The 68164-nt window shown below is 52.6% G+C and overlaps 4 protein-coding genes across 13 annotated transcripts; 2 read left to right on the top strand and 2 right to left on the bottom strand.

Moving 5' to 3' along the window:
* The first annotated feature begins 1910 nt into the window (after positions 1 to 1910).
* Positions 1911 to 12417, top strand: LOC134420290 (acetyl-coenzyme A synthetase 2-like, mitochondrial). The gene is made up of 14 exons (XM_063160315.1): positions 1911 to 2223; positions 3597 to 3693; positions 4833 to 5032; positions 5505 to 5680; positions 6290 to 6442; positions 8484 to 8631; positions 8943 to 9080; positions 9229 to 9321; positions 9718 to 9830; positions 10325 to 10451; positions 11118 to 11245; positions 11486 to 11549; positions 11897 to 12021; positions 12110 to 12417. The coding sequence occupies exons 1-14, from the start codon at positions 1911 to 1913 to the stop codon at positions 12284 to 12286; spliced, it is 2052 nt and encodes a 683-aa protein (XP_063016385.1). The 3' UTR covers positions 12287 to 12417.
* A 316-nt stretch (positions 12418 to 12733) lies between these two features.
* On the bottom strand, positions 12734 to 28191 carry ABCD4 (ATP binding cassette subfamily D member 4). 9 transcript variants are annotated; one of them, XM_063160307.1, is made up of 19 exons: positions 28141 to 28191; positions 27786 to 27910; positions 27542 to 27669; positions 27207 to 27346; positions 23949 to 24065; positions 23533 to 23658; positions 22799 to 22849; positions 20119 to 20213; positions 19069 to 19190; positions 18130 to 18221; positions 17857 to 17946; positions 17382 to 17590; positions 16996 to 17087; positions 16775 to 16811; positions 15647 to 15696; positions 15314 to 15366; positions 14884 to 14960; positions 13613 to 13728; positions 12734 to 13458 (listed from the first exon to the last, which is right to left on the bottom strand). In XM_063160307.1, the coding sequence occupies exons 1-19, from the start codon at positions 28155 to 28157 to the stop codon at positions 13363 to 13365; spliced, it is 1833 nt and encodes a 610-aa protein (XP_063016377.1). In that variant the 5' UTR covers positions 28158 to 28191; the 3' UTR covers positions 12734 to 13362. The 9 variants fall into 9 exon arrangements, 7 of the variants coding, with proteins under 7 accessions (XP_063016377.1, XP_063016378.1, XP_063016380.1 ...); XM_063160308.1 differs by having other exon boundaries at positions 17382 to 17587; XR_010028301.1 differs by having other exon boundaries at positions 13425 to 13458; positions 13613 to 13778.
* Positions 28192 to 39629: 11438 nt separating this feature from the next.
* Positions 39630 to 42564, top strand: VRTN (vertebrae development associated). Its single transcript, XM_063159385.1, has one exon. It carries the CDS (start codon positions 39630 to 39632, stop codon positions 41655 to 41657), a length of 2028 nt encoding a protein of 675 aa, XP_063015455.1. The 3' UTR covers positions 41658 to 42564.
* Positions 42565 to 50453: 7889 nt separating this feature from the next.
* On the bottom strand, positions 50454 to 67713 carry SYNDIG1L (synapse differentiation inducing 1 like). Of its 2 annotated transcripts, none has more exons than XM_063160304.1 (4): positions 67621 to 67713; positions 54976 to 55429; positions 53620 to 53757; positions 50454 to 52171 (listed from the first exon to the last, which is right to left on the bottom strand). In XM_063160304.1, the coding sequence occupies exons 2-4, from the start codon at positions 55402 to 55404 to the stop codon at positions 52013 to 52015; spliced, it is 726 nt and encodes a 241-aa protein (XP_063016374.1). In that variant the 5' UTR covers positions 55405 to 55429; positions 67621 to 67713; the 3' UTR covers positions 50454 to 52012. The 2 variants fall into 2 exon arrangements, with proteins under 2 accessions (XP_063016374.1, XP_063016376.1); XM_063160306.1 differs by having other exon boundaries at positions 54976 to 55512; positions 67621 to 67698.
* Positions 67714 to 68164: the final 451 nt, after the last annotated feature.

Genomic DNA, 68164 nt, shown 5'->3' with positions numbered 1-68164 from the left:
AACTGTGGGGTCACTCCCAGCGCTGGTCCTGGTCTCATGGTTGCACCCAGCCTTGGGACGGTCCCCAGCGGCACAGCCTGGCGAAGCCCCTGGCAAAAAAGGACCAACAGGCTCTGCCGGAAAGAGGCCCCAGCTGCCTCACTCGCACAGGGCCCGGCGGGCTTCCCGGGAAGGGGCCAGCGCCACAGCAGTGCCCGGCGTTGCCCAGCCTAGCCCAGCCAGGCAACTGCTCCAATGGCGAAAGCCAAGAGAGCTTCGCGCGGCCGGGGTTCGTTCGTTTTTAAACTCGCTTTTCCGCAGAGGTGTGTGCGACTCTTCTTGAGTGGCTTATCCAGGTGTCAGTCTTCACAACCAGCCAGCTGATTGGCTCTGCCGGCCCCACAGGGACCCGCCTCAGCGGCCGCTGGGCTCCTCCCCAACACAGGAACAGGCCTGTGTTAGGGCAGGACCCAGGTAAGGCCCCGCCTGCCCGGCTGAGAGAATCTGGGAACGCTCTGCTGCGAACACCTAGTGGCTTCCAGGGACAGGGAGAATGCTGAGGTGCATAGGAAATAAGAGACTTGTGGAACAATGAGGCTGCTTGGCCTGATTTTGTGGAGAGGCTGTAGGCCCAAAGTCTGTGATTCCCCAGGGGACAGGGCCCTTGTAAGTCCCACCAAGCTTGGGGTGTCTTTGGTCTGGGATGAGTGCACCTGATGGGAAGTGGTGCCTGTCTCCCACACTGGTGTCCAAGCCTGTCCACCAGACATACCAGCTCCATAGATTGTGAGTGGTGTTGCACTTTGAAGAGCAAAGAGGAGATCTCCTAACCCTGTCATCTCTGCTGTTGATGTGCATGGCTGAGAACAACCCTACTTGCAGGGAGAGCCTTTCTCTGCTCTTCTCTTGTGCCCCCTAGGAAGAGAAGGGAATTTGGTCAATGACATTAAGGAATCCTGCAAATTCTACCTTAAAAAACCTATCTATATAGGGCTTGAAGGAAAGGAAGGTAGGGAAAAAAAACCCTCTTTGGAGGCAGGGAGGCAGCTGAGCTCTGCTGTGGTGGGAGGTCAGCATGAGGAGATGGGCTACAATGCTTCATGTCAAACCACCCCCAGCTGCTCCACCATGGCCTCATTGAATGCTCCCAGCCCAGCTGGTGGGTGGTACAGCCAGTCTGTAGTGGCTGGGAGGAGGCAGAGAACCCAGCCCAACCTGCCAGAGGGACAGTTCTGACAGCCACCCAGCAAGGTGGGTGGGATGGGATGCAATATTCCTCTCCTGCAGCTGACAGCTAGGTGAGAAATACCTTCCCTGGCCCACCACAGCCTAGTGCTGTGCCAGAAATGGGCATTAATTCTGGCCATCACTCATGACTACCATGGGGGTGGCCCTAAGATTTACAGGGATGTGCCCCAAGGTGCCTTTGTGGCTAGCAGAGGATGGGGGGATGCAGAGGCAAGGGAGAGGATGGTGATGAATAGATGGAGGTGAGGGAGGCAAGTGGGGATGAAACAGATGGCTCTGGGGATGCAATGCAGCCCCAGGAGAGAAGGAGCAGGCTCTTGGAGTCTGGCCCAGGCACCTTGACCCCTGAGGAGAGCCCAGGCATACGTTTAACTTGGCTCCTGTTCAAGAACTGCTGTCAGGACTCAGATTAGCATGAAGGTTATTTTCAGTCAAATATTTCTACAGTCTCCCCTTCCTTACAGTGATTGAATTTCTTTTTTCCCATAGTGCTGTGGAAGAGAGGAGGAGAGGAACAAGGCAGGGCAGAAGGGGTGCCCGGGCTCCCTGTGTGAGAGAGCTGCTTTGTGTCCAGTCAGGACCACCTTGCACAGAGGCCTGAGCCTTGCCTGGGCCAGGTGTGCCGAGCAGCTGTGAGGGCTGCAGGTATCCATCTCCTCAGAGAGAGGCAGATACCTGCAGTGATGGCCAGGCTGCTGGCCAGGACCTGCTGCTTCAAAGCTCTTTCTCAGGCTCCCAGATGCCCTTCTGGGCTGGTGGCTGCCAGACCCAGGAGCCACGGGCCTCTCACTGCCTACATGCCTGAAGCTGTTGCCTTCCCCAGACCCAAGGACCACCAGGATTTGTACAAGCTGTCAGTGGAGCAGAGTGACATCTTCTGGGGAACACTAGGAAGGAGCCGGCTCACCTGGATCACCCCCTTCCACTCTGTCCAGGACTGTGACTTGTGCCAGGGCAGAGTATCCTGGTTCCTGGGGGGGCAGCTGAATGTGTCAGGTAAGGAAGGAGATGGACAAGGGATCATACCAAGTGCTTGCAGGTGCTTCCATGTGTGTGACTTCAGCCCTGGGAATGTATCAGCAGAACACAGAGTTAAAGGTCTGGAGAGAGGGGGATCCCCAAAAGCTCCAGTTGTCCTGCAGTGGCTGTAGTGTAAGTGTGGCTAACCCTAAGGAAGCAGCTGGGTTTCACTGGAGAGGTCACAGCTGGATTGGTGTGTGCTGGGAGCTGGGTTGCTCTCCCTTGGATCCCACTGCAGCACAGTAGCTCTGTCCTGCAGGACCATAGGCACTAAGCCTGAAACCCTGTGCATTCAGCAGGCAGGGTTGCTCTAGGTCATTCCTGCTCAGAAGAGGCAAGATGTATCTGTGGAAGGCAAAATACAGGAGAAATGAGCCATACTGTCACCACTGTAGTGGGAGCCTTTTCTGTGCACTGGGGCTATTGGCTTAGGGTGTCTGTCAGAATAAGACACAGAGTGGTGACACTGTGTCCTGCTCACAGTGCTGTTGGTCCCTGTCTTCAAAATACAAGACAGACCTCTGAGAAAATCAGATCTTATGTAATCTATTTGGGAACAAGAGCAGGAGTTATTTGCCTTTGGGATTTGACATCTTACTTTTTCTCCTTTTATATGCATTTCTTTCTCTCCTGGAAAACTACAAATGGTCAGGAGAAAAAAGTTGGTATGCAAACTGGGGCTGCTGCATCATCCCATGGCTTTAGGAAAAAGGTTTAAGGAAAACAGAGAGTGGAACAAGGCTTCTAAGGAAACTGCAGCTGCCAGCAATGTGGGAAACTACATGGAAGATCTGCAGCCAAAGCCTCAGCTTACAATGTCCCTGGAAAGCCAGGAGCTGTGCACTCTGTATTTACCCTGGCTCTTTTCCATCTTGGATGAATGCACTCTGCAGCCTTCCAGTGCAGAGCTTCCCTTTGTCATACATTTGTTATTTAGGAGCACCACCACCACTAAAAACTGCCCTGGTTCACCCCGGAGGCAGCTGCAAGGCAGTGCTGGATGGAGTGGAAGCTTGGTTAATGTTTGTCAGCACTCTGAGGGCACTGGGATGTGACCCCCAAAGGGACTTCTTCAGGTGTTTTCTGCTCTGGACTGCATGAGGTCACAGGTAAGGAGGAAGCTGACAGTGGGAATTGGCAGGTATTGGACTGCTGAGGAACATAACAGGCTTGGGATGGTGCTTGTTATCTCCTGGCTGCTATCCACAAAGGTTGCCCAAGGCTAATGCTGAGAAGACTCACACACAGCCCTGACTTTGACCTGAAAATGGGACAGGCAGTGCTGGCTTTATGAGAGGTAAGAGGCACTGAGTGTTGCCCTGTCAATGATACTGGTTTTTCCTTTCCAGTGAATTGTCTGGACCGTCACGTCCATGTAGCCCCAGACAAAGTGGCTTTAATCTGGGAGAAGGATGAACCTGGAGAGGAGGTACGGGTGACATACAGGTCAGTAATCACCTCTCAACATATCAGAGGCATGTGGTAGCATGCATGAACACTGCACAGGGCTGATCTGCTGATGTCTGTCATGTGAGGGAATGCAGTGTCCCTTCACACAGATTCAGAGTATGGCAGCTGTTGGCTTGCTTTTGCTGGTCTGAAACTTCAGGCCTGATGAAATCTCCTGGGCCCTGAGGAGTCCCTGCCCAGCTGGGGAGGCAGATATAAGCCCCTTGGGGCAGCCCTGCAATGCTTGTAGGTAAGACACACAGGAAAGTCACATGTGTGCCTTCTCACCGAGGTTCCTGTTATCTAAACTTCTCGGTCAGTGGTCTGCAAGGAAGGCAAATTCACAGCTGCAAGAGCATTGAGAAATCCCACACTCATCCTCATGTCAGCAGTGCTGCTGCATTTGGCTCTCTGGGGTGGCTGCCTGTCCAGCCCTGCTAGGTTGGTCTGGGGCCTCCCACCTTCCAGCTTAAATTGCCTGCTCTCTGGGTCACTGCCACAGAATTCACTTAAATCCCTCTGCACACCAAACAAGTCCCTCTGTCTTCTCTGACTTCAGGCCTCACACGACAAATATGGCCAGTGACTCCTGCCAATCCCTATGCATGGAGAGCCCTTCCATAAAATGACTCACTGACAGCCAAGCTGTGATTTCTGGGAGTGATGCTTCTTGAGAGAGGCATCTTTCTGCTCACTGCTTTCCTACAGCTGCTGTTCTTGCTTGACCTCAGCTTTAGTTAAGCATGGGACCCTGTTTTGGGGAAAGATATCTAACTTCTCACATGTAACCTCCAGATGTGCAGGGTAGTGTCACACTGGTTGTGCAGGTTGGTAAGAAATGTGGAGGCTGTCATTGAGAAAGTCAGCTGAGGTGTTGTGGGTTTGCTGAGCCAGACAAATTGCCAGTGGCTGTTGTTGTACAGAAATCATTCTAATTTATGTCTTTTCCATAAATAGCAGTCTGTGTTAGACACTCTCTTCTTTCCTTCCCACTGATTTTTACAGCTCTCCCATGGTCTTCCAGAGTGAGGAGGGTTAGGGTATGTAGGGATATAAGCTGTGTCCTTATGACTCTTTATGCATGCAGGTAAGATCTGCAGGAAAGCCTCTAACAGTGCCATTGCTTCTTTGGGCAGGGAGCTGCTGGAGCTGACGTGCCGCCTGGGAAATACCCTGAAACGGCAAGGGGTGAAGCAGGGTGACAGGGTGACAATCTACATGCCCCCGTGCCCACTGGCAGTGGCCAGCATGCTGGCTTGTGCCCGCATCGGGGCCGTGCACGCTGTGGTGTTTGCTGGCTTCAGTGCAGAGTCCCTGGCTGACAGGATCAGGGATGGTAAGAGGCAATGGGTAACAGTGACATGTTTCCCGTGGGGGACAGTGCTGAGCTTGTTGGTTCAGCTGCTCATGGGGCTCAGGGTTGTGGGGATGGCAAAGGTTTTCTGAGTGAGACTCCCTGGGCTCTCTGAGAGTGTCCTGACATAATGTATAGTCAAGGAGCAGGTACTAGCAGCCCAATAAATGGCATGAGCTCACTAAATACATCCCAGCCCATGGGGTGAACAGGTTTTCTCTTTCATGCATGGGACTCAAGGACTGGGATACAATGTCTCCTGTAAGGAGATGCAACACAGGCAGAAATGAATGGAAAACCAAGATGCAAAGCTGCTGTATTTGTTAAGTGAAGACATGAGTAAGTACTAAGGCTGGGATACAGAGAGAGAGGTGAAAGGTCATGGCAGAGCCAAACTGCTCTGTGACTGGTGAGAGGGGCAGGGTTGCTTATGTGGCTCTTCTGTCTTCTGCAGCCCAGTCAGAGACAGTGATTACAGTGAACCAGGGGCTAAGAGGTGGCAAGATTATTGAGCTGAAGAAGACAGTGGACCAGGCTGTGAAGCAGTGCACTGGAGTGAAACGGGTTCTGGTTTCCATGAGGACCACCAGCAAGGTTCCCATGACAGCTCTAGATGTGCCCCTGGAGGAGGTGAGAGGCTGCCCAGCCATTTTGCCACTTCTCCTGGGCAAAGTGCTTGCTCTGGGTGCAGGGACACTGGGTGGAGAGGATCTCACCTGGCCATGGAAGTTTTGCTGGCATTAACAGAATTTGGGGACATTGTCCCATAGCAGCAGTGGCAGTCAGAGCTGCACACAAGTTCAGGACAGTCCCAGTAACCATTAGAATGGCCACTGGTGTGTCTTCCCACACTACCAGCCCTGTATGCCAGGGGCAGGCAGTGCAAGCCAGAGCACATAGGAGGGTGGACAGGGGCCTAGAAACACATGAGACATGGGCTGCTACTTTGTGAATCCAGCTTTGGACTGCTACTACACTGTCACACAGGGGTCTGCTGGCTGACCTGGCATGTGCCAATTATCCATAGCACACAGGGTGGCTAGGCTGCCAGCACGGAGCACAACTTCTGAACAGGTGAGCCCCTGCCATCCATTTCTTCTGAAAGATGTTTGTAGGGAGCAGGGTGCTCTCTACAAGCGCTCAGAGGGGAGGGAGACTTGGGAGAAAGGTGCACAAGCAGGTGTGGGGATGACACAAGGCTGTGAGACCCTGAGAGAACTGTTGTGCTCTTTCCTGCAGGAGATGATGAAGGAGGATGCATACTGTGAGCCTGCTGTCATGGACAGCGAAGACATGTTGTTTCTTCTCTACACATCAGGCAGCACTGGCAAACCCAAGGGCTTGGTTCACTCCCAGGCTGGTTACTTGCTGTTTGCTGCTCTCACACACAAGGTAATGGATCCCAGCCACAAAGTGCTCATAAGCCAGCAGTTCATAGGTAGTGCAGGGAAGACACATGCTCCTTGTTGCTCATTACAAGCTTTATCCAGTGCAAAGCCTCTGGGACGCCTTCCAAGCCCCAGCAGACCACATCTGGCTATAGGTAGTGCTCCATAGCAGGGTCTCCCAAATACATACTGAGCTCTGAGCTACCTTCTTGGCTTTCTTCTTTCATTGTCCTACACTAAACAGAGCTATTGGACAGGATACTCAGCCTTGCAAGAATGATTTTGTATTACTGAGTTAGGAGGAAAAAGCCAATTGGTTCCTAGAAACTGTGGCTTTTCCTAAGTGTAACCACCCCAGCTCAGGTGGGAGAGCAAAGGCAGTGCTTCTGGGAGGAGACCATGTGCAATACCTGTAAAAGCTGGTGAGTGCCTTCATGACAAAGGGTCTGTATCTGAAGAGTGTGGGTCATCTTCGGGAAGAGGAAAACCTTTAACCACAACAAATGCCCAAAACAAACTTAGAACTGGATAAAAGGGCACTGAGCCCAGCACAGAGATGCCTTTGGCTGTAGGAACGGTTGGAAGGAGCATTCCTGTGACATAATATGAGGTTCCATGTAAGAGGGAGCTCTTACCTGAACAGCCCCTTAGCTTTGGATCTGGCTCTTCCTGAGTGTGACTGCAGTTCCAGTAGTGCCTCAGAGCACACACCCTGGGACAAAGCAAGCTCAGGACTGGCTGTTCTTCTCTGTTAGCCATGAGTGCTGAAGGCCATACCTCCTGGGGGTGTGCAGAGGCGTGGGAGCCCTTGGCTTTCCTGTGAACTAAGCTGTGCCCAGTGTGATGGGTGACCCTCTCAAGACCCTCAGAGGTTTGCAGGAGCCAAGGCTGTCATTTCAGAATGGCAGTGCAGCGTGTGGCCATGTTAGCTCCCAGGAGCACTGAAAACCTGGACACAGGGCTGGCACACTCAGATCCCTCAGCTGGATGGGGCAGACTGCTGCTACCATAACTCACTGCTCCACTAAAAAGAGACAGAAGAACTAAGAGAAGCTTCCATCATGGCACTTCTGACCACTTGAAGCCCCAGAGTCCCCAGATGAAAGTCAGCAGGGAGCTGCAGGAAGAAAAGAGTGGGGTCTGAAACCACAGAAATCAGAGGAGACAGCAAGGAGTGATAGGCTAGTGGGAGAGTAGCCCCTAGGAAGCTTTCCAGGCACTGAGTAAATCAAGAGTGCTTTAAGAAGCTGGTTGTGTTGCTGCCAATGTGACAGCACTCAGCTCTGCCCTGCACAGCGTAGTCATCATTCCTTCATGTTCCAGCCTTGCAGCCAAGGGTCTCTTGAGGAATAAATGGGGCAGTGGGAAGAAGAGCTTGTTTTGCTTTCTGCCTTCAGGCACAGCCCTGCACTCACCCAGCTGAGATGGAGAGATTCCAGCTCTTGTGGGCAGGCTGGGGTTGCTCTGGGCCAAGGCATCACATGGTCCCTCTGCTTGCTGCCTCACTGCTCCTGTGCTGGGCTCCTTGCTGAGCTCAGGGGGTTTGGAGTGTTTACTGTCCATCTGGAGTCCAGCAGTGCCTACAGGAGGCTCATGGAGTCCTCTATCACTTTGCCTTTGCCTACGACTCCTCTCCTTCCACATGGTCACATAAGTACAGATGTATTTTTCTTACCCAGAAGGTTCTGGGTATTACAGGATACTTGGATCAGCCTTGTCTAGATACCAGAAAAAGGAAAGAAAAGCTGTATCTCTTACCATTGGAAAAGAGAAAATTTGTATGTGGGGTTTTTTAAGTGTCTGTTTCCTGCATCTTCACAGTTTTGGTTTTTATTTAACTTCAATTTTGTTTACCTAATTTTATTTTTTCTGACCTTTTTTTTAAAGAAACTCTTTGCAGGAAGAAGGTGTCCCTGCAGGGGTGGTAGGAAGACAGAAGAACACAGTAATTTTAGGGCTGACAGAGAGTACACTGCTCCCTGTTGTGCCCCCTGCAGGAATGCAGGCCCAGGTGAAACCCTCACTGCCTCTCTTTTCTTGCTCAGTACGTGTTCGACTACCAGGACAGGGACATCTTTGGCTGTGTGGCAGACATTGGCTGGATCACGGGACACACCTATGTGGTCTACGGCCCCCTCTGCAATGGTGGTACCACTGTCCTTTTTGAGAGCACTCCTGTCTACCCTAACCCTGGTGAGTGAGCTGACTCAGGGGAGCTGCAAGGGGAAGTCGTTTCCTCTGCTTAGGAAGCCACTGCTGCTTCTCCAGGGGTGGAGCTGTTAATCCCTCTCCTTCCCTGCAGAAGGAACGGTAGCAGAGCTAGGTGATGTAAAGAAAAAGGGGCTGCTGCTCCTGAACTGCTTCCATCCTTCCCACCATACAATTAACTTGGCTGGGGGTCCTGGTGCTGCTGGAGAGCCTTTGCTCTCGCCTCTTCTCTCTCTACCTTGGTGTTGGGCTGGGAGGACCTGTGTGGATGCTTAGTGGCCCTGTTTCTGTTCCAGGCCGCTACTGGGAAACAGTGGAGAGGTTAAGAATTAACCAGTTCTATGGGGCACCCACGGCCATCCGCCTGCTCCTGAGGTACGGCAATGAATGGGTGAAGAAGTACGACCGCTCTTCTCTCAAAATGCTTGGCTCAGGTAAGTGCAGCAAAGTGGGCTGGGGCAGCAAATCCCTGGACATCACATTGTGCCTCTTCACACAAATGCCAAGAGTAGCAGCACATGAGACCCCAGAGTCAGGAGACTGCACTATTTCTGCTCTGCCCCATTGTTTTTCCCCTTGCAGTGGGGGAACCCATCAACAAGGAGGCGTGGGAATGGTACTTCCGTGTGGTCGGCGAGACACGATGCCCAGTAGTTGACACTTGGTGGCAAACTGGTGAGATGCATTGATTCCTTGTTCCAGCTTCTGCTCTCCCAGGCTTTGGGAGTGCCCTGCTGCTTTTCTGGCCAAGTGATAGTGGTTGTTGCTGACAGTCTTGTATGAGCAAGGCTGTGAGGGCCCTTGAGCACCCAAACATACAAGAGGAAAATGGCCTTTAAAGCTAACCTAGATAAACATGGGGATTTGAGGGTACCTCTCAACAGATCCCTGCTGAACTAAATGAGCATAATCATGCTTCTGCAAAGTTCCTTCCCCAGCTCTCTGGCAAAGCCAGCCCCAGCCTGTGCAGTATGTAGTAAGTGACAGGACAAATGCTGTTGGCCAAGCAGTGCTACTTGGCATTCATCTTATCCCTGACTTTGATGAGCCTTACAGTTTCTTTTCTTTCAGAAACAGGAGGCATCTGTATCTCACCCCGTCCTTCTAATCCTGGAGCTGAAATCCTTCCAGGAATGGCTATGAGACCCTTTTTTGGGATCAGCCCCTCCCTCTTGGATGACAAGGTATGTTTATAACCTGCAGTCCAGCTGCTGGCTCAGCCCCCTTTCCCCCAGGTGCTTGCTGTGTGTACTTGCCAATGGGAGTGGAAATCTGTAAGCATCTCTTTCCTGCTCATCTCTGCTAGACAGCAACCATCCTTACTGGAAAGGGACAAACAGGGAAGCTGTTCTTCCAGCTAGTGCAGAAGTTGAGTTGTTGTCCAGTTTGCACTGTCCTGACCAGAGAGGCTGTGTTTGGGGTCCCTGGCACATCTTTCCAGGAAGGATAGGGCTTGGCAGGGACAGCCAGTCTCCCTGGAGAGGCCTTGCATCCCACCATGGGAGGCATTTTGTTGCAGGCATATGCTGGGAGAGACTAAGCCTGTCCTGTTGAAGTGAGGCACACAGGACCCTCCTCACTGCCCTCCCTGATTTCCATCACAGCATTGTTAAACAGGCAGTACCTAAACATCCCAAGTATCTTCAGCCATGGTTACTAAAAGGTAACTATTTCACAGGGAAATGTCCTTCTGGAAAATGATGTCTCAGGAGCTCTTTGCATCTCACAAGCCTGGCCTGGTATGGCACGAACCATTTACAATGACCACAAGAGATTTCTGAAAACTTACCTGACTTCTTATCCAGGTAAGGAAAACATGTAGCAAGACACTTGCACACGTTTGGTTGGGTATGGTTGGGTCCACTTGCTGGCTTTCTGTATGGGGCAGGATTCAGGAGAGCTGGTATTGCTCCTTTGTTCTTCCAGAGACCCTCTACAGTCCTGGGGCCTTTCATCTCCCTAGGTCTGATATCACAGCACTGCCCCTCACCAACCTTCCCAATTGGATCACACACTGTTTTAAGGCAGTGGATTTGTCCTTCTGCCTCCAGTCCCCTTGAGCACAGACCCCTTGCTGCATCTCTTGCAAACCCTGTCAGTCTCTGTGACTCACCCAGAGCACTGAGCAAGCCCAAAAGTGTGTGTCTGTCTTGATGTAATGTGAAGAGAATCAGCAAGACCACAGGCACCTGCACTGGAGCAAAGTGCCCCAGCACACGGTGATGAGACAGGCACAGCATTAGCCAGTACACTGCAGAATGAGGGCAGGAGCCTGATGATAGAGCAGGACCAACACAGGCAGAAGACTAAGGAAGGTGGGCACATTTATCCTGAGCAGCTGAGGAAGAAGCAGAGTACATGGGCCCTGAAGCCAACAGAGAGGAGGAAGGGAAATACAGCTGAGTATAGCTGCTGAGCAGCTCACATGCTCCTTCCAACAAGTGACTATGGCATGGTTCTGGCTACTGCAGGATTTTTCTTCACTGGGGATGGTGTGTATTGTACCAGTGAGGGCTACTACCAGCTAACAGGACGGCTGGATGACATCATTAGCATCAGTGGACACCGGCTGGGCACTGCAGAGGTGGAGAATATTGTGGTAAGAGATATGGGTGGGACGTAAAGCCATCCAAACTAAAGCAGTCAGGGACAGGAGGAAAAGATCAGTGCTTGCAGACCTACTGAGGCAGGAAGGAAAAAGGGCAGAGGCCGTCTGAGGTCCTTCCTTATTCCCCTACATTATTGTGGGCTGCAGCAGCCAAGTCAGGTCAGGACAGCTCCAGGAGGCAGCCAGCCTGCCAAAAGCACTGAGTCAAAGCCCTGCCCTGTTCTCTTCCAGAATCACCATGTGGCAGTGGCAGAGTCTGCTGTCATTGGCTATCCACATGAGATCAAGGGAGAAGGTAAGATGCTTTATTTCCTGCCCCAAAACATCTCCTGGGGCTATGGCACTGCAGTGGGAAGTGGGACCGGTAGCAGTGCTGTGTCCACACCATACAGCATGTTAGTGGGGATCTCAGCACATCCATCACAACCTGCACCTGCTCACCAACCAGCTAGGCTTGGCCTCAGGTGGCAGCAGCATAGGGTGGCAGCAGCAGTGCTTCTGTGTGGCCAAAAGCACGTGGTTTTGGCTACAGAGTGTCCCCTGAGGCTACCAGCAGAGAGGGGCTCTCCTGGCACTAGGTCCAGGCAGGTCTCAGGGGCATGGTATGCAGCGTGCTCAGTGACCTGGTGGTCCTCCTGCCAGGAGCCTATGTGTTTGTTGTGCTGAAGGAGAAGGCCGGTGACTACACACAGGAGAATCTTGCTGCTGAGCTGCAGGAGCTCATCTCGAAGAAGATTGCTAAGTATGCAGCTCCAGATTATGTTCAGGTAACACAAGCAAACTGGTCTAACACCCACACTGGCAGATTGGCTGAACCCTTTCTCTCTGCCTTGACTCTGCTCCTCCCCGTCACAGGTCACACACCGGCTGCCCAAGACACGCTCAGGGAAGATTATGCGTCGGGTGCTACGGAAAATTGTGGAGGACAAGGCCAGTGAGCTTGGGGACCTAACCACCCTGGATGACCATGAGGCTGTGCAGCAGATCATAGAGGGACACAAGCACCTTGTGGAACAGCAGAAGGGCCACTAGCTTGGCTCTGCCAGCAGCCACCTCCTCCTCCTTCACTGTAAAACCAGGGAAACATCCAGAAAAGCCACTAAGCAAGTGGTGGCCAGTAAGTTCTCAGATCACACCTGCATTCCAGTCTTGAACTGACCTCTCCACAACACAAGAGACCCTCAAAACCTGTCTCTATACACCCATGTAGACAAAGGAGAGAACATGCCTCATCATAGGCAAAGAGTAAGGGGAGATAAGCTGTTTCATTCCATGAAAGCAGAGGGCAGAAAGCCCTCCTTGAGGTTCCTTGTGCCTTGCAGTAGTGCAGAGGTAGCAGCATGCAGGATGTTCCAGCCCTGGATAGGGATACTACTCCTACCTCTGCTTTGCTCTTTTTTGAAATAGTCTTGTCCAGGACCACTGCCAATATACAAGCATTTCCTCTAAAGCAAACCCCAGAAAGAAAACATGCAACAGTCCAGTTAACAAATATTGATTCTTCTCCATAAAAAGTTTGAAAACAGGCCCCAGATTTTAATACAAAAATGTTCCTTTCACCTGTAGTGTGTGTTACAAAGAAAGCAGAGACATGCCCTGTGGTAGCATTCTCATGCCCTTGTCTCCTGCTGGCAAACACAATTCTTGACAGAGCCACAAGGTACATAAATCTGTTCTGCAGAGCTGTGTATCCAAGACAGAGCTCCTCACAAGGCACACAGAGCAGAAAAGGAGGTTGCATTCTAACCTCACACCAATGTATTCCAGACAAAGTGGAGGTTTCTCTGGCTGTTGTTTCTACAAGACCCATGAGGCAGCATCTTCTCTCAGGGCAGCCTAGGAGCTCAGCTCCTTTCTCTTGTGAGTGCCAGGGAGGCAGAAGGAGGTTGGGAGAAGGGTGGCATGGTTGTGTCTACTCTTGGCAGAACTCCACACCATGAGTTCAGACATACTCTGGAGTTCAGACATACTCTGTGTCCATCAGCAAAATCCAGGAACTGGTCTTACACTGTTTGACACAGCTGCTGGCTTGGCAGCTCCATGTCTGCTACTGAGAGCTCTTCCACACATGTGCAGGTTCTGTGGCTGGCCAGACAAGGGCAAGTTCTTCAGTATCCTTCCTCAGAGGGGAGACGCTTCAATTTCTCACATCGAGTGAGCTCCCATCTTCCCTCCCCATGAAGTTTCAAAATCCAGCTGTGGAACTGCAATTCAACAGCGCATTGAGGGATGTCTCTACAAGGGCACGGTCCACCCCCAGTGAGGTCCTCCAGCCTTAGTCACTCCCCTCTGCTTGCCAGAGACCCTCTCTACCTCAGCACCACGAGGGAGGCATGCAGCACTGCCTCCCTGTCTCACCTTTTCCAGGCTGGGTCTGTGTCCCACACTGATCAGTGTCATGCCCAGCTGAAGGCACATACGGTACAGTTCATGCTCCACCTCTTCTGTCAAGGCGCTGGTGGCTTCATCTAACACTGAAAGAAAAGCCATGAGCCCCACAAATCCTCTCCCAACCAGACATCTCCTGTAGGCAAGAACAGCAACACCCAAAAACATTTCACATATTAGCTGGAGCTCACCAAGAGCATCTGCAGAAGGCAAGTGAGGAGAAACCTAAGACTCTGGTATTCTTCTGACACAGCTGGTGTCAGGCAACTAGGAAAGCTGTCTTTCCCCTCAAGTACTTGAATCCATCCAAACCACACCGTTCACCTCATTCCTCTCCCTCAACAGCTGCCCACCACTGCCTCATCCCCATCATGGCAAAAGCCAAGACATGAGCTTCTCCAGGCAGCCCACGTGCCGGAGTGCCAGGCTGAACAGCAGTCAGTGTACTCTTCCAGCACAGACCCTACATGGAGCAGGTAGGATGGCCTGTGGCACCTTCCTGACTATTAAGGGTAAATACTACAGACCTGGAGCAAATAAATTCAAATCATCTCTGCAGCTTTTAGTTTGCCATCCACAGGTTCCTTCTGCCCAGACATCACTTAGCTGTGTCACGGGCTTCAGGGGAAAGAGAGGTACTTACACATAGCTACCTGCTACTGAAACTGGCTCTGTTCACCCACATCCAACCTGGCCCTCATGGCAAGTCCTCCACAGGCTCAAGCCCCCAGCAGAGCCTAAGGAACTGGCCCCATTAGCTAATCACAGATGCTTCTGTGGTCTCTCAGGACTGTTTGTCCCACTGCTCCTTGTCTTCTTTTGCCACATCAAGGCTAAATTTTCCATATTGCTCCACAACTGTACAGATGCTAGAGAGCTTCAGATATGACAGCTGCTGCCACACTCCCCAACACACGCCCTTCTTTCACAGCAACTGGTGAGCAGGCTGACAGAGTTCTTCTTCTGGTGCCATTGGACATGGACCATGAACATTAATCACCAGTTCCCCAAGAAGAAAATGTCTTATGTACAGCCTCTTGATTTACCACCATCTGCACAAATAATGAAACATTTTCACATTTCAAAAATGAATCCTCTGTGTGCTATGCTGCTAAAATAACAGCCAAGACAAAACATGTTCCTAAAACAAAAGGGATTTCATGAGCTGTCTCTGTACCAGCTTCTCTATACACCAAAGGCCTTGTGTTTTTTTCTCCCCTCTTTTGTAGTCACTCACTCACCTGCATATTTTGGCTGGAGGTAGAAGAGCCGTGCAAATGAGAGCCTCTGCATCTCCCCTGGGGACAGGATGTCATACCTGCAGCACAGTCGAGATTCAACACCTTCCTCAAGAAACAGAGCTTGTTTGCTGAAAATCTTAAGGCTTCTGATATTGGACACCAGCAAACAACTGTCCCTGTGTGTCCCTTGTGCCCTCCTACATACTGGGACTGGCTCTGCACCCCTGTAAACGGTCAACTGCCTGCAGAACACCACAGCAGGTGATTGTTGGCACAGATGCTTGGGCCATGAAGGCTTTGCTCATGTATAGTGTCCACATCTCACAGAACACAGATAGACACAGATAAATCCAACAGCAATGTGCATCTGCTTAGAAGTGTTCCCCACTCAGAAATCACCCAAATGCACACAGACAGTGGGCTCCCTTACCAGTTCCAGTCCACCTGTTCATCCAGTCCTCCAGCCCTTGCCAGCAAATCAGTCTACAGAGAGCACAGCAGACTTGTGAACACAGTCCCCAACCCTGCAAGCCTATGGCCCTGAGCATAACCACCCGCTTTTTGCCAGTCTCACTTTCCCAAGCTGAGCTGAAGTTATACCATATTTCTCCTCCTCTTTCTGTCCCATAGACAATTGTGTCCCAGGCACAATGTCCCCACATAAGTTTAGCACACAATCATGCTGTGCTGCCATAAGAAATCATCCCTTCTTCCCTCGCTGGTGGCACCAGGAAAGAAGGCAGCAGTGCTATCAGTGACTCACCAGCCCAGCCAGCTCCAGGAATCGCACAATCCTCTCATCATCTGCAGACCCTAGGGAGAAAGCCATGCAGCATAAGGAGAGGCAGTGTGTGCTGGGGCCACTGCTGAATGAAGGAGTTGGTGAGGCAGGAGGGAAGAACTGGAATATCTCCTGAGGCTCAATGTGGTTGACCTGACCACTTAGTTATAGCAGATCCTGAGCTTTGGCAGAGATAGCCCCAAAGACTGACCTTCCTTGAAAGTGTTAACTGTGCCTGTGAGTAGCATACCAGGAAGTAGTTGGGCTCCACAGATACACCTGAGATTTGCCTCAGTTCATGGCCACAGCCAGAACACAAGGATCTAGGCTTCAACTGCCAAGGCCCTGCCCAGTCACTCTCTCAGAGCTGAGACTGCACACTACAAGCAGTGGAGTCATGGGAACAGGGCTCAGGTAAGAGCCAGCAAAAGGACCTTATGTGGAAGAGAAATACCTCAGGGTGAGTCAGCTGTGGAGCAGAACATACACTTGAGCTGGTACAGTTAGCATCTATGGAAGTTGAGAGGAAGGGCTGTGCATCTGCCATGGACCTCTCTGAAGCTGCTGGAGAGCCACAGCAGTAGCTGAGGGCTGTAGTTACTCTCAGCAAGATTGTGACTCCCAAGCTACAGCAGACCACGTGTGGTCTGGCTTCAGAAAAGGGTAGGGAAGGGAAAGGATCCATATATTCTGACCACAACAATGTGCAAAGCCATGGGACATCATTTTGAAAAAGTGGAAAAGATGGAGGTGGATGGAAAATAAGATTAAGGCAAATACGGCTTGCTGAAAGTCAGACTGTACCAAACAAATCAGATGTATCCCAACAGCAAAATTTATCATGTCTAGCACAGCAGGAAGAGCATGGCCAACTTGTCCTCATTATACTAAGACAGCAAGTTCTTATCCAGTGAGTATGCTGTCTCACAAAATGAGGGGGACACAGAATTGACCTTAACACACACTAATCATCTAGGGAACACCAGAGCATCAGAAGCAAAATGGATGAATGTTCCTGATGGGTTACAGCAGGGAAGAAGCTGCACTGGGTACAGGACAGTGAGGCACTACCACAGCATTGGTTAATTGCTCTAATGGATTTTCACAAACCTGAAAGTGGATAGATCTCCTTCAGGGGATAGATCACCTGTTTAACAGAGCAAAAGAAACCATGTCAGAGGGAGCTGGACACTGATGCAGTAACATCAGAGATGCAGTAACATGAACTGAGGCACAAGGGAAGGAGCACCCACAGGTATCCTCCCTCTTGCAGGGTTTGCAGGGCATGACCACAGCTGGGAGGCCAGAGCAAAGACAGACCCTGGGCTCACCTGCTCACGCAGGCTTCCATCAGTGAAGAAGGGCCTCTGTGGTAGGAACACCACTCCTCGGGGGCCAAAGCAGGTCAGCATCCTGATGCTCCCTGCACAGAGACACTCATTATATCTGCAGTATCAGGCAGGAACTTCCCACTGCCCCCTGTAGTCCTGTCCCATAAAGTAGTCAACTAGACCCCACAAAAGTGTGTTTGCAACACAGAGCAAAGCAATGAGAGCCAGAGAGTGTGACAAGAGATGGGTGGCTCAAAACAGTGTATCAGTGACACATTCACCATCACATGGTGGCACTGGCCTCACAAACTGCCACACTGCCACCTTGCAAACTCAGGGTAGCCTTGGTTGAGAAGAAGGCGGCCGAGGCAAGTAGCAGTCCTCACCCCGTGTGCTCTCCCAGAGCCCTCCGAGGACCCTCAGGAGAGAGGTCTTCCCTGTACCAGTGTTTCCCACAATCATCACACTTTGTCCTTGTGAGATCCTGAGGCTCAAGTCCTTGATGAGCGGCTTGCCAGAGGATGGTACTGAGAGTGTCACTCGCTCCAGAAGGAAAGCTGTGTCCCTTGGCACTGGGTCCTCCCCAGAATGGCTGCTGGGCCACCACCAAGACAAAGAACAAGAGATCTGGGGGTAAGTGACCAAGCTGAGATTGGCAAAAATCAGGGACCTTCTATCTCCTGTGCCTCTGACAGTAGCCCTGCCCCACACACCCTGGGAATGACAACTGACAGTGAACACTGCCTGCTCCAACCAAAAGCATGCAACAGACTGTGACACCAAGGGTCACCTTCCTCCCATGGCAACCTCACACTCTGGCATCCAAGCTGCAAGCCAGCCAGTTGCTGAGAGGCAACTCACCTGTCCAAATCCCAGCTGGTTTTGGCTTCTGAGTAGTTACCATTTTCTTTTCTGCCAAGGCTCAGCAAGGTCTCCTGTAGTTCACCAATCCTAGACATACAAGAGGTTGCATGAAAGCCAGGGACAATTCCAGCAGCCTCCTCACAATATCCAAACTTGCCCATGCTTGCACACAAACAACAAGTCTTTTGGGTTTTTTTTTATTACAGACCTGGGCAGAGTCTTGTTCTGCACTGCCCTTTCCTCCAGAGATGTGCCCACAGATAAGCTCACCTGTGTGTGTAGCCAGCTACGTCAGTAACAGTGCTGGAGAGATCTATGAGCTGGCTGAAGCAGCCAATGAGGTAGATGGAAACAAAGGCATTCTGGGGAGAAATCACATGGCAGAGTAAGGGTCAGAGCTGAGCTGGGGCCCTGACCCTTATTCCATGACTGCAAAGAGGCAGCCAAGGAGTCCACACATTTGGCCACATCAGCTGTCTCAGGAGGATGAATGAGGAGTGGTGAAGTCACACAGGACGGTGGGAGTGAAGATGACCACATTTGAAAGAAGCAGGGCTTCCCTGCTCAGTGCAGCAGTTTCTGCCAGCTAGACACATGTCCTGTCACCCAGGGATGGTGTTTGCAGAGTGCCTGATGGCCTGCCTAGGGCCCAGCACGCTTGCCCAAGTCACACAGATCCACACCACCAGCCCTGCCTCAGCACCGTATATGGCTCAGAGCAGGGTGTCTCAGCCTGCAGTGCCCACTTAGCTATATTTAGCTCTGCATTCTCTATCACAAGCCAGCTTTGAGTATCCATAAAGAGTCAGGTCAGGAAGGTGAATGCAAGCCAGCTCAGCCTCACTGGGGGCAAGGCTCACCACAGGCAGTAGCCCAGGGCATAACCCAGATCCACAGCACTGCACAGGCCCCATCTCCACCTGCACTGCTGGAAACCAGAGGCTTTCTGACCTCCTGGTTTTTTTAGACACTGAGGTCAGAGCCAGGAAACACGTAAATGTGTCCTTGACAGTTCTCACACCCAAGTTAATCACCTACCAGCTGCCTACAAGCTCCTGTTTCCATAACACTGTGAGCTGGGACAGTCTAACCTGAAGATCAAGTGCTGCAGGTTATCTAGTCCCAGGGCCACCAGCACCACATGAAACCTCCATCCTCAGTGCCTGCTCACCCTCCACAATGGGGTCACAGAGATTACCCTTAGCTCACCTTGCTGACAAGGGCACTGAGCTCTGTTGGACTCAGGTCGCCGTAGACACCAGAAAAGATGGGAATGGCAATGACCACGTAGCTCAGGATGCTGCCCAGGTAATCAAAGGTGTTGATCCCAACTGGGCACAAGCACATTGAAAGAAGACAGTGAGTTAAAGTTGAAACCTCTGTCCCAGCCAGGCCCAAGTGCTGACCCTGAGCCCCGTCAGAGAAAGAACCGTGTTCTTGCCTTGGCTCTTTATGATGAACCAGAGTAGAAAAACCTATTTTGCAGGATAGCACAAGCACCAGGGTGAAAATGCATTTGCCAAGCAAAGAGCACTTTGGGGCAGGCCCCTGAGCAGCGAATCGTCATCCAGACACACAGCTCAGGGACTCCTGTGGGGCAAAAGGCACTTTGCCTGCTTGTTGCTATGCTTCAGGGGCCTGACTGATTCACAGTAAACAGGAAGGAAGGGCAAAAAGGAAGCTCTGGGGTGAGACAGTTTGCCATGAAGTGTGTCTTGGGAGCACAGAGGCAGAAAAACAAAAGATTCCAAATTCCCACAGACACTGCTGTTCAGAGTTCTCCCTTCATTACACTGCCCAGAAGCTTGCTGTGCTGCTGAGATCAGGAAGAGCTGTCTTTATAGGAGTAATTTAAAGAAAAAACTCAGTAAAAAAGGGAGAAGGAATATTTTCAGGGAACAGCTATGCTTAAGGGACAGTTTCTATAGGAAAGAAGTTTCCAAGCTCCCAACAACATACTGAGTGCCCAAAGCTCAAGCCTCTTTTCTTGGCGTGTGAACACCTGCACCACAAAAAAGTCAGATTCTGGGTCCCCCACAACTTTGCCTCTTTATGAGGCTTTTACACAACAGGATTCCTCTTTAGCACTCTAGGAGGCACCCTCTGTTCACCCTCAGGGCTTTCATAGAGCAGCAAAAGGCAGAAGAAGAAAACACAGCACCCACCCAACTGCTCTACCAGCAGAGTTTCCCAGCATGTGGGCCACCAGAATAGAGTTACCACACATCCCACTTCCCCCCCCGCAGTGTGCCCACTCACTGTATAGCCACAGCTCCTTCCCTATCAGCTCTCTCTGGGTCTTCAGCAGGCTCTGCAGCCTCCGGTTTGTGCGCATGTGCTCCACTCGCCCAGCCCTGTAAAAGCAACATTGCAACATGCCAGACATCCTAGGACATTGGGCTTTAAAACTGAAGCTTTGAACGGGCCTGGCACCTTTGCCTCTGACTAACAAACTCTTTATTGACCAGGAACTGAACAGCCAGGACTGTGTTCCTGAAGGGTATCGTCACGGAACTCTGGTTGAAGCAAGCAGTCCTACAAATCTCCCCCAGAGCCCATGCCTGCTGCTGTTGCAGCAGGAGCAGGTAAAGCCAGGCCAGACACTGTCAGAAGGCTCCAGCCTAAAGCACTGTACACCCAAAGTCAAACACAGTTCCCAAATACAGCCTGGCTGGAAAAGAGGCATGGCACTGCTACACAGCTGAATCCAGACAGGAGAGGGCAGAGGAGAGTCCAAGGGGTGATCATCAGCTCACATGGCCTGCATGGCCAGCAGCTTTAGCCCACCTCTTCCCATTTCCCACTCCACAGGAATGGGACAAAGGCAAGTCCTGAGCAGTGCTACCCCCAGTATGGGTACCCCAGCTCCACAACTTCCCCTTTCCCAGGGCTATCTCCATCAGGTCTCCCACCTCACATGTTAGAGGTGATACTCCAGTGGCCAGGCTGAGCCAGGAGCAAGGAGGCATCTCCTAAACCACCACCTTCAAGCAAGTGTGACAGCTCCTGCTGCTGCTCTGCAAGGCCTGGGCTGCCCTCAGGTGGCAAAATGCAGAGAGCGCTCCACGTCTCATTCCAGTCACCCACTTGCCATAGCACCTATTGCCCCTGACATCCAACACAGGCTTGTGTCCACTACTCACGATCTATGCAACAAGGGGGTCACTAGGGCCCAAGAAGATAAGGCCAGAAGAGGCACAAAAACATCCAAAATAAGATTTTTGAGGTCTCATTTCTAAAGATTCTCAGTTCATAGAAAAATACATTTTTGTTCTCAAAAACGCACCTGGTTAGAATTCAGTTTGGCTTTACTGCCTTACAGCACATCTCAGGTAACTACTGAGCTGCAGTCTTTACTTTCCATGTATTAGGAAAGGAGAAAGGCTTGGATACAAGGAATTAAAGGTGAGAAAGGAACCAGGGACCTTTGTTTTAGAGCTATTATTCTGTTGCAGATGAGGAGAGATTGCTGTACTGGTTTCCTCTTTTCCTCCCATTCATTTCACTTTTAAAGCAAGTTTGCCAAGGACTTAGTAACAAAAGAAGTAAAAAGGTGGCAGTGCTCTGCTTCTGTTTCTTCCTTTACCAAAGCAATGTTTAGGCAGTCTTAAGAGGACAAGATCACAAGCTAGAGAAGTTGAGCAATCAAAACCAGCCACTCACCATATGCTCCTCCTCTTGCAGGATTCTAGGAATGCAACCTTTTAAAAAATTCCTTTATTTTTAATTATGATGTATACCATGAAAATGCCTGGTTGTGTGCAACACACCTAAGTTCTAGTTGCACACAAAATGACACTTTTCTACTAAAACATTGTACTGAACCAAAACATTCTGTTTACTGGTATAATAATCCACTTTTCATTTTCTACTTAGTAATAGAATTTAAAAAAAATCAAAATTGTGAGGGAAAGTACTGCATCTTAAATAAGGGCATGTAATTACAGTATATTTTTCATTACAAAAATTATCATCAACCAGTAAGAATCAGAGTACAAAGAAATAACTCAAGACTTGCCAGTGCAAACCAAGATTGATTTTGGTTATTTAAATGAGTTTCATGCCTGTCAATGTAAGTTGTTATGAAATCAGTGATTTTGAATGAAACCACTGTGAGGACAGCAGCACAACACTTGAAATGCTCACTCAATAAAGCATGAAGGAGCCAGATACAGATCATGGGCAGGGGAGACCAGAGAGAGGACATGTGCTACAATTCCTGGAAGAAGTGCAATTCCACAATGTATAGGGCAAAGCCAGACTCATGACAAGAGAGCAGCAACAACCTCCTGCCACCCCAACACAAGCTACACCAAATTCATGCCTCTTTTCCTGCTGAACCAAGCAGCAGCTCAACAGGCTTCAGGGCATCACTAAATGGGGGAGGTGCTGCTGGGCTCCTGATGGTGTGCTCAGCTCTGGGGTGAATGGCAGTGAGAAAATTCAGAGTGCCAGTACAGCATATGGAGGGTCAGGGCACAGACTGAGCAAGAGGAGCAAAGCAGAGCTGAGGTGGCCAAGGAGCAGCTAGCACACCCACAGAAGACATGCAGGCAAGCAGCAGCAGGATGGGGCCAGAAGCAACATGCAACAAGTCCTCAGCAGAACCAGATGCAATCAGACTTTGAGCAATCTTCCAGGGAAGGACCAAACAAAACATCAGTAATGATCTCTAAGCCAGCACCAAATCTGTATCTGCCTCTGAGGATGTTAGAAGGGAGGCAAAGGAAAGATAGCTGTCTCCAGTTGCTGTGGATTATTTCTGCATATGATGCACAGAATACAAAGAACCGAGTGTCAGGGCTGTATGATGTGGCAGTGGAAGGGATAGAAAGCTGCAGCAACAGAACTTGGGCTCCTTTGGGATATGTGAACACAACAAGGACACTCTGAACTGGGACAATCCTTTTGAGGATACAAAGAAATTAACACTACTAACCTGTAGAAAGCAGCTGGTTCTGCGTTGACACGAATCTGCATGTGCTTGAACCTGTACAACCAAAAAACATAACTGTGCACAAATGCTCAGTGAATTATGTAGCCAAAACCATTCCTAGAGGAAACTTATCTTGTATGTTAGAGCAGTGATCTGAGGCATCTCTTGACAGAAATATTCAACAGGCTCAGAAAGGCACCAGAGACCAAGGCTTAACATGAGGTGCCATCATTTCGGGCTAGCTCAGTGGTACATTTGCTTGATATCCTGCTCTCTCTGCACATCTTCTTAGCCCTTGGGCTTACTCTTTGCTGCTAGTCCAGCATCTCCACCATACAAAATCACCACAGCCAACTTCCCTGGGCTGGGTTCCCTGGGCCGTAAGAGCTAATGCTGCTGTCCCTGGATGCCTTGAACCCCAGGGAAAAGTACAAAGTCCCTGCTGCACACAGAGCCAACCCTGCAAGCAAGGGGGAGGAGGGGAGTTGCAGAGCATATGGAAAGACTGGTTGAGACTGATCCAAGGGCATTGCCTGCCATGACACAAGGCTGTGAGTGGTTGGCAGGGGCTCAGTACACTGACTCTGAGGCACCATTGCACAGGCAGCCTTCTCTGAGAGTGGGGAAAGTCACAGACAAGAGAATTAGCTACATACACAGCCCTGAACGGTGACAAAAAAGCAGCTTTCACAGGAGCTGCCAAGAGGCAGTGAAAACAGAGCTCTGCTGGGACTCACCTGAAATCTCCCTCCAGTTTTTCCTGCTGCACAAGTTTAGACACAATTGGGCTCATCAACACTTTGTTAATCATCGTCCCAATGATGAAATACCCAAAGATGCTCACCGGGCCTAGCCAGCCTGTGCTACAGAGGAGAAACAGAAGTCAGCCAATAATCCAAGCAAAAGGACACTCCTGCACCATTAGGCTCAAGCAATCAGAGCCCTCAGTTGGCACCTCTCTTGGCTTTCACAGCAGAAGTTTGGGGCCAACATTGCACATCCCAGCATCCCCAAGGCAGAGTTCTCCTTGGAGTACAGAGACCACTCACCCATGTGTACAAATATCCATTTGGGGAGTTATAATGTGGGTGGCAGGCTCCAAAAACAGAACACCGAAAAGAGGTGTGCAAGCAGGGCCAGGATACATCCTTACCTGTGAAAGCACTGGTATGTGTAGTAGGCCAGTGTGAAGGGTGAGATGACGAGCTTGCCGGCCATGGAGCTGAGCTGCCTGCAGAACCTCTCCACATCCTGGCTGATGCGCTGGTCCCTGCTCAACACAAAGAGCCATTGGCACCATTACAGCCCAGAAGCAAGAGCCAGTACTAAACCCCTAACAGGGCACAAAGCAGGCTGTTTAGTGCATGAACATGGGACAGGCAGCAGGTGAACAACCTTACCTGGGAAGGATCTGCAGATTCCCCACAGGAGACTGTTTTCATGGCCCAGCAGGACCCACCAAAGGGCCTTCATGGCACCCAGGAAGAACAACCCTTGCCATTGCTTTCAACCTGGTCCTTGTATTTATCCCTTGTTCCACTTTCAACATTGTTCAACACTTGTGCTGAAGGTCTCTGCATCATTGTCCTTTACTCCTCTCCTGGAACAACCCCCATACTATGAGAAACTACTGACTCTCCCTCCAACCTTCAGTACTGCACTGAGATGCCGTCAGACCCACCAGGACAGGCTAGAGCACAGGCCAGGCTTTCACCAGCTACTGGATATTTGCAAACACCTCCATCAAAGCTACCCTTTCACAAGAGCCAATCCCTTGGCTCTGCATGGAGTGCCTCTGGTTCCTTTGTTGCAAAGAAGGAAGTGCTCCCACCCACCCCAGCCCACAAGAGCAGGAAGCAGCACACCAAGCCTTCTCACCTCACTAGCAGCAGCACATGGGCGACAAACCCTCAAGTCCCATCTATCCCACTGCTGAGCAGGAGCTGCACTTGGGACAACTAGGAAGAATTTCAGTGTATTTACTCCTCAGCACCTCATCTGTCCAGAGCACATGGATGAAGGCTTCAGTCTGCTGTGCTAAGCTCCAGTGGAAAGGGCATAATGTAATGCTGGAGTTCAGAATGAAGAGCAAGGATGGACTCTTGGATAGTCTCAGTGCAGATACTGCCACGAAGGCACTCATCTTTAAACACTTTTGCAGTTCTGGAACAGCAATGGATTTAATTCTGGGACAGCTCTCACCCTGACTGACCTCTCAAGTCATCATTTTTCCTTCTCCTCAGACTGTAATATTCCCACAAAACTGTAACTTAAATTGTGCTAGAGTCTCATCCAATGATATTGCTTTTTACAAGTTATTAAGTAACATGTAATGAAAATACATGAAAGTATCAACTCAAATGCCCTAGCAGGTGCTGTATGTGCTTGTACGCCACTCAGAACCCACTCTTCATTCCTTCAAAGTGGGTGACTCCATGCATTTAACACTCAGTTTGGTTTGCACTGCATAATGGGAGGTCTCTCTTGCTCTGGTTTGTTCTCTAAGTACCTGTTACAGGGAAAAAGCTCTCATCAAGGAATTGCAAGATGAAGAGAATTTTGGCAGTGGCACCAAAACCACACTAAACAGTAAGACTGAAGTTGGAGCAGAAGCAAGGTGTAATGAGACATACTCCACAGTAATCCCACACATTTGGTCTGCAAAGGCCATGAGAGCTGTCTCTTGCTGCAGGGCAGACTGACCCAGTTGTCTCCTACATTTCACTGCACAATGTGAACATGTTCCCTAGTTAAAAATAAACCTGAGCAGAATAATCATGTGAGGGGGCCTCTGTCCTTCGCTTCCACTTGTATCCCCAAAGAAAAAGACAGGCATGCAGGAGCTTCTGGCTTCACTGTGCTGCACTGCCTGGGAAGAGCTGCATGCCCTGGTGACAAACATGTTTTTTAACCTCTCCTTGTAACTCCATGCCACTGAAAACACTATCAGAAATGAACATTTAATGATACTGGGAGTAAACACAACAGCAACCTGGAAGTGCATCAGCTTGATAATGATGACCTACTGCCCAACGTGTGGAGCTGTTTGACCCAAGCTGAACCACTCTCCCCTTGCTTGCTGCTTCCCCTTAGACACCCAGCATGTTTTCTTGCAGCAGCCACACAAACCACCCTGCTCTGCAATGAAGGAGCAAGGACAGGCAGCAGAACTGCAGAAGCTGCTTCAGTTTCTTGAAGTTTCCGCTATTAGCAAGAGTTAGGAGTCTCTGCAAGACAGCAATTTTTTCCCTGGACATGGTCTCCTCTTGCCATCAACATGAGATATGTCACCAATGCAGTCACTAGATCAGAGGCGCCCACTCCAGCAGAGGAGAGCTTGGAGTCTCAAAACAATGGTATAACAACACATTATTTGGAAAACATTCCCCTTTGATTTCTGGTTTTTCAGCTAGTATTTAATAATAACAAATTTAAATTCTGGAGGGGGAAGAAACAGGGAGATTCTACACTGAGATTAGCTCAGCTGGTTAAAGCATGGTGCTAATAATGCCACAGGTTCAATCCTGTGTGGACTACTCAGTTAAAGAGTTGGACTCAATGATCCATGTGGGTCCACTCCAACTAAGAGTATTTTGTGATTCTGTGACCTCTCACATGGTGTCTAACATAGGATTTTTAGCTTCTCACAGTGTGCAACGATGACAGCAGGGCCCCGTGTGTGAGGACAAGCTGGAAGGCCAAGGTCCAAACACAGCTGTGAGGAAGGGCATTCGACCTTTGCAGCGCAGCCCAGGCAGATCAACAGCTCTGCAGTAAGCAGTGCACAAAGCAAACTGGAGAGAGACCTCTTGGGGGTGGGTCTGGGATCCACAAGGAGACTGAATGCTCCTCCTCTTATATTTCAAGTCACCACTGTCACTTCCTTCCTAGGAACAGGAAAGGGAAATGCAGCCCTCATAGAGTGCAAAACAAAGCCCTTCCTGGATTTGGCTCCCATGGGTTATCAAACCACAAAAATACAACTGAACTGTGCTCAGCTGCAGATCCTGGTGTTTGAAGTTCAAACAGAACAGGGACTGTCCTAATGCACCAGTGGTGTGAAAGAAAGGAGAGGCACTGCTCACTCCAACCTTTGCAACATCCCACAGTGTCAAGGGTTGAGTTTGCAGACAGCGTGTTTTATAGCAGCACTAGATAGAGCCCTGTTCCAACAGGCATCCACTTTCCTTGCAGCTGAGACATCCCGCCCCCAAAACTGGCAGTCACAGGAATTCCCAGCAATAGGTATCACCTCCCACCAGGGTAGAAGAGGGTGCCTAGATTTGTGCCTGGATGGTAAAAGCTTCTAGGGCTCAAGCCCCTACCCAGAGACAAAGAGGAGTCGGGAAAAGGTGCGCAGCAGCCCAGGAGAAGCCAAGCAAGATACTGAAAGAAGCTGCCAGCAGCCTACGGGTTATCGATGTCCTCACGCAGCACGAGCAGGTTGTAGTAGACCTGGCCTTGGAAGTAGCAGCTGTGGAGGTATTCAGTGAGGGATTTCCTCCAGTTCACATACATCACATTGCAGATAAACTGGTCGAAACTTTTTAGCTGGAACAATGGCAAAGAGATGGATGGGAAGAGATAAGTGAGAACAAACATTTTTCCAAAATGAAATAAAAACCAGCAGTTTGTACTAGTGACCCAGCGTATGGGCAGACTTGAATCCTTTCTGACCAAGATCATGCCAGGCACCATGGGCAGCTTTCTCTTCCTCTCCCAAGACACACGAGCCTCTGCTCTTACCGTGGAGTTCACAATGATCAGGGTCACAGCAACAGCAGTCAATGTTTTGAATCCGGAGAAGTCCTTGTTCCCTAGAACCTCATAGTACTGGCTGGGGATGACGCCGACCTGGTAAATAACCAGCTGCTCTGGAGAAGAAAGGCAAGAAGGGGAAGGAACTGATGGACTGCGGTGACAAGGCAGAGTGGGGACCACAGGGAGCAGACGTGGGGTGCAGCCCCCCATCCCCGCCACCCGGGCTCACCCAGCAAGGCGACACCGAGCAGCGTCAGGAACATGAGGACGCTCGGGGAGGGCCACCCGGGAAAGAGCACAGCCAGGAGCCGCAGGAACCGCCGCAGGAACAGCCCGTCCAGCCGGGAGCCAGCCCTGCAACGGCGGGAGAAGCGGGGGGTGGCAGTGAGCTCGGGGGTCCCACCCCAGCTCCCCTCCGCCACGCCCCGGCCCGGCCCGCTCCGTCCTCACCGCCCGCGGGTCCCGGCGCGCCCCGCGCTGCCGCTGCCCCCCGCCATCGGCGCCCTCCGGACCTGACCGGCCCGGCACGGCCCGGCCCGGAGGCCAGACCGCCCCCGCGGGCGCTTTTCATGAATATTCATCACCTCTCCTCGCCCTGCATCCGCCCCGCCGGGGGCCACCGCCGCTGCCGCCGCTTCCGCGTGCGGCGTCACCACAGAGCTCCCGCCCAGCGCCGCCTCTCCCCCGCGGCCCAGCGGCACAGCGCCCCCTGGCGGCGCCGGGCGGGTGTGCTGCTGAGCGCACGGCGGAGCCGCGCGGGCCATCCCGGCGGGCCGGCCATCCCGGGCCGGTGGCTGCGCTCGCGTCCCTCACCTCTGCCCCCGCCTGCTCACAGAGCCGGACCGTGGTGCCGGGCAGGGTCCGGGGCCGAGCCGCAGCCGTAGGGCCGCAGAACCGGGCACAAACGCCTCTCTTGAGGAAGGAGCTGGACAGGCACGAACTGATCCCTCTGCGGATCCCAGGGGATGAGGGACAGTCGCCCTGGGCAGCAGGTTATGCCCGCCTGTTACAGAGGAGACAAGAAAGAAGCACCAGTACTGATTCTGCACATTCGTCTTGTTTTGGGGTGGGCAGTGAACTTTCACGTTGCTTCCAAAGGACTCACAACTGGCAGTGACCACTGCAGGGGATTTCTCAGGCCAGGACATTGGGACTGGACAGCGATCCCCAGCGCGATGGTGATGGCAGGGCGTGCTCCCCACCCTGCTGCAGGAACGAACGAAGCAGTGCGGAACCCCCGGCAGAGGGAGGGACTTCAAGAAAGCATCAATGAGTGTCAGTGAATGGACCCTCTCTGGCTTCTCAGTGACCCCGGTTTTAACACAGAAACCAACTAATTTTTTTTTGTCAGGTTTGGGTTGGAACCTGGTTTCATAACTCAAAAAGCCATGAAATAGTTCAGAACAAGTAAATTTCTGGACAAACCTAGTGATTACAGATGAGATATCCTATGAGCTGCCATGCCTTCCTTACTCATGTGTCTCTCCCCTACCATCCAGTTGATGCCATTTCTTCTGCAGAGCCTTTGGGCTTTTGCGTGTACCCTGTGGGTCCCTTTTCCCATATGCCTAGTAGCTTTGTTCTTCTGCCATTTCCCTACCTCCCAGCCCTCCTTCTCTTCCTTCATCCTCATCTCCTTCATCTTTGCTCTGCTGCTGCCTGCTCAGTGGTCCAGATAATTCATACTTCACACTTCACAAAATCAGTGTATCAGTGTATGCTCTCAGGGATGAAAGAAGACACATCAGTGTGTTTCCTCAGCAAATGGCCTTGTCTCTAAGTAGTGTCCCTTTCTCCTTGCTCTCATCTCCCTTCTCTCATCTCTTTTGGAATTCACAATGCTATCAGTCATACCTAAAGGTTAAGCTCCAGAGGGCAGAGATCAGCCCTGTGAAAACCTCAGTGATGACTAACTTTTATGTTAAAAGAATCATGGGGTTTTTTCTCAGCTGTTGCATCAGACCTGGGTGACGTTTGCTCCTAGGCAGTCACATCCTCTCATGGGGCAGTACTGCAGCTGTGGCAATTGTGTGGGTCACCTTGTCAGTGGTTACCAGGATTAAACTGACTCCTTTGCTCTGCTGTCCACCTTATGATGAGGGGATATTCCTTCCCTTCCCTCCTCGACTGATGAAATGGCTTTCCAGCGCCAGGACAGTCAGAGGATCTAACACAGAGATGAGATGGCCACAACTGTCGGTCCCAAGCCCGCCCTCCTACTTCTTCCTTCTCCCAGCCCTTTGTTCTGTCACTGGCACCCCACGACCTCCCCCTGATAAAGCACAAGCTGTGAGCTCCCTTTGGCGTATCAGCTTCACGATTTTTCCTGGGAACTCTCCTAAGGCAGCCAAGATCAAGAACAAAAGAGAAGTGCTTTCTCAGTGCCTCTCCATCCCCCCTCCGAGGCTGTGCCCTAGACACTCAGCTGCTGTCAGCACAGAAACATTTACATCTTTTACAGCACTCCAGCTCTACTTCTCACGTTTCTCCCCCAGCAAACACCATGGCCATTTCAGTGTGTGCCTGGGGGCAGGGCTTGGGAAAGGACCGGGGAATCACAACTTGAGCAGAGTTTTATGGGTCTGTTTGCACTGAAGGGCCATATCTCAGCTCCCTGACTAGCTACAGACCCAAGAGAAACCCCCTCTGCATTGCTAACCTGTCACCGAAGTGTATGCCATGAAGCCAGGGAAGGGAGAGCTGGGCCTGGCTTGCTGCGTCCTGGGCTCCTTGAGGCAGCGCAAGTTAATTCCTTGTGGTGTTTAACCGCAGCCCCATCTGCTCCTGCTTGCTAGGTGTGAAACATCCCATCCCCCATCCTCCCCTGCCTGTTCCATGCATTTTTGCCCTGCCCTGGACCAGTGAAGGAAGCCAGACCCTCCTGCATCCCTGGCCTCCCAGCCCCTGGCTCAGGTCGTTCCCCACTGCCCCTCCATGTTTCCATTTCCCTGTGGTCCCTCTCTGCCTGCTGGCCTGAAGCTGGGATGCAGGGAGAAGCCTGACAAACCCATCTTGTGCTGCCTTTGTGTGGTAAGTGGTCCTGGGTGTCCTCTGAAGCAAGCAGCAGTTTCTGTCATCACAGAAAGAAACACAAAACTGCAGCCTTGAATTTGTAGTTTGCTTTCCCTCTTTCCCAGCTCTTCCTTAATGCTGCTGTCTTTGTGATGTTGCGTAATGAAGCACTGCCAGAAGATTATCCCCTTCCTGGGCTTTCCAAAACTGAATCCACCATTTCCTGCCCATGTTTCCAATTTCGAGTCTCCTCATATGTACCTGTCCTCACCAGAGCTTGCAGCTTCTTCAGTGTGGGGTCACCTACAAGCTTTAGCCCTCCGTCAGATCATTAGTAAGGCAGGGGTAATAAAAACTCCCATCCTGAGTTTCAGCTCTGTCTATATTAGGGTGTGAACTAAACCAGATAATTTTCAGCTGGATCAGCAAGCTGAACTGACTGAGAGTCCCTCACACTCCTGTGCCACCCCAAAGCAGAGGGTGGGAATGGGAAACCAAGGGGGAGCAAACAGCATAGGCCAGGCTCAGCACGGCTTAAACCTCCATGGAGCCACACCACGGGCTCCTGCTGTGATATCTTAATGATTCTGCCTTTTCCTTCTCCACACTCTCTGTCTTAATTAGCCTTTCCCCCTCCTGTGGGCCAAACTGCTCTGCTTTCTTTTCAATCCTCCTTCCTTGTGCTTTGCCTCTAACAGTGTCTTTCTACTGTACACTTCAAAGGCTTTGCTTGCTGCATCTCCCCCATGCTGGCATTGGCTGGTAACACCCCCAAAGCAGGCCAGGTCTGCCATGAACTCAGTCATTGAAACGGCTTTGGGCCCTTTGGATCTGGGTAAGAAGCAGGCACGGGGGAGGAGAGGTCAAGGATTTTCGGCATTTCACCTATAAGAAGAATTATTAGTAACACAGGAAAAAAAAAGGGGGGGGGAAGAGACCCCTCCTCCACCCACCCACCCTCCCCAGAGGAGAGCCCGCTGAGGGCAGAGTGCTTTTATGTGCAAGTGGGAGGGAAGGAGAGTGTTAGGGCTTCAGAGGGAAATGCTTTGATCTTGACTTTGAATCTCCTTCAGTTCCCAGCTCTCCCCCACTCTCCCACCTATGGCCAGGACCACAGGATGTGGCCAGGACTCCTGGTCCTTGCTCAGTGCTATGGTACTTCATTTGCTGTTTCACATTTAATGTCCTCCTGTGCACCTGGGAGCCTCACAGAGGCCTCGTGGAGCAAGAGCGCAGTGCCAACACCAAGTTCAAACTTTCCCCCTATCTCACAGAATGGGAAGAGAAAGGGAGCCCAGCTGGACAGAAGCCAGAAGGGAAAAGAGCCCCGAGATGAGCAGAGGTGAATTAGAGATGGGACCTATTCTCAAGGCTCTGGTTCCCCAGGGTGGGGATCAAGCAGACCTGGCTCTCCTGTGTGTCCCAGTGCTTTAGACTGGTCAGTGCTGAACATGACCCAGAAGATGAACTAGGAAGCAGTAACCATTAGGAGAGGGACAGGGAGTGGCTCTCAGAAGACAGCACTGATGTCCCCATGTCCCACAAGGAGTTATTTTAAGTTGGAGAGAGGAGAACAGCAATGAGAGCCCTTGGTGTTCTCTGCAGGATGGGAAGGAGGAGGCACTGATGAGTGCTGAATGATGGGGAACCCTAAATTCTGATTCACTTCAAAGGAACAGGACTATAGGGTGTGAGAGAGACCTAGGGGCCTCCAGTCTCTTGTCCAAGGTGGGATCTAATGTGTAGGCAAGTTCCCCACTTCCCTTGGGAGATGAAACTCCTGACTGGGCCTTGCCCTTAAGCTGTCTTCAAATTCAGGCCAAATACTTCTGTGTCTGTATTGCTCCTTTTTTTCTCAGCTGAAGTCACTCCTGTTAATTGCTGTCCCTTGCTGACGTTGATGCACTTGAATATCCCTGCCTGCCAGTTCTCACCTCAGCACCACTAAATAGATTTTTTCCTCACATCATCTCCTATTTATAATTTAATCACTCCAGCTCTGCTACTCCTGGCTGAAAACTTCCTATAGTTTGTTTCTTTCCCTTTCAGTATGATTGAAGCAGACCTGTCTGCTGGTCCAGCACTGTCCCAGGCATGCACAGACCCGAGGGTGCCTCACAGGACTTCTCTGCAGAGCCCAACCATTGCTCTCTGAGCATCACTTTAAGGGCTTCAGCACACACATAAGGCAGTGGGTTCAAAGGTGGTTTCAGGCCTGAGAATGAGAAGTACCAGACAATGTGAATGCCAAAACAGGACTTCTGTCATTCACAGTAAACAAGTTACTACAAAAATTGAGGGGGACTTCATGTTTTCCAGGTCCTTCTTGAGCAATATTGCACCGGAACCCTTTGAAGTTCCTTCTCCCTAAGACTGGTGGGCATATTGCAGCTGCAGCAATCTGATTTCTCTTGCCAGTTCAGGCTGCAAGCTCTGCTCATTGCTCTTTCCTTGTGGAGTAATGCAAGGCACAGGAGAGAAAGCAGCCAGGACAGTAGACACTTTGGACCCTCCTAGGAGCTCCCATGCTCTCATTTCCATCAGCCCCTCTACAGTCCCACCTCCCCTGACTTCCTGGAGATATTCAGATTCTGCAGTGCTCTGGAGCAAGAAAGGTGGGAAAAACAGAAGCCAGGGTACCAGCAATGACTTTAAGAAGATGGATGCACCAATTTAGCCCATGTATAGAATATAAATGGGTCACAAAGTATTGTGGGTCAACCTTTTCCAGCTCCAGAAGTGGTTTTGGCAACTGGTCCACAGTCTGGCCAGCCCCAAAAGGCATTTGGCTGCCCAGGTGTTTCAGTTATATCCCATCCTCTCTGAATAGTCTCATCTGGTCCACCCATGGACAGCTCTGCAGTAGGTAGGGTGCTCTGACTCCCTCCACTCCTGGAGATCCCCTAGGTTGGAGTGGGTAACTCTCCTGATGGGGTGGATAGCTGAGTGTTTAAATGTTGTCCCCATGTGTGACACTGTCAAGATTGTCACATTCCAGTGACAGAACCAGAGCAAGACCTGTCTTATTATACAAGAAGTCAGCACTAAGTCCTTGAGACATCCTCATGAGGGTCAAGCCAACAAGAATTCTATCTGCTAAACATAGAGGTTGCTCATGACCTGGGAGAAAGCTCTGTGCCCAAACCTGGAGCAGTAAAACCTGCCTTACAGCACGTGTGCCTGGAGACCCCCACAGCTGGACATCTCTGCACCTTTTCTCTGAGCCTTGACTGGGAGAGAACAGGCTGCAAGCAGGCAGGTTAAAACCCAACAGACAGAAAAGCTTCTGGCAGCCATAGCCAAACTGCAAAGGTCTCCATGGTTGTAATGACGAAGCAGCCTGCACCAAAGCAGGAAGCACTCTGGTGCCCCACTGAACTCCTCCAAGGAACAGAAAAATGCTAACTACTTGTTTATAAGCTGGAAGCGGGTGTGTGCAGTCATCTGCATAACAGAACTGCCCAAGCTGTCTCTTTGTGTGTTTTCCAGCTCCTATGTTAATCACTGACCCTGCTGACTCCGGCATTTACCAGTGTCTCACTGCCCTGTGAGCACCGCTTTGCATTTGCAACCGAAGAAGTTAAAAGGATGAAGGATGAGAAGGGAGCTCAGCAGCTGTGGATATGAACACCAGCCTGCCAGAGGGGAAAAGAGCCAGGACTGGACAGGTTGATAGAGAGAATGGAGCTGGCTTTGAAAGATTGTCTGAAGGGGATAAAGCTCACCAGGGAATGGTTTAGGTCTCTCTTCCTTGCACTGTAGCTTTTCTGGGTCCAGTGAGAGTGACCTCTTTGAGTACTGAAGGCCAGTGTTCAGTGTCACCTGGGATGATGACTCCTAAATGAGGCTGGGAGGACTCTCAATCGGCCAGTCCACAGCTTCCAGGGAGCCCTTTCCTCCTGTCAAACCCTCCCTGCATTCCTGGGATCAAATGTGAGACAAGAGAAGTGGGAAAAAATGCTCAGGGATATGTGCTTCAGGGCAGTGAAGGTATGCCTTGATTTGTGCAGCAATGCTTGCCCCTGGACTGCGGTGTAAGCAAAGGCAGCAGGAGAGGGAGCTGGGCACATTTACCCACTGAAATATCTGTGTTTGGTTGCTTCTGAATTGCACAGGAATCCTATACATGGTGTGTCTGTGAGCCCTCCTGCCCTCTCATCGCCAAATGCTGCAGCAGAAATCATGCCACAGTGAGGTTCCCCAAGGGCAGTGGCATGTGGGGCAGGAAACCCTTGCTGTCTCTGGCATCAGGAGTTACTCTGTGCCCCTCGCTGGATCTGGAGGAATTGTGGCAGGTTTCAGGCTGGTCCCCAGGGATAGGCTGGGGAGAGGGAGAGGAGGCTAGATACTACCTGCAACCAGAGCTACACACACACAGGGGACGTGAAAGCACTGACAGTTAGTGAAGATCCCAGCTCTTCCCTCTTGACCAAACTATGACCCCTGTCATTAAAATGCATCCAGGCCTCACACCGATGACCAGATGGGCTCCTTGGGATCCTGTTTGTAGGTGTAGGTTGGGATGAGACAGGTTCTGGAGGAAGCTCTAGAGCTCTGGAGGTGTGCAGACGCCATAGGGTGGAGGTGGTGTTGACAACTTAGCAATGCTGGATCGATGCTGGAACGAGGTGCCTGATGTGCTGGCTGTTTGCACAGCCTCACGTGATGCCCAAGAGACAGGGTGAAGGCATTGTGAGATCGGGAGTTAAGGAGGGGGACCTCGGCCATGAGATTAGGCTGAGGAGGCAGCAGGGCAGAGATAATGGGGAGAAAGACAGCTCCACTGAGGGCCCAGGCATCAGCAGGCAGATGTAAGGCTGTCCAGAGTTGAGGACAGAGAAAAGGTTTCTGTAATTTGGGTGCCTCCCACAGACAAATGAGAAGCTTTTGACGGGCAGCTTTGTCTGCCTTTGGAGCCCAAAGGTCCCACCAGCCTGGCCTTGCTGGTGAAAGGGCCGCACTTGGGAAGGAGAGAGGAAAGGGCATGTCCTAGCTAGCAGGACAGAAGGACCATGGCCTCTTCAGGAGCAAGCCAGGAGAAGGGTTCAGACACAGATACAAGCTGTGCCAATCCTTGGGCTGCAGTGACACTCACCCGGGACATGCCTGCTCCCCGTGGGACACGATGGCTGGGGCAGGCGCCCAGCTCCCACCCCGCGGTCCCATGGGCTCCGCCACTCGCCATGCGGCTCAAGCCGTGCGGGGCATGAGGATGCTTTGGGGCGCGGGGTGCCCGGGCGCTCTGGGGCGCAGCGGGGCAGGGCGGCCGGAGGCGGCGGGCCCTTTAAGTGCGGCGGCGGCGGCACAATGGCCATTATCACTTTAGCTTTGGAAGTGACCCCCGGCCCGCTCCGCTTTCATCTGGGCCGGGGCCGCGGGGATGGCCCGCTTCCTGGCGGGGGAGGGGAGGGCGGGGGCCGGCGGGGAGGGGAGGGGAGGGGAGGGGAGGGAGGGGCGGCCCGGCCCGGCTCGGCCCGGCCCGGCGCCGCACGCGGCCGCCCGCTCCCGGGGGTCACTGCGGGGCTGGCACCGGGGCGGCCGCGGCTCCGCGCCGCTTCCTGCCGCCGCCCTTAAAGGTGCGGGGCGGCCCGGGGTGCGGGCTGGGCGTGACTTGACCCGCGGAGTCAGGTGAGTGCCGAGCCGTGCTGGGCGCCGTCGGGGCCGCGGCTCCTCGCCGTCCCTTCCAAAGCCGCGGGCTGTCCCGCTGTGGCGGCACCATCCCCGGGCGGGCGGGCGTCCGTCCAGTCCCCTTGTGCCCTCGGTCTCCGCTCGGCAGCTGCCCGGGCACCGGCGGCCTCTCCCCCGGTCCGGGGCTGTGTGTCCCTTTGTCTCCTGGCGAGGGGAGCGAGGGGAGCGGCCGCCTGTGCTCCCACCCGGGGTGCCGAGCCGGCCCCGTCGCGGGGCAGCCGCACGGAGCCACCCCCGGCGCCTCCGGGAGAGGCGTGAGCAGCCGCGGGTGCCGGGCCGGGGGTGTCCCTCAGGCGCCGCCCGCACCGAGCGCTCAGTGCCCCCGCCCGAGGGGCGGACGAAGCCGGACTAGGCTGCAGCGCTTCGGCCTAGGTTAAGGTGGGTCTGAGGCTTTTCCCTCTCTTGGTGAGCTACGTCCCATTTATGAACTTCGGTGGATCTGTGAATATTGGCAGATGGAGCAGGCATCCTGCTGCCTTTGCTGCTTGCCCCTAGAGCTCCTCCAGTAATATTTCTTGCCTAGACAGCTGCTGGAGGCTACCACTTCTGTGCTCCTGCCGCACGGTCCCGCTGGTTCAAATATCCTCCTCTCAAATGAGTGCCGGTACCACTGGGGTGGTGTGAACCGCAGCTGGGGCTGGGCAGTGAGCCGCTGTACCCAGGTGGGCTGGGGTGCATGAACACCCCTGCTCCTCTGGGGTACATGGGGTCTTGGGCAGTTGGGGCTGAAGTCTCCTGGATTCCTGCTGGTGGGAGCAATTTTGGGACTGGCTGGGGGAACTTGCACTACTGGATGCCACCAGCCCATCAGTTTAGGTGAGGGAACGTGACCTGCAGTTGTTTCTTATCTGTTACAATGCAAAAGTGGCAGGTTAGGTAAAACCTTTATCAGCAGCAGAGAGCTCCCGTGGTTACTTCTTGGTGCTGAGGTGGTTTAGTGAACATTTGTCTGTCGTGTTCAGCATGCTTCCCTGGGGCTGTGCAGGGAGAAGTGTTCCCTTTGCATCAGGTCCTCTGTGCTGAGAGCTGCTGGGTTTGATCTGGCCGTGAACCAAGCCCCCCCAGCTTTTCTGACTTCTGTTTCTGATTACCCAAGCCTCTCTCCACCTGCCCCAGGAGTTCCCTGCTGCTGATTCAGCTGTGGGTTTTGCCTTGGGATTGCTCTGGGAGCAGGAGCTGACAGTGACATTGAGGCTGTGGATTTATTGCTGAAGAAAAGGATTAATGGCCATTAAGCTGTGCCTCTAGCTCTTCCTCAGTCCTTAAGGGGCTGGGAAATGCCTACTAGGACAGAAATACCAGGGTTGTTGCTGATGCTCTCTAATTTATATCAACTATGTCCTCACCCTCTTCTGGGTGAAAGGCATCTGTCTTGTCTTTCTTGGCTCTTCTGGTGGGACAGTGCTCAGCAGACCTTGGCTGTTGGAACGGGAGGTGGCTGGCTCCCAAAGCATTTTACAGACCACAGAGAGGGAGAACTTGGGCTCTCTCAGCCCTGTAGTTGTCCTGAGTTGTGCCTTTGTTTCAGCTCCTCAAGCTCATGTCACTCAACATAGTCTTAGTTAAAGTTTCTACAGACTTCTAGGAAAACAACAATGCAAATCTGACCTGAAGTGACAATTCCATACCTTCTCAGACCAGGATTTTAGGACAGGTTTATCTTCCCTGCTTCACAGCTGTGTGCATTCTCCTGTGTTTGTCTCTAGTAACTGATGCCCTACAGCTGTGGGAGCAGCTGTAAGAACGCTCTGGCCTCTGACATGCAGGAGATTGTGGAGAAGTTTGGAGCAGGGGAAGGGATACAATTGGTGATTACCTGTGATCTGATTAAAGGCAAGACTCAGTGGCAGCAGCACGGAGGCTCCTTATGAAGAAGAACTTTTATGTGTCTGTGTGATTCTGTGGCACCTCATTGGTTTGTTCATGGCCGGGGGCCATAGATGTCACAACACTAATAACCATATCTGGAGCAGGGCTGAAAATGGGGAGAGTTCTGGCTGGACATCTGCTTTACTGTAGAGCTGCTGCTTTTCCTGCTTCTGCTGTTCCTCATGTACCCACAGAGCTGTGAGTGCATAGTCGTACCTGTGAAGTGTTGAGAGAAGGTGAGCTCTGGCTGGGCTGTGAACTGAGCAGGCTGCAAAGTGATGCTGTACATAGTAGGTGTGATATGAGAATGAAGATTAGGAGAAAATGGAGGAGATTTGGCTTCTTGAGTGAGGTGTTGTGGTCCCTGGGAGAAAACTGGCCCAAAAGGGGGAGAGTAGGCTGGCTGGGGAGAGGCCTGAGCTGTCTGACTGTGAAAGGATGCTGAAGAGGGCTGCACTGATGAAGCCGGAGCTGAGAGCTGTGCAGCCACCATGAAAGCCCCTGGAGTGATGGGGACCCTACTGGATTCCACAAGCTGAACAAAGCTTTTGGATTCCTATGTGGAATCCAGTAGAAACACAAAGCTTTGACCCTTTGTATTCCATGAGTTCCATGTATTCCATTCCATTCCTCTCTCTGGCATGCAGAGGGAGGTAGGACGAGACTGGGACTGGCTCAGGCAGGGAGGAGTGCTCCATAAAGAGTCTATAGTACCCACTCAGTGCTTGGACTCTGTCTGTACTTTTGGGTTGCCTCCTGCCTGGTAGCTCATCCAAGAGAAGCCCTCCTTTCGTGCCTTCTCCTTTGCCGGTGGTGTGTGCCAGCTGAGCAGCAAGTGACATCTAGTGTTGGCTCAGGTACTGTAGCCATGGCTTTGGCTCTGTCACTTCCATCCGAGGTTCTGTGGCAGTTTTTGGTGCCTGCAGTGGGTGCAGCTGCAGTGCCCTGCTCTGAGGGAGAAGGCAAGCTCCTTGCCCCATCTTCTGTTGTGCTTGAACCGGGTGCACCCATGGCCCCGTGCAGGGTGGCTCTGTCACAGGTCCTTTCCTGCAGCGATGGCAAATGTTTTCCCTTTGAGGGAAACTTCTCTCTGGGTGCTCATAGGGGAGTAGTAAAGTGGAAATGATGAAACCACTACAGGGAGAGGTCGGTGTCGGGGTGATGCCAGGCCAAAACCAGGTATGCCGTGGTAGGAGGTGACCTGGCTTCCCACCCCATGGGAGCAGTCAATCCTTAGTTTCGCTTTGCCAAGTGTAGGCTTTGTGCGGTATGTGCTGCCCACAGGAGGTCACTGGTGAGCAAGCTGAGCTGTTCCACTCCCGGGTCTGCCTGGTGAGGACTGGGGCTTCCTCCTTTGTCCTTGGAATGTGCAGGGTGGCCTTTCCTCTACCTTTTTCCCCCATCCTGTCCTTTGCGAGCTGGACTTGGAGGCCGGGTCACTGCCAGTCTGGAGTGTGCAGTATTTTCATCTCCAGTGACTTCTTTATTTTTGCCATCCTTCAGGATGATCCAGAGGCACCAGCTGGTGCAGTCTGTGCTGCAGGAGCTACAGGAAGCCACCGAATGCTTTGGTCTGGAGGGCCTCACCAGTGCTGCGCTGGAGGCAGAGAGGACCTTGTCATCCTTCTCCCTGCCTGGTTATTGTGGAAGTCAGTTCCAAGAGGAGCTGGAGGTTGACCGGGTAGCCAGGAGCCTCTATCCTGAGGATGCCCCAAGTAACATGCTGCCTCTCGTTTGCAAGGGCGAGGGGAACCGCCTCTTTGAGGCTGCTAGTGTGCTGCTCTGGGGCAACCCCAGCCTCAGCCTGGAGCTGCAGGTGCGAACTGTGGTGGAGATGCTGCTGCACAAACAATACTACTTGAATGGCATGATTGATTCCAAAGTGATGCTGCAGGCTGCCCGCTACTCCCTCTGCACTGAGGAGACCCCGGAGATGACCAGTCTCCCCATGGCTATCCTGGAAGCCATCTTTGATGCTGATATCAAAGCTACCTGTTTTCCCGGCACCTTTGCCAACATGTGGCACGTCTATGCTCTTGCCTCAGTACTGCAGTGTAACATCTACTCCATCTATCCTATGAGCAACTTGAAGATCCGACCCTATTTTAACCGGCTGATCCGGCCCAGGAAGTGTGGCCCACGAACCTCCACGCTGCACATCATGTGGTCGGGGCAGCAGCTCTCCCGGCAGGTTTTCAAAGCACAGTATTTTGTGGCTGTGGTTGGCCTGGAGGAGCTGGAACCCACAATACCTTCACCAGAGCCTCCTGTCCAGCCCATGAAGACCCTTGAGCTGCTGAACAGTGACCCCCAGCTGACCTACTCCAACCTGCGTGACCGCTACAGCATTACCAAGAGCACCTTCTACCGCTGGAAGCGCCAGTCTCGGGAGCACCGGCAGAAAGCGGCTGCCAGGTTTGCAGCTAAACACTTCCTGCAGTCCTGCTTTCAGGAGGGCAATGTCATCCCCCTCCAGCACTTCCGACAAATGTTTCCAGAAATCTCCCGATCCACGTACTATGCCTGGAAGCATGAGATGCAGAGCATGGTCAATGGTGACACCTCTGCTCTGTCTGAGGCGCACAGCTTGCAGGAACTTCACAGGGTTGTCCCAAAAAAGGCTGATGTGAATGAGCCAAGAAATCCGCAGGGGAGCTTGAAATCCTCAAGTAATTCTCCAGATCCCATTCAAGCAGGAATCTTTATGCAAGGAGCCAAATCCTACCTGGAGAAATGCATTTCCATGAACACTCTAGTGCCTTACAGATGCTTCAAACGCAGCTTCCCAGGCATCTCCAGGTCCACTTACTATAACTGGCGAAGAAAAGCAATCAAGGAGAACCCCAACTTCAAGCACCCCCAGTCACCCTTGGATAACCAGAAAACTCTAGCTATAGGAAAGCCATTCCTGCAGCTGAAGCCAAGCAGTGTGCCTGTTAGGAAGAGACGGAATGGAGACCGGCCAGCATCCAGGAGTCTGCTGCAGCTCCATCCTTCTCTGTGCTGGAGAAAGCAGCTGCGAGACGTGGCCAGGAGGCAGGTCCAGCAATGGCAGCTGCCGTTCTGCAAGTACCGCCTGCGCTATCCATCTCTCTCCTCCACAGCCTACTGGTTTTGGAAGGGCAGTGGCCAAACCATTTGGCAGCGTCGCCTGCCCTGGAGCAGCTCCAGCCTGCCATTGAACCGTGTGTGTTCCCTGGCACCTCCACGAGCAGAGCCAGGCCTCAAACCTCAGTGCCATGTGGAAGTAGCCACCAAGCACATAGATAAGCCAGTGCCTGCTGTGCCGTGCAACACCAGCATTTCAGGCTATGCCATGTCGGAGAGAGCCAGCAGCCGGATGTTTGTGATGGATGTCATTGCCACTGCCCAGTTCAAGGCGCAGGCCAAGCTGTTCCTGCAGCAGCGCTTTGAGTCGAAGACCTTCCCAACCTACAAGGAGTTCAGTGCCCGCTTCCCACTCACGGCCCGCTCCACCTATTACATGTGGAAGCGCGCCCTGCACGATGGGCTGACCTTGGTGGATGCCTGAGCTGGCCGCAGCTCCTCTGCTGCTGTGCCCTTTGGCTCTCTGGTGCAGTGCCCGGGTTGGGGCCTCGCTGATTTTTGTTCTGGTTTGGTTTTCTTTTGTTCCTAGTCTCTGGCTTTCTTTTTTGTGTGGTTCAATCAGGTATGGGAGCATCCTCATAGTGCCTATTGCCAGAGGCTGGAGGAGTGGAAGGAGAAGGCATTGAGTATCCCAAGGGAGAGAGGCCAGGTAATTTTCCTTTCTTTGTGCTCAGAGGATGAGCAAGGGAGGTAATACTGTGCCAGTGTCATGGGATGCTGCTGGGCCTCATGAGATGGAGGATGTGAAAGTCTCTCTGCCCCAGGTGGTTGCTTGAATGAGTAATGTGGATGTTCAGGATGAGCATGGAGGTGCCTAGCATCTCATCAGTGAGCAGAGTAGTACTGGCTCAGCTGTAGGTGAGGAGAGGTTTGGGGAGTGCTGAGCTTTATGTAAGAAGCATCTTTGGGCTTTTCCCAGCTAAGGAGAATAAAAGCTTCACTTGGGATGAATGAAGCTCTTGCTTTTAGTCCCCGCCTCTGGCTGCCCTAATCTTTCCTAGATGGAGAAGAGAGACTGGTAGATGAGGCGACTTGTTTGTGTCCTCACTGTAATCTGTATGCTGGGAATGCTAAGCCAGGAGTCAGTGTCTTCTGCAGGCTCTGCAGAAGCTGTCCCTGACCTTTCAGGTCTTGTAGCAATAACCTTTCACACAAACCTTTATTCTCTCAGCTGGCAGCTACCCTACTTTTCTAGGGTCTCTCTTCCTGAAGTCTAGGAGAATGCAGAGAGACTGCAACTTGTGTGCCCAGTGTCCCTGCATCCCCTGTGCTGTGCTGCAAGCAACATGGATGCGTATTTCTCACTTGTAAGAAACCAAAGTAATAAAGACTCTTCCACTCCTAGCCCTGTGTGGTTTCTCACTCTCACTGCATGGTTTCTGGGCAAGGCTTTTTTTCCCTCTCCCCCTCTGCTTTCTAAAACTGTTGAATGGGCAGGGAGAGACTGTGCACACGTCAGTCCCTGCTCCTGAGAAGGTCCTCTTATGGTTCCTGGTGGGGAGTGTCTGCTGCTTGATGTTGCCTCTCTGGAGGCCTGGCTGGAGCTGTGCTTTCCCTGGTAAGAGCCTAAGGCTTGCTTTCCAGAACAGATACAAGGCTGGAGATAACCCAGTGTGCCCAGCCCTGTGTGACAGCAGGGGTGCACAGACAATGTCTGAGATGGTGGTGGTCGTGCCCTGAAGTGGTGGTGGTGTACTGGGAGGCTGAAACCACCTGCTTGTACCTCTGCCCTGTGAGCATCTTGAGGTGTAAGGCTGAGGTGGTCTCTGCCTGACTCCAAAAACCCCCATCCCCTTAGTGTGTGAGTTCTCCTGTGCTGTCTGTCGGCATGGCTGTGCAGGACTAAACTGTAGGATGTCTAGGGCTGGCTGTCACCAACTGCAGTACCTGGTCTTGCTTCCCAGAACTCAGAGCAACCTACAGATGTGTGGGGAGAGCTTCCCAAGCTCTGCATTTACAAGGTCAGCTCCTGAGGCTGGGTCAGCAGGACTGACTCTTGTCTTACTTTCATGCCTTTGACAGGGCATTAGGAGCTTTGGTGACCATGATAAGAGGAGATGCCATAACACACGTGGCGTGTCTGTCCCAAATCCATCCCCCTGCTCTGCCCCACCTCCTCCCAAAACTGCTCACAAATTACTTGTTTTTCCTTAAGGTGTCTGGAACCTGTCACTGGCTGCTGCAGCCTGTTCCTGAGTAGTCTGGCTTCATTCCCTGTGAGCCTCCTAGGCAGAGGGGCCCTGTGCTAGAAAGTTCTGCTGAGCTTTCTTCTGCAGCAGCCTGGCAGGAGAAAGGGGTGCTCAGGCTTGTCCTGTGGTGGGGCAGCCATGTTGAACCAGGACCTGGGGCATGTCTAAGAAACCATTTAGCTCCTTGTCCTTGGTCACGGTGGGGTCTCACCACTGCCCATCCAGTCTGGCACATCCTCTGTGGTCCCAGAGGAGAGGTTCTATGGCACTTGCTGTTTTGGGAAGGAAGGCACATAAGGAGCAGGCAGCTGCCAGGCAGTGCTGTGTGCTGCTGCAGAGAGCCCTGGGCTCTGTGTCAGGAAGTAATTGAAGTAATTAGCTGCCAGGGAGGACTCATCCATGAACTCCTCTAAGGGACTGAGCTGGTAATTACTGCAGAAAGATTACCTATGTCTCCAAACTGCTGGAGGCTAGAGATAGCTGCTTTCAGCAGCAGTGGTGGTTGTGGCAGCAGCTGTGAGAATGGATGGAAGACCCACCCCCAGAGTGTTCTCTGCCATGCCTGAGCCAAGGGAAGCAGCAGGAAGGGGGGGTTTTCTGGTAGTGGCTGGTGCCAACATGGGCCCTGTGTCGATGGCCATGAGGCTGGGGCAGCCTGTGCCTGACAGCAGGGTGGGGCATCCATCACCATGGATGGTGGTCAGGTGCTGCTGGGGGCAGGTGAGCATCAGGAGAGCCTGGGGGAGCCTTTGTGGTGTGGCCCAGTGCTCTGCAGGGTGAAGAAATGGCTTCTGCTTCACACCACCCAACTCTCCCTGAACTGGGAATGCTGTATGCATCACACCTGGCCAGTTGCAGGATGAATCTCTTCTGGGTACTGGGCTCCACAACCCTTTGCAAGACAATTTTTAGAAGCCCTGATGAAGAGATCTGGGTGTAATATTTTCCATGCCCTAAGCTGGATGCCTGGGTGAGGCATGGTGGGGAGAATAATACTCATTTGTCTCCCTATGCCTTGATGGCAGCAGGCCATGTTGGATCACTGCCAGCTGGCACCACCTAGAGAGTGAGTGCTCGTTCATTATTGATGTCATTTGTGGCTGAGCACAGTTTAAATGGGGGGAAATTGTAGGAATTGATTGGTGAATGTCTTGCTGCTATCACACTGGGCTGGTGCTGAGAGGTGAGTTTGGGGCGGGCTCTGCTGCTCCACATCACAGTGCCAGGCACCGGGTGGTGAACGGTGGGCAGTGAGCTTTAGCTCAGGTGTCACCTCAACTCCTTCACAGACAGGTGCTCATAAATACTGACCCCAGAAACGATGAAAACTAAAAGGTGACTGAAAAGCAGGAGCTGGGGGGCTGCCAAGCACACAGGGGCCAGCCTTTAGCTTACCTGTAATTCGGGGCTCTCCTCTGCCCTGCCACTAAGGCATCTCATTGCATCCCTGGGAGGAGTGTGGGAGGTGGGCAGTGCAGTGCAGCAGAGCCTGCCCAGGTGCTGAGTAGTTGATTGTGCCCGAGCAAAGCTTTGGGACATTTAGCTGATACATGTTAGCTCAAGAACGGCTTTACCTCCAGATTTTGCACAGGCAGCTTGTTTGTTGGTGCAAAGAGCAATAGTGTTGGTCTTAAAAGCACATCAAGGTGGCAAAAGGGTTGCATTTCACAGGATAGCTCCTGTGCTTCCCTGGGATCATCAGAGTAGAGAAGTAGCAGCAGCAGGAAGATAGAGAAGCCAGAGCCACCATTCAAAACTGCTCACGTGCTGACAAGCATAGCAGCAATTCATTATCAAAAATATATGTGTGGGGAGGGGAAAAAAGATGAGAGGAAAAAAAGGGATCATTTTTACCAGTCCCCTGCATAATTCCCTCCATAGGTTCCGACTACAGGCAACTAGTGCTGCCAAGCCAATTCAGTTGTTCAAACAGAATCTTTTTCCTCCTGTGCCCCAGGGGTATGTGTGGGGAACCATTTGCCTCTGTCCCAGCAGGTTATGCCCGCCACGGTCACTGTTCCCTGTTCTTCTACCACCCGCTCTGCCTCCTTTCCATTAAAATTCATCTCATGTGCTGTGGCTGAAAATGTCTTCTGGAGTCCAGCTGTGGCCCATCACTGCCCTGCCATTATGCTTCATGAATATTTTTTTTACTGAACCAATTACCCAAACATCGGATCTGCCTTTTTCATGTTAGAGCAATGGCTCAGGCCTTTCCCTGGTTGCTGCCAGCTGAGGACCTCCCTACCTGCTGCAGCAATTCCTGCTGGCAACACCTCATTGTGTTTCCCTGCATTTCATCCCATCTCCACCACTCCTGCCTTCAAGGTAGCCCAGTCTCTCTACTCTTCTTCTGTATTTCAGAACCCTCCTAATTTGTCTCATTAGCAAATGACACTTTTTCCTATGCCAGCTTGCTAGTGAAAATATGGAAGATCAATTGTTGTATAGATCCTCAAGGATCTTATCCTCCAGCCCAACTGATCTTCTAAAATATCAACAGCCCATTAATACCTGTCTTAGCTTTCTTGGACCAGCCCCCACCTGACAACTCTTGGTGTGGTTCCATCCCAGCAGTTTGGCCAAGTTCCAGATGCAGTGTTCCAGCCTTTCCTCTTCTAGAAAACAAGTAACCTGATGTGTAAGGCTATTTTTGCAGAGTCAACATCTGGAAAATACTGCAGTTTTGGAGAAAATACTCAGGTATGAAAGCACTTTAGGAAGCAAACTTTCCTTTTTCTAGCCTAATATTGTCAAGAGTTTGGTGCCTGTGCCTAGACTTTGCTATATTATTTTGAGGATGGCATTTCAGCAGATACTGCACTTGTATTTGCATTTCATTTCTCCTCCCCTGTCATCTTCCTTTACTGATCTCCCCATCCCCTTTCCATCACTTTGGTAACTGTAGTGCTGGGAAAGGTAGGAGAGCTGTGGCAGGATGGACACACACTCCTGCCAAACTCAGGTGCTTGAGAATAAAGTTATATCTTCAAGGCCCTTCCATAACTGTGTGAGTCTGGGCAGGGAGCCTGCCTGGGTGGCTGGAAGGGCCCCTTGCCCACTGGGCTGTCCCTCAGCCCCCTGTGCCAGGAGAAGGCAGCACTCTGACCTCTGTGAGAAACTGGGATTGATCCTGCCTGACATTTTGATTAAACAACAAGATTTATTTAAAGATGAAGTCAGCAAATACTGCAAGTATTACAAACTGATTAAGCATTGTGTCTCAAAAGTAGACAGAGCAATTGCAGAGCAGGGGCATTTCTGCTGGGAAGCCTTCTGAGTATGGGAGCAAGTTGAGCACAGCCCTGCAGCCTGAAAAGCTCCTGAGCAGAAATGGGCAGGGTGGGGGGAGAAGAGAGGCTCTTCCACCACTGCCCCCATCCCATCCTCATCCCCATCCCACTCTCTGTCATAGCTGGAGGGGCAGCTCCAGCTTCTCTGCTCAGGGGAGATCCTGCTGATTTTGGGTGGGGAGACACAGGCTCTGTCTGGCCCAGGAACTCCTAAGCTGGGTGCTTCTGACACCTGTTAGTCTTGAGTCTCCAAATCTTCTGAAGTACCATCAATGAGAATATTTAAATTGCATCTGCAGCATACACCTGCTAAAGGGCATTTGTGGTCCACTTGCAAAGGCCTTCCTTGCTTCTGAGATCCAGCCCAGACATCAACTGGAGCAAAACCAGGGTCAGCTCAGACAAGCAGCACACGTGCAGACCTGGTCCCCAAATGTCCCTGTGCCTGGACACCAGGAGGACATGGAGTGGAGCAGTGGAGAGGGGGCTGTATTGGATACAGCCCCTTGGCACCACAAGGGATAGATGGGCAGAGGAGGGTGGTGCCAACACCCTCCTGTGTCACCCTCACAGCAAGCCCTGTCACTCGCCAGTGACCATGGAGACCATGCCTTGTCCTCAGCAAGGTGTCCCCCCCTGGTGCTCTGTCTCTTCTTGACAGCACTTGTCCTCTTGCCCCACGGGGACAGCTTGACCCCAACAGTGTGTTCTGGCACGTGTGGCTGCCAGAGTCTGTGCAAGAGTGAGCTGCTGCCTGTGTGTGTGGTGAGAGCAGAGCTAATGAAGCTCCTGATTTCCCAGCAGCTGATGCCTGCCTGAGCAATAGCTCCTAATTGGCTTCTCTCTGCAAAAATCCTCTCTCACCAGCCCCAGGAGAGATGGCATTGCCACAGGCTGTGCCTCCCCATGTTCTCTCCACTGCAGGCTGGTTTTGGGGAGCAAGGAGGAAAAGATAAACTAGTGAAGAGATGCACTGCTACATGATTTTTAAAGGGTTTTTTTTTTGACAGAAATAAAAATTTGCCCTGTCTCAGATAATTAGCTATTTCCTTACTGGATTACTGTGAAGGGAAAACACTCACTATGTTATTAAGTGAGCAAAGGAGTCATTCTGCTTTTATTTCCCCATGTCTCTTTCCTCCCCATCCTCCAGATGAGACATGGGGGTGAAATAAAGGCATTTCTGCTCCACCAGCATGGCTGCAATCCCACCCCCCGATGGGTGCTGGTGGAAGAGCAGATGGTGGCTTTGTCCTCCCAGGGAGTGAGGGTGCTGGGAGTGCAGCAGGAAGGACACCCCATATCCTGCTCTGGTAGTTTCCACATCACCCACCTTGGGGCTGACCCCAGGGAGGGGCAGATTGGCTGGGGGTGTGTGGGAGGACCAGTGTCCTAGTGGATCCCATTGGCTGGGGACAGTGTCCCACAGGGGTTCTGAGTCCCCTGCAAACCACACCATATTTTTCCCCTTTGCCATCCTCTCACCTGTGGGAAGAGGAGTGAGATCCAGCATGGCGCCATCCCAGCATCCCCCATCAGTACTCCCAGCTCCTGTTTGTAGGCAGTGAGACTGTTTTGGCACACCAGAGATTGCCAGGGGTGAGCAGTGGCAGCAGAGCAGGTGACAGCTCAGATGTATTGATCATTCAGATCTGTGCTGAGGGGCTGGTACTTCTTTCCTCAGCAGCTTTCTTCCTGGCTGCATGCAGAGGGGGGTAGGATTCAAAGGCCATCCCCACGCTTCATCCACCCTGTCCTCAGCTGCTTCTGAAGAGAATGGCCTGCAGGAAGTGCTCACCTTGATGCTGTGGAAGTCACAGAAGGAGCTCAGGCTGGAAGACAATGTGTTTTCCACTGCTGTGAAAAGAAACCAAGTCCCAATACACCTCAGACAGTGCTGCTCTGAGCTCCTGGCTGAGCAAGGAGCATCTCCAAGGCAGGGGAGGGATGGAGGGGATGTTCAACCAGTCCAGGAAGTGGGGCTGGCTTGGTCCCCAAATTGTTGTCCTCATAGCAAGGAGGGCATCTGGGACACCTGGTCATGGCACTTGTGGCAACCCAAAGGCCACAGAGTGTGTGAAACGAGAGAGGGGCGTTTGTGCACAGATTTGGGGAAGGGGGCAGGGAATGGGCTTTCTGGTGACTGTCCACATCTGTCACTCAGTGTCACTGGCTTAGGATGAAGGCTGGTAGTACTGGTGGGGAAACTGAGCCAGGGCATGGGCATTGGCATCACTGTTTCATCAACCCTCTTCCATCCCCATCTCAGAGACCCCAAAGTTTCCTTCATCAGCCACCAGAGATGTCACTTTGTCACTGCCCCTCTACACAGACAAAGGTCATCTTTGCACTTTCTGCCCTCCGCATCACCTCCCACAGCAGTGACCTGCCAGGCTCCCTCCATTCCTTCTTTCTGAGCTAGACATGTTGCCAGGCCAGAACTTGAGGCTATTCCTCCTTTCCCCCAAATTCCTGAGTATCCCCTGTGGGATCTGGACCATTACAGAGCTCTGCTGCTGAGCTGAGGGTCCTGGCTGGGAGAGGGACCCCTTCTCTGGGAGGGCAGGAGGAAGGGGGTGAAGAGTCACTTCTTCCACACCCACTGGTAGTTTAATTTAACTTTTTTTTTAAGCTCAGTCAAATTTCTGGAGCTTGAACCTTCCCTGACTGCTGTGTCTTGTTGCCTTTTTGCTTCCTTCCCTTCTGCTCAGGCAGCTACAGCAGAGGCTGTGAGTCTATAATAAGTTATTCAGCAGTGATCATGCTCCTTCTTGGATTTAAATTTCCACATGTTTCCCTTCAGGCTGTTTCCAACTAATTTCTGCATTTGCATAATGCCCCCCTTAGGGATGCTCTGGCACAGCCCCTTCTCCCCCGCTTTGACAAGTTCATCAGGGATTCAGGCTATTAGTGGAAAAGACTCTAATTCTGTTGGCCCTTTAGCCTGCTCCTTCCCCATGCAGCTCCAATTAAAAAAAGACAAAGAAGCAGTTTGGGGTTCAGAGGCATGGACTGCCCATGGGAAGTGGGCTGAAGACTGCTGGACCCCCCACCCTTGGAAGCCCCTGCAGGGAACCAGCTGGAAGAATTACAAATTCAGAGGCAAATGCTGTATCTTATTGTAGATTCTGGTCTGGCAGCCCAAATAATTTTGTCTCGACCAGAATCAGCAGAGATCCTCCCACCCCTGCTGATTCTGGGGTACTTGAAGGGCAGAGATGAGCCCTTGCCTGGTTATTTGGAGGGATGGACATCCAGGAAGGCTGAGCACATGCAGGAAGGAGAATGCAAACCATCACATGGGTGCCAGGTGAGTCTGCCCCTTATTACTCTTCTCTAAGGCCACCTCATCTGTTTTGGACATGCCAGCCCTTCCCTGCAAATTCTGCCTCTCTGTCTGCAGATCAGAAGCAAGATCTGCTTATTTCCTCCTGATGTTTGTATTTTTCTGCCCCTCTTCAAGCAGATTTTATGCTACTCCTACTCACACAGATGCTCCAGTCTCTGTCCCTAATTCTTGTCCAACTACACAGGGGGAAAAAAGCCTACACCACCATTCTTGGTGATATTTGCCCACTGTGATCTACACTGAAATACACCTCCCTCCAAGATACCCAGACACCAGCTAGATGATAACTTCCTTCAGGAACAGCATAAACACCTCCAGGTTTAAGTGAGTGTGGCACTCTTGTGAAGCTCACCTCTTTGATAGCCAGCTCCACATTATTACAAACAGAGTCTTTTCTCCTGCTTTTTTTATTAGTTCTTCCATGTTAAAAAACATAATGGGAACTTTCAGACCAGCTTCTGTACAGGTCTCTGATGCACTTTTCTCTTTTATGGCTCAAGTACAATGGCAATCGCAGACATTAACATGCTTCTTTAGGATGAAATGTACATTTGAATGGCACCCAGCTGGAGGAACATGCTGCATCTCTTGCAAAGCTGGCTGCAGCCTGCCCAGAAACTCTGGGAAGGGGGTGAGGGATGCCCAGAGCCTGCCTGCAGTCTCCTGCACATGGGGAAAGAGGCAGCAGGAGAGCCAGAGAGAGGAGGGTGGTCAAAGGTGGATGCTGGAGATGGGGAGTGAGGCATGGCTTTTAACTCCAGCCCTTTGGGGCAACCACTGCCTTCATACCCACTTCTGAAGCATTTTGGGTGTTGCTGACAATATACAAATAAGCAAAAGTAAGATGTATGGCAGGGGGTGCTTGGTATTTCCTTGTTACCAGAGGCTTTTGGATGGATGGAGATACCTCTCTCCAAGGCATGGGAAGGAGTGTGTTGAGGTCACCCTGTGTCTCAGGCTCCTTCCACATCTCCTCCTTCTCTGGATCTCATCCCCTCACAAACAGCACTCCCACCCAGATTCTGCAGGTTTTGTCAGCCTTTTCTTCCCATCCCTCTTTGTGTGCAGGGCCCTGACCTAGCACAAGGAGTGGAATTCTTCAAGGCCAGCACGCCTCCCAGGACACTTCTTAGGTAGAGATTTCCATTACAAAACTTTTGAGGGCCCAACACTCTGGAACAGCAACCTTATGAGGGCTCTGACTTGGGATCACCATGGCAGTCACTATTAACACAGAGAAAACCTTGCTGTCTCTACCAGCTTGTGCCAACAACAGGAGAGATGGTGTGCAGCCACCAGCCTGCCTTCCTCCTTGGGATGTTCTCCTGTGGATCAGGGGTCTGTCTGTCTGCAGAGGCATGCAGAGAGCATGTCTGTTGGTCTTGTCCATGCTCTGTCCTCCTACTTCACTGCAGCTGAGGGGTCAGGCCACCCCATGGCACTGAAGTGGGAATGTTGTCCCCATCACAGGAGTCTGGAGACCCCACCAGGACTCTGGCCTCCCAGGAGAAGCAGCAGTCATTCCCTGGCACCATACCCCCTCTTCTCCCTGTGTGTACCCTTCATGGGCCAAGCCTGGGCAAGGGATGGATCTCCCAGCTGCAGGGCTGAGAGGGGAAGCTGTAGCCCCCGACTGGGGTGGTTGCACCAGCCCAGCAGCAGCGTGTGGTTTCTCTCCTGCACATCTTCCACCGGGCAAATATGCTCCACCTTGTCCCAGCAGCCAGGCTGGTGCTCAATTCCCTGTTGTTAGATGGTCACATGCCACAGCCTCAGGGAGAACAGGAGTCCACTGTTTGTCTGCAAGAGGAAGAAACCTGTGCAGGACATCCATGCTGGGCCCTGCTGTGCAAGCAGCCCTCGCAGGCCCCGGTGCTCTGTGCTCCGCAGGAAAGCTCAATCCCAGCAGGGTCAGCGGCCAGGGATGGCAGTGACATGCAGGTGGCAGCTACACGTGGCCCCCTTTGGAGAGATAAGCAATCAGTGCTACCACCACGCCGATGTACACTCCCGTGCCAATGGTGATGGAGAGCGCCGCAAGGAACAGGGCTCGGCGGGAAGCTGAGCTGGCCAGGTGAAAATCTCCTTTGGAGACAGCCTTGCTGGTCTGGAAGGAGAAGAAATGCTTGTTGCTGACAGCTGGCCTTTAACATGTACCAACCTGGCCTTTAACCAGCATGCAGTTGTTTCATTTCTGAGTCAGTGCTTCTGGCCACTGCACCCCATGGAGACAGCAAGGTGGCTGAACCCTTGTGAGACCTCAGTGCATGGGGTGATGGCTGTGTGGTACTGACCAGACACCAGTGCGCCCTATACAGAGCTGTAATGACAAACTGCCTAGGCTCAGGGAGCTGACTCTTGATGGCATGGTCTGTTGGTCCACCTGATTTTTCCTGCATGGGGCTTTCAGCTGAAGCCTATTTGCTTCTGAAGGGCTGATGAAACTAGCAGTGGAGACAGATCCTTATCTCTCTGGAAAAGGATGGCAACTTCCAGCTTCTCTGAGTGCTCAGGGCATACCCCAATATGCTCTTGTTGCCTACTACTTGAGTTCAAGTTGCCAGGGGGGCATCAATGCACTCAATGTGCAGACACCAAGCAAAGACATGGTCCTTGCCTCAGTGAGTGAACAAAGGGGGTAGTTATAGAAAATGGAGCTAGATATAAACTGCCCCAACAACATCACCACGTGGAGAGTGCACTGTGCTATCTTGCACTATGTGGAAAATGTGAAATCAACTGCTCCTTGGGGTCCTAATCAATTAATGCTTCCCCTGCCTCTCACCAACTCTGTGCTAGGAACTCATGTAATATATTTTTCCACCTCTGTTCCCATCCTCTTGATTTAACTTCTTAATGCCTCCTCCCATCTATTCTTGGTACAGCAGCATCTATGCAAATGTGGAGTAAATCCTCTGGCTCTGCATGAATTATTCTGGGTCAACAGCAGTGTAAGTGAGCCCAGGAGCTGCTAAGTCCTCAGGGACACAGCAGCTCCAGTGAGTGCTGCAGCCTGAGGGCCATTGCCTCTCCAGCCTCTGCCAGCCTGGCATTGGTCAGCCAATGTGCATCAGAAACGAGTGCAAGGAGGAGCTGTAGTGTGATACAGACACCAAGCTCCCCTTTGCCTCCAGCCTCCAGAGCAGCCTGGCTCCTGTGACATGAGCTGCCTCAGCCTGGGTCATGGTGTAGAACCTTCACATTACTGCAGAATGGGAGGACAGGTGGGAAAATGCCGTTTTCCTGAACCTGGCTTGAGAGTGAGAAGCTGGGCAAGGGGCCAAGAGGAGCCCCAGTTCCGTAAATAGCAGCCAGAAAACCCAAAGGAAAAGTCTGACTTCCAGTAACCCACTCCAGAACTGGAGGGGTTCCAACCCCACAACAATTGTGGAGACATCCAGGAGCACCCTTTGTGTCAACCCTCAGAGTTATGGCCATGGCACAGAGATGAGCCTTAGATTCAGAAAGGTGCTGGTCACCTCCATGGGCCGCTGAGGCTTTCAGGGCCCTTGCTGTAACACTAGGCACGTGCAGGCAAGCAAAGGGATTCCTTACCCCTTGGGAGAAGTAGAAGGCAGCAATCCCCAGGGGCCAGAAGCAACAGAGCATGGAGAAAAGGGCCAAGCCCAAGTGATCCCGAGGGGGCAGCATCAGGAAGTGATCCTCGCTTTCGCTGTCGCTGGAGGAGTCGCTCTGCAAAACCAGATGGATTCAGCACATGCCCACCTGCCCGTGCCACGCTGCAGGCTGCATCTCAGCACCCTGCCTCCCAGCTCCCCCTCTCTCCTGATCCCATCACATGTTCCCATACAATTCCCACTGGCACATTCGGGGAGTAAATTTCAGAAATATTTTAGACTCTTCAGCATGGTTTGATGAGGAACAACGTAGCTCAGCAAATTGGATTCTCGGCTCCCTGCCAGAGCAAATGCTGGGGGTCTGGGATTTCCCTGCATTAGAGAGAGTCTTAAACTGAAATATCTTCAGCTTTGGCAGAACTGACTGTTTGTCAGCTTAAACAAACTTAAACAGAGTGACTTATCCCCATTAGAGTCTAGGAGATCAATATCTCGCTAAACTAATTTAGGAAGTGAGGGAAAGCATTTGAAGTGGAGCTTCCATTGCAGGGCAGCATGGCCTGTGCCCTTAGTGAGTCACTGCTCAGTGGCTGTGGGGAGCCCTCTTGCCTTGGGGCACCGCTGGGCCAGCCTCAGAGCACCCTGCAGGTGATGTGCCTTAGTGGGGAGGGGACACAGAGGTGGGGACATCCCTGCTGCCGTCTGAACAGGCTGCGTCACCCACACCAAAAGAAGCAGAGCTGTGCTGGGTCATCAGGCAGCAGCTCCAGTGGGCTCTGAGACCCGCTCCCACCTCTCAGGAGCCTGGATGATGTTTCCCAGCCTTGGCACCACTGTTCAAGCACAGCACAGCAAGGAGGCTGCTTTGTCACCTCTCATTCTTCCTGTGCAGGCTTCATCCTGTCTTTATCTATATCTGTAAAGCTTTCTCTCAGCTGCTGCCATCACGCATGGGAATTTTGCTGTTATGCAAGAATTGCTGTTTCTCTTTAGCTCGAGTGCCCCAGCAGCAGCAGGCTGCCCTTCTCAAAGCATTCTCATTTCCCAAGGGTCCTGCAGAGACCCACATCCCTTTTGGTCCCAGCAGCAGGCAGCCAGGCTTCTCTTAGGGAAGCTGACTTCCTTCTGAGGTCAGCAGTGAGGAAAAAGGAGCAGAAATTATAAGGAGGAAGAAAAAATACTGGGTGCACAGGGAGGCTGGTGAGGCAGGAGACGGCGGGATTTGGGGGGGAGTTCTGGGTAAAGAAGAGAGAATAAATTATCAAGAATTTGAATCAAATTCCAGAAAGAATGAGCACAGGAGTTTAGTGCCATCCTACCTGTCTAAGCTCACCTCATACTCCTGGAGCTCCTCTTCCTCGACCTCATAGGAAACAGTTTGGATACGGATGTCACTCTCTACCAGGCAGGACCCTTGTGCCTCTTGCCCTTCAGGAGCTTCAGATGAAGACTCTTTGCTCTCTGTAAAAGTGGTCTCGCAGCTCTCCATCTTGCTGTCCTTGGCCTTGAGGGCAGTCTCATCCTTCACGAGGATGAAGCTGGGGCCGTACAAAGCCTCAACAGCCAGCTGCAGGGAACTGGCATCCAGCAGCTGGTGAGTCCTGGCACCACCAGTGTTTTGGAATATGTAGGAATAGAGTTTCCCCTGGCAGCGATGGCTGGGGTAGTCCTGGCTGTGGTGCTGGTGGTAGGAATAGCTGCTGCCCAGGTGGCCATTGGGCTTGGCCAGGAGCGGGTTCTGGAGCTCACGCACGCTCTCCATGCTGCCGGCGGTGCTGGGGGAGATCCTGCAGGAGCAGAGGGGTGGCAGGGAGCAGGCTGTTATTGCAGCAAGGCGAGGGTGCACAAAAGCACAGCCAATGTCAAGAGGCTAGTGGGAACAGAAAAAATTGGCAATACTGGAGAAAACAAGATCCCTCCCCACCTCTGCACAGCTTGAACGCTATCTCCCCAGGTGACAGCAAGATAAGGATGCAACCCTGCAGTAAGGTTATCTGATTCAGGCTGGATTAGCATGAGGACTTGCTGTATCTATAATGCATCTTAAGTTGGCCATGTGCAGCCTGACAGGAAAGGACCTACTGCATCTTTTCTGCTGGTTCATAATGTGCGCTGTGACTGACAGCACAGAAGTAGATAAGAGACTGACAATCATTCAAGGAGCCTCCCTGACTCCCCAAAGCAGAGGGTTGCATGGTGAATTATATCCCACTGGACATTACCCATACATCTAGCTGGCTTTCAGGTGCATGGGAAGTTCTCTAGGACTCATCCAAGCCTGAACTGGGGCTGAGGCAAGTGCAGTGAGCCACCAAGGGAAGCCAGGGGGCTGCTGAGAGGACATGGAGGTGGTGTTTAGGCTAGGATGGGAGTGCTGGATGCTCAGCCAGCTGTGAGGAGGAACAGAAAGATGTGGACATTAAAGGGGAGACTCCATGGGGTTTGGTCATCACTTTGAAATGATGAAATTTTGAGTAAATGATCCATCACATCAAAGTGCTGTTTAAACCAGCTCCACCCCTGGTTACAGCGGCAGCCAGACATCCTTGGATCTGGGCCAGCAGCTTCAGAAAATGCTGAGTCCAGAGGAGATCCTCAGCTACAAATGTCAACATGGATTTCTTCCTCAGGGAAATTCACCTCCCTCTCCCTTCCTCCATTTCAGAGTGCTGAGGGCTTGTACTGTTCTCATTTTTTTTCCCATGAAAATTTTTCAGATGAAATATTTCCATCCCTTTCCTTCAGAGGAGCATTTACTATTTTGGTTTCTCAACCCACCTTGGAACAAAGAAAAAGTGCAGTGAAATATCAGCACTCTCAGGAGAGAGAAACAATTACTTTGCCCTCTTCACTCCCTGAGCCCCAGGTTCTACAATCTCTTTAGCATTTTCCCAGCTCCCAGACCATGCCACCTTATTGCCTTGCAACCTCAAATGTTCTTGTTCTCCTTGGAGACCTGGGTCACTGACTCCTCTGCAGGATGCTGTGCAGCAGGGTCACACTTCCTCCTGCTGTAAGAGTCCCTGAGGAGCACTAGGTTTTCTGATAGACAGCACATAATCTTGGCTTTAAGCCTCAAGAGGGAAATATAAACAGAGAAAATGAAGACTTCAGAAACTGAAAAGCCCAAGTGGTCCTGTTTCCTTGGCCAAACTCTTCCACACCATGCAGATGGAGAGCCATGCATGGTTTTAAATGGACCTGTCCATTGGCTTTGTCTGGGCAGTGGTCATCACATTTTGGGAATCTGCTCAGGAAAATGGAACTGTTCAAAAGCCCTCTCGTGCTGCTAAAACACTGCATTTGGTGAATGCCCTTCACTTCTCCCTTCCTAAAACCATTCCCTGCCTTCCACAGTCTCCCACCTTACTTGTAAAGCTGGTAGTGGCTCGTGCAGCAGATGGCCATTAAGTATTTTCAAAATATTTAAGAGAGATGCATATTTATAGCAAAGATGGTTTTATTTTCTGCATAGACACGGAGAAGCTCAAAGCTACATCCCAGTTTTCAGACAAGGAAACCACAACCCTCTTCTTTGCTTACCTTAACATGCAAATTAGATTTCTAATAAAATAACCTGTTTTTTAACAAAACTGCAAAGAGAGTCACCAAGTGCCATTTGAGAGCAGCAGCCAAAGCAGGAGCCCAGCACTAGCGAGAGAAAATTGACAGTTTTAGTACAGCGTCCATGCCTTATTTCAAGAAATGATTCTGGCAGCAAGCTAGGGTAGGAAGGAATGGGATCTTGCTGAGAACTGCTGAAGGGAGCCAGTGCCAAATGTGCCGAGGAGCACCAGCAGAGGGACCCGGGCACGGCGCTGCCCGTGTGGAACCGGCTGTGCTGCCCGTGGTCCTCAGCAGCGGGCGGGAGAAGGAGCAGAGCTGCTCAGAAAAACCACACACTCACAGCAGCAAGCACTGGGAAATGGAGAGTGGGAGGGGGAAAGAAGGGAAAGGAGCTGGGAGGAATTGGAAACCTAAAAGGCAGTTTGGGAGGTGCCAGGGAAGCAGCGTGGGAGTGCATCTGTGCAGCTGGACTGCTGCTGGACGTGCACTCTGTTGGGTCCCAGAGGATGCTAGAAGGGCTAGTGGGAGATGCCTCACTGACCTGGGCTCTGGGGAAGAGGCAGCAAGGGCTTGCAGGCAGCAAATGTCCAAGGCTGAACATACCTTAGAAAAGTAACACTCAAAAGAAATCACAGGAAAAAACTCCTCAAGTATGAGGATGTCTGTGAATGTGGGCTGGGCAGGGCTGAGGCTCCATCCCAAAGAAGTGGAGTGAGCTCAAACCTTTCTGGTCCCTCAGATTGTCCTGGAGCTGTCCTTAGAGCAGAGCCAGGATCTTGGAGCTGCTGCACAGAGCATGGACAGGGCAGGGACACAGCTAGAAGGATTTAGCCTGTGCTAGTCCTAAACCCTCTGGAATGAAAAAAGATTTACTTGTACTAAAGTCTTTTTTCCTTGCTGCCTTCCACTCCTGGGAGTTGGGGCTCATGCTCTCCCTGGGAGACTGCAGGGACAGGGGAAAAGGGCAGAAGAAAGTCTCACTGTGCTTCTGATAAATGAGGAAAGGAGTCACCAACTGCAGCCTTTGTGCCCAGTCCTGGCATTTGCCAGCAGAGGGGAGGGGACAATGAGGGCCAGTGTCACAGCACGCTGACAGCAGTGTGCTCAGCCCTGCTGGAGAGCAGCCAGGCTGAAACCTTCCTCTGCCACAATGGTGATGTGTGAAAGGTGCCACTACCAGAGGGGTCAGAGATGCTTCCCCCTCCTCGGTGACCAGGGTCAGCACATCACACAGAGGCTGTGTACACAATGGTCTGGGTTTGCAGGTGCTGACCAGGGCCATCAAGCCTCTAGAGATGACATTAGAGAGGGAATGGCACAGAGGGTGAGGCCCAGCCCTGCATGCACATGTGCAGGGAAGGAGAGAGTCAGACCAGCCCTGCAAATGATCCCAAACCCCACCTGGGTTATCTGAATCCACTACCAGAGGGGAATCCTACAGGGAGTTTAGCTACACAGAGACTTAAAAAAGGAAGCCTAGTAATAAAATAAGCCTGGTGAGAAAGAAAGCCTGTTAATTACCAAGCTTGGGGAAAGAGGAGTGAAGTCAGAAGATGAAAGCAAGAACACAGTAAAAGACAAAATTGTCAAAGAATGGCCATTGATTGCCAGCAAGTCTGGATAGCATCCATCAGCCCCATGGGGCTGGTCTGGGCTGTACTGGCAGCTGGAAATGGAGGTGAGATGCTGCTGAGTGCATGGGGGGATGCACACACATAGATGTGCTGCACAGGAGGATGCACACACACACACACACACAGATGTGCTGCAGGGTGCACAGGAGGATGCACACACACAGATGTGCTGCACAGGAGGATGCACACACACAGATGTGCTGCACAGGAGGATGCACACACACAGATGTGCTGCAGGGTGCACAGGGAGGATGCACACACACAGATGTGCTGCACAGGAGGATGCACACACAGATGTGCTGCAGGGTGCACAGGAGGATGCACACACACAGATGTGCTGCACAGGAGGATGCACACACAGATGTGCTGCAGGGTGCACAGGGAGGATGCACACACACACAGATGTGCTGCTGGGTGCATGGGGAGGATGCACACACACACACACAGATGTGCTGCAGGGTGCACAGGAGGATGCACACACACAGATGTGCTGCACAGGAGGATGCACACACACACACACAGATGTGCTGCAGGGTGCACAGGGAGGATGCACACACACACAGATGTGCTGCTGGGTGCATGGGGAGGATGCACACACACACAGATGTGCTGCAGGGTGCACAGGAGGATGCACACACACAGATGTGCTGCTGGGTGCATGGGGAGGATGCACACACACACACACAGATGTGCTGCTGGGTGCACAGGAGGATGCACACACACAGATGTGCTGCAGGGTGCACAAGGAGGAGGATGCACACACACACACACAGATGTGCTGCAGGGTGCACAGGAGGATGCACACACACAGATGTGCTGCAGGGTGCACAAGGAGGAGGATGCACACACAAGCATACACACACAGCTTGGGCACACCTGGGAGGAGGCAGCCTGCGGTGCCCTAGTTGAGCTGAACCATTGCTGCGGCTCTGCTGCTGCCTGACAGCTGCTGGCTCCCCCTGAACTGCCTCCCCCGGAGCACGGCCGCTCCTGTAACCAGCTGCCTGAGCGGGCCCCCACACTCCCCAGGCTGGCTGCAGCAGCCCCCAGCAGAGTGGGAAATGCACAGCTGTGTTGTGTACTCTCAGCTTCTTAAGGCAAGCGCTGGGTAAAATGAGCCAAAATAAGGCACGAAAATAAAGAGGTAGCAAATTTAGCTTTGTATTTCAGACATCTCACCTCCACACCACATCCCCTGTGGCAGTTCTCAGAGGGACCCTTGGCACAGATGCCGGCTATGATAAGCCAGCTAATGATGAATTAAGTAGCTGTTCCAGGAATCAATCATCATTTAATTGCCCTGTCAAGCAAACACTCTGCCTTGCTTCCCGGGCTCATTAGCAGGTTGTGGCTGAGGTGCATGTCCCCAGACTCCAGAGTGAGAAGGTTAGCCCACTCTGGCTGAAGGCTTTACCCTTGGGACAGCACCAGGGGAGGTCGGTGCCCTCCCTGGTGTCCTGCTGCACTGCCATGCACTGGCTGGTCTGAGGGCAGGGGACAGCGTGAATGCCTGGTCCTGTTCTTGGCCAGGTACTGCTGCCATAGCCCCAGGACAGATGTGGACCCACTCCTGATGGAAGAGGAAAGCATAGGAGATTTGTTGAGCACCTGTCCCTGGGCCCAGACCTTCCTAGAAGCTCTCAGGAGGTGCTTTGGATCTTCTAAGCAGAGGCCCAGGTCCAGTCAGGACACAGTACCTCTGCCCCAGGGCATCCGAACTTGTGATTCTGCCCAGCATTGCCTGGGCAGCTGTCATTTTGGGAAGGGGGGAAGGAATGGCTGTGAGAACTCACGGACAGTGTGTCTGGCAGCAGTGGACCAAGCCCCCTCTCAGCCCTGTGCAGCAGCATGGATCCCTGGCATGTCCCAGCCCTGCAGCCCTGCACAGCTCAAGGGGAGAAGGAATGCTTCCATCAGCCCCACAGACACGACTGCAGAAAGCAGTTTGGCTCCAGTCAGCACGGAAGCACTCCCATGGGCACAGCACAAGTGTGTACATCGAGGGGCTGCTCATGCATGTAACAAAGCCTCCACCAGTGCTGGGATGCTGTGGCACCAGGTGAGGTGGGCTGGGGGCTGGAAAGGTCAGGGGAGTGATGTGGGGGATGCAGATCTCAGCGTGGGGCAGGAGGGAAGGGTGGTGAGACATGATGGCCCCCATGGGGCTGGCAGAGATGGTACCCGGAGAAACAAAAGAGCTCGGTAGGGAGAGCAGTGGGAAGGGAAATGGTGGGCAAGAGGCACGGGGCAGGGGAAGCAAAGTGACATCTGAGCCAGGCAGAGAGGAAGTCTGGTCACAAACATGGAGAAGAAAAGGACTATGAAGCTGCTGGAGGGGAAAGAGCTGGTGAGGACCAGGAGGGAAGGAAGAAGGTGACACAAAGCCTGGACTTGGATTAGAGAGAGCATAGCTGAGGCATTTGTATGTAGAGAATCAGATTCACACCTTTGATGCAGCTGGTTTGATAGAGCTGGAAAGGAGTGAATAAAATGCTTGTTCTGATCTCCTACAGGTGGAAAGCCAGTACCAAAGGGCTGCTGGCTCCAACAGAGACTAAATTGCTCTGAGAATTGGGATGCCATGGGCTGCTTTTCAAGGATCACAAGTCAAATTGGGCAATTTCCAGGTGGAAACCGGGTCTTTATTGTCTCTGATAGAAACGTTTCTCTGCGGCAGTGTTCTGACCCAGCTATGCTCAGAACTGAGGTCCTGCTCCTGATGGTAGGGAGCAGCAAATCCATCCCTGGGGCTGGCAGGGACTGGCTTTGGAGAAGCCGTTCCAGGGGCTCTCCAGGGCTGGGGCTCCCACCCCTCCCTGTCCCCAGCTCTGGTGGGGACACACTGCCGGTGCGCATCCCATCAACAGCGGAGCACTGGAAACTCCATCTCCTCCGGGCAGCCTTCCCACAACACCCGTGCCCGCACACGCACGGGCTGTGCGGCGCCCCAGCGCGGTCCTGGCTGCCGTGTCCCCCGCCCCGGCCGCGTCCGGCGCTCGCCAGGCGGCCACCAGGTGTCCCCGGAGCGCCGCGCAGCGCCCACCGCACAGCCCCGCACCACCAGCACAGCACCAACAGCACAGCCCCGCACCACCAGCACAGCACCAACAGCACCGCACAGCCCCGCACCACCAGCACAGCACCAACAGCACAGCCCCGCATCACCAGCACAGCACCAACAGCACCGCACAGCCCCGCACCAACAGCCCCGCACCAACAGCACAGCACCAACAGCACAGCACAGCCCCGCACCAACAGCCCCGCACCAACAGCACAGCACCAACAGCACAGCCCCGCACCAACAGCACAGCACCAACTGCACAGCACAGCCCCGCACCACCAGCACAGCACCAACAGCACAGCCCCGCATCACCAGCACAGCACCAACAGCACCGCACAGCCCTGCACCACCAGCACAGCACCAACAGCACAGCACCAACAGCACAGCCCCGCACCACCAGCACAGCACCAACAGCACCGCACAGCCCCGCACCAACAGCACAGCCCCGCATCACCAGCACAGCCCCGCATCACCAGCACAGCACCAACAGCACAGCACCAACTGCACAGCACAGCCCCGCACCAACTGCACAGCCCCGCACCGCCCCAACAGTCCCGCACCCCCCTAGGAGTCCCGCACATCCCGCACATCCCGCACCGCCCCGGCCGCTCCCAACCCCCAGCGCAGCGGGGCCGGGCCGGCGGCTGCGGGCACAGCCTGGGCCCGGTGTCCCAGTGCCCAAATCTCTGGGGACAGCTACGGCGGCCCAGCGCCCCACGGCTGGGCCTGGCTCGTCCAGCGAGGGCACGGAGCCGGCCCGGGGCTCAGCCAGCCGGCCGGGACGCGCCCCGCCGTGCCCCTCGGGCACCAGAGGTACGGGAAGGGCTCATCGAGCCGGCGACGCGGGAAGGAAGCATAGATGGTGATGGAAATAAAGCACATGGTGGTGTGGGTGGTTAGGTGTAAAATTAGCAGGTTTGGACTCTCTCGGCATGGCCTTTTTTAAGCAGGAGACGCAAACAAGTAAATAAGGTGCTGTCGGAAGTTTCTGCAGGCTGTTCTCTGTACATGGACCGGGGGGAGAGCAGGCAGGGTCGGGGGCTGCTCCTGCGGCTGGTCCGGAGCTGCAGGGCAGCAGGGTGGCCATGGGGTGCCCAGCCGAGGCACAGCAGAGTGGGTGACCTGACTGGCAGCACTGGGCCAGGGAAGTGGACCAGGACAGGATCAGAGATGGGCAAGTTCTGACATTCCAACAGCCACAGCGGGACAGTCCTGAGCCTCAGAGCACTCCTGATGGGTTTGCACCCAAACAAACAGCAGCCCTGCAGCACCCTCAACAGGAAGCCCCTGTGAGGGGCTTTAAAGGGGCACATGACACCAAACAAAGCTGATGGATTGCTCTCACCAGAGGCTTCTTCACTTTCCTGTATGGGGACCCAGCAGGGTTGCTGGGAGGCAGTGGGGGTCAGGGCAATGACTCCCAGGTGTGGTCGCTGCTGGGACTGTCAGCATCTCCTGCCCTTTGAGGCATTAGCCAGTGAAGACAGTTTTGGAAGCTGTTGGGATTTCACTTCTCATCTGAGCCAAAAAATACCAGTCGAGGGTCAGAGGAGACTGATTCCCCTGCCTGCTACAGCATCTAAATCACTGTCCTGGAGAAACATGAGCTCAGATTGGGTTTGGGATTCAACCTTCTCTTCCTCAGTTCAGGACCACCCTAAGGAATCACACTAAGACTGCTCTCTGGGGAGAGGGGCATTCGCATTCTGCCCTCAGTGTAGAAAACCTACTTAGAAAGAGCCATGTATGCAGAGGCACTGAGAGCCAAACCCACTGACACCTGGGCTCCAATGCCTCCAGCACAGAGGCAGCCCAGCCCCTTGCCCCAGATCAGGCTCCTTGCTCAGAATGCCCAAAGGGACAACAAGTATTCCACTGGACTCATCACAGAGGTCCTTCAAGATGTGTTTACTATAAAGACACTCTCTCTGCTGCAGGAAGAGGCACAGAAGCTCTTGCTGGCAGATTGTAATTTTGCTCATGGCTGATTTTCCTCTGCTAATGACTACAGTCCTCGATTTCACATCAAGTTTTCTCCATCTCTATTCATACCCCGTATTGAACTGAACACAATGGTTATCCTAAATGGCTCCATGCTCTTCTCCAAGTAGGCACTTTTACCCAGACCCTTTTCTCCAGTCCCATCATCTCTGCTTCAAGGCTCTCCTGCTCATGAGGTCCCACAGGCGTTCATGGCTGCTGTTACTATGGGACCCTGCACCCCATCGTCCCCAGAGAGCACTCTGAGAGCATCAGTGCCCTGTGCTGGAGCAGACCTGTGCCTCATGCTCCCCTCCAGCCGTGTTCCCCTTTGCTCTGCAGCCCAGCCTGGGACCACCTGCAGGTCTGCATCCCAGGGATGATCTCCCTTCAATATCCTGGCACCCAGCACAGTGGTGGTCAGGCAGATGGGACCTGCCTTTCTTCCCGGTGAGAGACTTGCACCATCCAAGACCAAAACGGGGACAGGGACGTAGCACTCAAGGTGGCAGCAGTTGTTGGGGGCACAGAAAGATGTCCTCCCCTTCACAGCTGTGCCTTGCTGATAGAGCAGCTTAGCCACAGCACCTAACTCCATGCTCACATCTCCCTGAAAATCCCCCTGTTATCAACTGAAGCTGGCAATGCAAAGCATCTGTTAAGGACTGCTCATTTGTCTCTGTTCAGAACACATCCGTACTCAAATGATTCATTAGCACCCTGAAGGCTGGTGCATGCAGCACCCTCCTCTCCCCACTGCCCTGTTTATTTTATCCATGTCTCCCTGTCTCAGCTCAGGGCTATTTCCACCTTGCTTACTGTGTCCCGATTCTCCTGGGGATTCACAAGGCTCCTCTGTCGTTCAGATGTTTAATTTATCTGCCAATGATCTGCTCTCCCTTTAAAAGTGAACTTAAGTTGTGGAGATGACACTTTTCTGGCTTACTTTTCCAAGCCCTAAGTTTCCAATTATCAGCAGTAAGATGATTTCCTGGTCCAGCAAATAAATAGATTGCTGTCTCCCCATCTGGCAAACATCTGCAGGCCCAGACAAACTTCAAGGTGTTAAAATTATTACTAGGGTCAAAAAGTGCAATCCAAACCAGATGTTGAGACTCTTCCATATTCCAAAATTCCATACTGCCAAGGAATACTCAAATGGAGATGTGCCCTCTGAGTCTGAGGAGGGGCAGTTCACACTGGTTTATTCTGTTGCCAGGAATATAATGAGAGGAAAGGCAGAAGCTGCCCCCAGCCATCCCACAACCCTTGTCCATCCCACAGTATCAGACTCCAGGATGATGCACAGGATAGTGCTAAATTTTCTTCCATATAATATGGAAACAAAGCTGTTATAAAACAGTATCACATTTTCTTTTCCATGACCTGGTCAAGTTGCCTTGCTGATGCTCCTCTGGACTGCTCCTTCATTTGCTGTGTGGATGTTTTCCATTTCCTCCTGGGCCATTTCTCACCCCAGCCCATGACACCACCCCCTGGGAGAGGACTCAGCTTGCTTCTTGCTCCCATCCAGAACCACAGTGTGTTGAAAGGGGCAGCTGTGCACTGGGTGAGCTGCGCTGTTGGTCCTGCGTGGGCTGAGGGAGGACATTCTGCTCGTGGTGCTTCCCTCCCAGCATGTTCCTGCTGGGTGGGGACCCTCTTGTCCTTCCATGCCTCCATGGAAGCCATGGAGAGTGGGAAGGATTTGCAGAGAAAGCTCTGCCCAGCTCAGGAGCAGCATCAGTGTGGCTGTCACATGTGGCATTGAATCTCTGATGTGCCTTGGGCCAGTTTTTCACACCAGCTGTTGAGCTTCCAGACACATAGCTTGGGGACAAATCCTGCAACCAGCTCTGGTTTTCAAAACATACCTGGAGTGTTTTACTCCAAAAGGAAGCTGGTTTAAGTGATGCACCCAAGAAACACTGGGGATCATTGTAGCCTTCCCTTCCAGGCTGAGCAAAGCTTGCTGACTTTTTCACTTGACACAGAAACAGCCACAGAAGGACAATTTGGAGGAAACCTGTAACAGAATTTTTTCCCTCTCTAATGCTATGCCTTGGCCCTTCACTCAGAAAAGCCAATCATTTGCCCATCTCCAGCTCTACAAATAGAGAAAATCTGTCTAAAGATGTTGCCTGAAATTACCACCCTGAAAGCAGCAATGGAGTTGCATCTCCTGCAAGTGGTAACTGCCAGTCAAGGCTCAGGTCCAGGACTTCAGAAAATAGGCAGGAAAAGGGGGGCAGAAAGGTCAGAGCTTTGTATTACCTAGTGAAGTCAAAGACGGTCCTGCGAAGATGTGAGTACATCCCAACACAAGCACAGGGGCTGTGAGTTGGGCAGACAGACCAAAATGGCCTGAAGTGCCCATGCCCTGTAGGGCCCCACAGACTGCTCTGCCATAATCTCCTGGGTTAGGCAGGAATGGCCCTTTTGGGGCTTGCTCCAGGGAGCTTGTAGGTGGTAGAGGGAGATTTTAAGGGCCAGTTATTTTTCTGATTACTTGGTCACTTCTCTGCAAGTGATGGTGACGTCCGCAGGCTGGGCTGAGGGCAGGAAGGAGTTGGGTACCATGCAAAAGCAGGGATCTGCTGTACAAATTCTCTGTGCTAGAGCTGCAGCAAATTACTCATTCCTTAATAATGGTGTTTATTACCTGCCTCTGACGGTGGCTCAGGGAGACAAAGTGAAGTGGATTCAGCTCCCCAAAGCTTCAGCTCTGCCAGCTGTTTTTATGGCACAAGAAACTTTTGCCAGAGAAATGCAGTCACTGCATTTTGACATAGGTAATTTCTTCTCTTGACAATTTACAAAGTAACCAGCAACTATCCCTCAGAGACCAAAGCTATTTTTTTCCTTGCGGGGGGCAGGCAGGCTCAGACCCCGCTTCTCTGGTTTCCCCTGGTATTTATATAGTGCTGCCTTCCTCCTGGGAAAAAGGTTTTTACTGGTGGCAGATCCAAGCTAAATGAAAGGGAATTTATCTTTTTCAGGAGCAAAGAAAGCAGCCCAGTAAAATGGGTTTGGGAGAGCAGCATGGCTTTTGTGAAACCCGCAGCAGCTTCGGAGAAGGAATTATAAACAGGCACCGGGTAGAGAAGGAAAGTGCTTCCCATTGAAACTCCTGAACGAGTGGCTTTTTCCCCCAGACACAAAATGGGAGGTCATCCTCAGGGCTACAGGGAGATGGTGCAGCTCAGGGAAGTCGTGTGGCTGGCACAAGTCACGGCACCCTCAGCAGCGGTGTGTGCCGGGGTCCTCGGGCTGCTCCCCTGCCCATCCCGCCCATGGCCGGCACTGGCGCGGCTCCCGCCGGCTGCTCAGGCTTCTCAGAAGAACAAAACCACCCCCAAACTTCAGCCGGCGGCTGAGCTGCCACCCGGGGAGGGAGTCCTGAAGGCAGCCCGGCTCCAAGGTGTCATTGCAATTGCTCCGACATATCTGGCCTCCAAAACTTTGGTTGAAATCCTTACATTTTGGCCACCCCAGAGCCTCTGACGAGGTAATTTGTCCCGGTTGCACCTTTCATTTTTACATCCCCCAAGGTATTTTCTGACCCCCCGGCGCCAACTCGAGCTCGGCGCGGGGCCGTCTTTCCCTGGGGACGCGCTGCCATCCCACCGGAGCAGCCTGGGCACGCTGGGGACGAGCTCCGGGACCCCCCGGGATCGCCGGCCGGCCCGGGGCCAGCGGGGGTGCCCCCACCCGAGAGCCGTACGCGGGTCCTTACCTGCGTGCCGAGGGAGGGCTCACCCGCCAAGTTGGAGCGCCGGCGGCGGGAGCGGAGAGGCGGCGGCGGGCATGACGGCGGCCGGCAGCGCTCGGCGGCCCCGCCGCGGCCTGTGGCCGGGTGGGCGGCCCTGCGGCGGGCCGGGCCGCGGCCGGGGAGCGGCGGGAGCGGCGGGAGCGCGGAGCCCCGGGCGGGGCGCGGTGCGGGGCGCGGCGGGGCCGGCGGGAGCGGCGCGGCCGGAGCCGCTGCCCCTCCGCAGAGCCGCGCTCGATCGGCGCCGCTGCGATCAGCGGCTCGAGGGCTGGCCGAGGGGAGCCGCGCCGCTGCTCCCGACGTGACTGCTTCTCCTGCTGCCTCCGAGAGCGCGGCACAAACTCTCGCCTTTCTCTCCGGATCGCTGCATTTCCCAGGGCACAGCCCTTCCCACTCCCCCAGCGAGGGAAAGACCCGGTGCCAGCGAGCAGACTTTAAAGGAAAAGGATAAAAGCGATTTCTCGCTGCCCGAGCCGGTGCTGCGGGGACCGGCAGCCCGGCCTGGGGGCTG

The sequence above is a fragment of the Melospiza melodia genome, chromosome 6 (genome assembly GCF_035770615.1).
Source record: "Melospiza melodia melodia isolate bMelMel2 chromosome 6, bMelMel2.pri, whole genome shotgun sequence".
NCBI classification, from domain to species: domain Eukaryota; kingdom Metazoa; phylum Chordata; class Aves; order Passeriformes; family Passerellidae; genus Melospiza; species Melospiza melodia.
This window is presented reverse-complemented; position numbering and strand designations above follow the sequence as displayed.

What these genes read in the sequence shown, in the direction of transcription:
- LOC134420290 (XM_063160315.1), top strand. Translation starts at nt 1,911, where the DNA reads ATGGCCAGGCTGCTGGCCAGGACCTGCTGCTTCAAAGCTCTTTCTCAG. An exon ending in TCCTGTCTACCCTAACCCTG is followed by an intron (nt 8,632 to 8,942) that starts GTGAGTGAGCTG and finishes TTTCTGTTCCAG; the next exon opens with GCCGCTACTGGGAAACAGTG. An exon ending in CAGCTCCAGATTATGTTCAG is followed by an intron (nt 12,022 to 12,109) that starts GTAACACAAGCA and finishes TCCCCGTCACAG; the next exon opens with GTCACACACCGGCTGCCCAA.
- ABCD4 (XM_063160307.1), bottom strand. An exon ending in TGATCATTGTGAACTCCACG is followed by an intron (nt 27,347 to 27,541) that starts GTAAGAGCAGAG and finishes CCATTGTTCCAG; the next exon opens with CTAAAAAGTTTCGACCAGTT. An exon ending in GAACCAGCTGCTTTCTACAG is followed by an intron (nt 20,214 to 22,798) that starts GTTAGTAGTGTT and finishes TTGCTTTTACAG; the next exon opens with GGCTGGGCGAGTGGAGCACA.
- VRTN (XM_063159385.1), top strand. Translation starts at nt 39,630, where the DNA reads ATGATCCAGAGGCACCAGCTGGTGCAGTCTGTGCTGCAGGAGCTACAG.
- SYNDIG1L (XM_063160304.1), bottom strand. Translation starts at nt 55,404, where the DNA reads ATGGAGAGCGTGCGTGAGCTCCAGAACCCGCTCCTGGCCAAGCCCAAT. An exon ending in AGGAGCTCCAGGAGTATGAG is followed by an intron (nt 53,758 to 54,975) that starts GTGAGCTTAGAC and finishes CTGGTTTTGCAG; the next exon opens with AGCGACTCCTCCAGCGACAG. An exon ending in CCTTCTACTTCTCCCAAGGG is followed by an intron (nt 52,172 to 53,619) that starts GTAAGGAATCCC and finishes TTCTCCTTCCAG; the next exon opens with ACCAGCAAGGCTGTCTCCAA.